Below are 60,948 nucleotides of genomic sequence, written 5' to 3' on the forward strand. Positions count from 1 at the left end.
CCCTCAATTGAGAACCACCGTCCTAGACAGATGAGGGTAACATGCCACGTCCTCTCCCGGGAACTCCCAGTCTAACGAGAGGCATTCCCTGAACCACCCACCCAGGGAGAGTTCTGGGTCTGATAGGAGAGGCATCACTCACTCTTAGAGATAGCTAATCTGCAGAGGTGTCACACCCTCCTTGTCAGGGAGATCCTGATCTGATGAAGGAGAAAGAACGCAACTCAGAGGCTCCGTGAACTCCTACACTGATGGGGGAACACGTCCCCACCTCAAGGACCTCCTGGTCTGATGGTGGAGGTCTTCCTCCCACCCTTGGGGAGCTCTAGTTTGATGAAGGAGGCAGCCAGCACCTCCCCCACCCAGCCTTTTTTCTTGTTCACTCTCCCTCCTCCCTTGCCCGCTGAATGAGGGCTTCCCCTCCCACCTCTGTGGTGTATCCTAGAATCAGGGAGCTTCTATGGGAGGACACCATGGTTTCCCAGCCCTGGGACTTCCCTTCATCCGTCAGCCCAAGACCAGGGCCCCATGGCGGTCAGACATGCCTGCCCTGCAGCTCACCTACCATCCCTGGCTCAGCCCCTCAAGGCAGTCACAGAGATGACACCAGCCTGCTACTGAGCTTCCTCGGTGCCAAGCTTGCCCGGGGCTTTCCACACCTGACTCCGCCGGGGCCCTACCCTGGGAAGGACGGGGTCCATCCCCACCTTACAGAACAGGCTCAGAGGGCATAAGCTTGCCAGAGGCCACGTAGCCAGAAACTGGCGGCATGGAAGGTAGACCCAGACTTGTCTCCCTCCCAATGGATGAGCATGACGTATCTGTGCCAGGTAAGTGTGCCAAAGGCTTTACTGCTGACTCACGGGAGCCTCTCAGCCATCACGTTACTATTCTCCTGACTCAGAAGGGGAAATTGAGGCTCAGAGAGATCAGATGCTTCTCCAAAGCCATCCGGGCAAAGACGATACTCACTCTCAGATTGTCTGACTCCCAAGTCCAACCATCTCCGGATCCCATCCTCCAGAAAGCAGAAGCTTAGAGTCAGGAGGGCAAAAAGTTAGGGAGAACAATCTGTGAGGAAGGGAAGAGGAAAGCAGGATTGGGGAGGGAGGGGAAAGGGGACCATCAGGCCACCAAGTCAGCCCCAGGGGGAGCTCCTGCAGCAAAGACTGCCCAGTAGAGGAGCCCCACAGTAGGCAGAAATGACCAGACCCCCAACCTCGCCTGGCTCAGTCAACAGCCAGAGGCTGCCCAGGAGATGGTGTCCCCGACTGGCAAGCTGAGGCGGAACTTGGATGAGCCAACTGTGGGAGGCTGTCGGCCAGCCATCTGCACGCCTGGCAGCCATGCCACAAGTCTTTTCTTGAAGGAGGATCCAAGCTCCGTGCCTCTGTGGCAGCCCCTCCCATACTATATTAATAATAGCCATCATGGAAAAATGAAACCTTCCATTTATTGAGACCTTACTCTCTGCCAGCTTGGGCTGATGTGCATTAACTCCTGTGACCCTCACAACAACCTCGTGAGGATTCACTGTTTTGCCCCCATGCTATAGACAAGGAAACTGGGGCGCAGAGAGGGTAAGTCATTTGCCCAGGGTCACACAGCTGGTAAGTGACAGAGCTGGGGATTCGAACCCAGTTAGATAGTGAGCCCCGTGTACAGATGAGGACACTGAGGCTCAGCATGACACTGCCTACCAGCTGTCTACCATCACCCCCCTGGAACCCCTCTGACCTTCCCAAACCCCCCAACCCAGGGCAGATGCCAAGATCCACAGATCTCTCCCACCGCATCACCTCTGTCTAATCAAGGCAGCACATGGGGCAGAGGGTGTCTGGTCTCAAAGCCTGAGGAGAGATGTTGCAATCCTCTGACTCAGCGTGGTGCGTGCAGACCCAGCAAGAGGGAGAAAGGGGAAGATTAAGTTTTGGCCAAGGCCCCAGATGGGCTGATCCTTCTTGGTGCCAGGGGTTCCAGAGGCTGCCAAGGCCCCAGGGTGGGGAGGAACCAGGAGGTACAGGCCCTGCTGCAGGAAGCTGGCCTGCATTCACTCCTGGGGGTGGGGTGGGGGCCGCCTCTGGGAGCAGAGCTGTCTGCAGACCCAGGGTGGACTTCCAGCCCTAAGCTGTGGGACCTTGGGCAGGGCCCACCAGCTCCAGGCTCAGGTCTGATTTCCTCTCTCTGTACATTTGCCTGCTCTCTCTGATTCTCTCTTAAATCTAAATCTATACCTTCCTATTGCACTGTGACCTTCCCTCCATCAGCTCCACCTCCCTGTGCCTGGAGGCAGCAGAGCAGGGTGCAGAAAGGCTGCAGACCCTTGGGGGCCCCTGGGGGGCTCAGTGGGTTAAGCAACTGCCTTGGGCTCAGGTCACGTTACCAGGATCCAAGGGTCCTAGGATCCAGCTCAGCAGGGACTCTGCTTCTCCCTCTCCTTCTGCTGCTTCCCCCTGCTTTTTCTCTCCCATACTCTCTCTCTCTCTCTCAAATAAATAAAATCTTTTTAAAAAACAAAAACAAACAAAAAAAAAAGGGCAACCTGGGTGGCTCAGCAGTTTAGCACCGCCTTCAGCCCACGGTGTGATCCTGGAGACCCAGGATCCAGTCCCACGTCAGGCTCCTTGCATGGAGCCTGCTTCTCCCTCTGCCTGTGTTTCTGCCTCTCTCTTTCTGTGTCTCTCATGAATGAATAAATAAAATTAAAAAAAAAAACAAAAAACAAAAAAATAAAGACTGTAGATCCTGCAAATCTCCAACCACAGCTTTGCCTTTTTGTCTCTGTTTCCCCTTCTAAGTCATTCCTGCCCAGGGGAGAGGGGTCTGGAATTAGAGAGGAGAGGTCTCTAACTGTGAGAGGAGAGGTCTCTAACAGCCGTCTCTGGGACTGGCTGCCCCTCCCAGGTCAGCGCAGGCAGCAATCAGGGGACACAGAGATCTGGCAGAAAGTCTCGATACTCCCTCCACTCCATGCGTGTCTTGCCATATGACCCTGGGCAGTGACTTCATTCCTCTCTGCTCACTTCTTTCTCTGTAAAATGGGGGGGGGGGGGTTGGATTTCCTCACAAGGTGTCAAGAGGATCAAGTGGGCCAGTTCCTAGTGGGAGCTCAGCCCACAGTGAATGGGTCCATCTTATCTCATCTCTGGATAGAGAGGGGTGCCAAGGAAGGCCTGGCCTGATGAGTTAAGGCAGGCACTATGGAGACAAGAATGGGCGGCATTCATTCCTTCATTCCTTCTGCACCCCTGGCCTCCATCTGCTCAGCGATCCTGTGAGGCAGGAGCTGTTAACTCCCCCCACCTATAAAGTCACAACAAAGGTGCAGAGAGGGAAAGCCACCCATCCAAGGTCACACAGCTCAGACACAGCAGAGCTGGGCCTCAAACCCAGGTCCCCAAGCCCATCAGGAAGGATCCTAATTTCCTCAGTGAAATGGGTCCAGCTGTGGAGACTTCATGACTGATTGGTAATGATAAAAATTATTGTTCCTGGGGTTATAATAAGACTAATAATAATTGCAGCCACGTTGCATCCAGCACTTCCTACACACCAGGCCCCGTGGGATGGAAGCACTAGTTTCTTGATTTAGCCTGCTTTGTGGATACAGTCAAGTAAGTGCGTTGGAAGTCACACAGCTCATGAAAATAGAAGACAGGACTTGCACCCAGGCCTCAGCGGGGAGCAAGCATCAGAACAGCAAAAGGCCCATGAATGAAGCCGATGGGAGCCCAGGGTCTGGAAAGGCCCCAAGAGCAAGGAAGCTGCCCCAGGCCCATGGCCTTCTAGCTGGAACTTTCTTCCTTCTCAGGACCTTTAACGGGTACAATCTTGGCCCTTCCTTCCCCGCCCCACCAGGGCGGGATGTGGGGGAGGATGAGAAGGGAAGAAGCAGTAGGAGGGAGGAAAAACTTTGGATACAAATATCCAAATACAGATACAGTACAGTTACAAAGGGCGGCCTGCATGAGGGAAAGTGGTTAGACACCATGCAGGACTTCCAGGCTCTCTCTGGGAAGTTTCTGGGACTCATCGGGGACTGCCCCTGCCAGCAGGGGGCCTCCAGAGCTCAAGGCCAGAGAGGGGAGACCCTAATTCTCCCCGCCGGGGGTGCAAGGAGCCAGGGGGGAAAGGAGGGGGCAGCCATCCTGGTTCCGCATCCTCCATTCCCGACACTGGAGGGAGGTGGTTGAGGGAGCTGGGACTTTCCTGAGCAGTAGAAGATTCTGGGAAATTAGACAGCTGCAGGGCGGGGCTGACTCCAGGCCTCCCTTCTCTTCCCTTCCCTCAGTCCCTGCTTGGTCCCAAGCACGCCTCTCCTCGCCTCTCCTCTGTCTGCCCCAAGGAGGCCCTCTTCAAACTGCTCCTCCTCCCTCAGACCCTGCTGTCCATCCTCAGAGCCTCAGGTCTTCACCCTCAAAGCTCCTATTCCCTCAGAACACCCCCCACCCCAACTCTGCTCCTCCCTCAGAGCTGCTCTCTTCTTGGTTCTTCTCAGACAGTGCCTCCTCCTTCAGAACTCCTGCACCTCTCTGAGACCCTCCTCCCTCAGACATTCATGCTCTCCCTCAACCCCTCATCCTCCCTCAGACCCTTTCTCTCTCCCTTCTCCCGTTCCCTGGGACCATGTACTCTCTCAGACCTGTCTTCCTCCTTCCAAGCCTCCTCCTTCAGACTTTTATCCTTCATCCATCCTCAGACTAAGCACCGCCAGCACTCTCCCTCTCTCTCTCTCTGCCCTTCCAAACGCCCTCTAGGCCAGTCCTGCCTAGGCCCAAAGCCATTCTTCCACCTGCTACAGAGAGACGGGGGGAGTAGGAGGAACTTGGGTGTCTTTCCAATCCTACCTCGTAGGGTCACCACCTTGACAAGCCCCGCCCCCCCGGAGGCTCAGCTTCCCCTTTTGTGCAGTGGGGTGATGCTCCATATACCACCCTGCGCTGTTTGAGAGTCCCCCACAGGTGAGCTCTGGGGGGACACGGGGACACGAATGGCAGCACCCAAACTTTCCAACCTAACTCCTTCACTTCTTCCCCGGGTGAAGCTCCCCCAACATGAGGAGGCAGGGGTGGACACTGACCCCATTTGCCAGAAGGCCAAACTGAGTCCCAAAAGACTTGTCTGAGGTCCCACAGGGGGCAAGCCCCAGGCCTTGTTTCCCCATTACATGGGCCAAGGAGAGGGTGGGGGGCGGGCGGGACCAGAGAGAGAGAGAGAGAGAGAGAGAGGCAGAAAGCAGAAAGGGGGAAGGGGTGAGGCCTCTCTCTGCCCACAGCTGCTCCTCACATCCCGGGTTAACGATCCACTTGGGGCGGGGCCCGAGTCCTGGGCAAAGTCCCTTCCCGGGGGGCCGGGGCCCCACACCGACTTTCAGGGGCCCAGAGACACAGGCAGAGATTGGGAGACAAAAAGAGATGGGGGCGGGGCCGGAGACGGGGATGGAGGGACAGCGTTGCAGATACGGGGGACGCTACAAGCACCGGGGGGGCCTGTGTGCCCCTGGACAGACCCGTAGTGCGGCCCCCGTTCCTCCGCGCCCCCCCCTAAATCCCCAAAGCCTCCCCCTTGGCCTCCCGTAACTCAGTGACCCGGACTCAACCCCAGCGACGGCCCCGCCCCAAGGGAAATCCGGGAAAGCCCCGCGCCGAGGCGGCCCCTCCCCGGGGCGGAGAGAAGGGGCGGGGCGGGGCCTCGGGGAAGGCCCGCCCCGCCCCGCCCCCCAGCTCCGGGCGGCCTCTGAGTCATGCCCCCAACCCGCCCGGCCTGTTCCCCACCCACCAAGCCCGCCCGGAGGGGAGGGGAACGTGGGGGGAAGGGGCAGCCAGACCGCCCCCCCACCCCCCCACCCCGCACCCCGGGCCCCCTAGCCCGGACTCTGCGCCGCGTCTCCACGTCCCCTGCTGTCTTTCTCGTCTCGCCCTCCCCGGGTCTCTCCCGATCGATCTCTTCGCGCAGAAGCTCGAGCCGGGTAGAGGGGCCCTTCAGGCCGAGACCCCCTGGTTGTTCCTCTGCGCACCCCCTCCCCTGAAGCGAAGTTCTGACGCACGGCTGGGACACACGGAGGAGGCCGGGCTGGCGACGGGGCAGGCAGAGGGATGGCAGGCACTAGCCTCCGCGCTCTGGGCGCCTGCCGAGGGCAGTCCCTGACCTGGGTGCGTCTTTTTCCTCCCGCAAAGGAGGAAACGGCTCGGCGGAGGGAAGTGCCTGGTCAAGGTCACCCCGGCGAGGAAGTGGGAGTCGGGACTCGAACCCGCGTCCTAGGGAGCCCGGGGCCTCCTGGAACCCCTCCCTGTGGGAGAAGCTGAGATCAGACCGTACCCAAGAGACAGAGAGATGGTGAGAGGCACAGAGAAAAGAGACAGAGAGCGAGACACCCAGAAAGACCTCTCCAGACCGCGGGGCAGAGACAGAGATAGAGACAAGTAGCCAGAAAGAGCAAAGCACTGGGGCAGCGCCCGCGAGAGGCCCCGAGAGGCCCGCAGCCGCAGGGGTGGGGACCCCGGCCCCGGCCCCGCCCCCGGCCCCCCCCACCAGCGCCCGGGCCCGGCCGCCGGGGGCGCCGCGGGGTCGGGAGGGGGCGGGCGCGGGGCGCGGCGCGGGCGGGACGCTCGGAGGGCAGCACCGCGGGGCGGCGGGAGCGGCGGCGGGTCCAGGAAACCCCTGGGGCGGACGGGTGGCCCCGGGGGGGCCGGGGGCGGGGAGGCGGGCGGCCGGCACCGCCCCGGCCGACAAAAGTCCCTTCAGTTCAGCCGGCGGCAGGGGAAGTCCCGGCGCCCGGCGCAGCCACCCTCCGGTGCCGCCGAGCCGAGCAGCGCTCCGGCCGCCCGCTCGGCCGCCGTCTCCGGCGGCCCCATGCCCCGATGCCCCGCGGGGGCCATGGACGAGGGGCCCGTGGACCTGCGCACCCGGCCCAAGGCCGCCGGGCCCCCGGGCGCCGCGCTGCCGCTCCGCAAGCGCCCTCTGCGCGAGCCCTCCCCGGAACCCGCCGCCCCCCGCGGCGCCGCGGGCCCACTAGTCGGCCCGGATCCCCTGGGCGGCGGCCCCGACTCCCCGGCGGTCCCCGCGGCCCCCCACGGACTGGCCCGGCCAGAGGCGCTTTACTACCAGGGTGAGTGGCTCCCCCGGGTCCGGGCCAGGTGGGGGTCAGACAGGGCGCAGGGTCACCAGAGCCAGGCAACAGAGATCAGGATGCAAGTACAGGGGCTCCCCAGGGAGCTGAGAAACGGGCCACGGAATCCGAGGTCCCAAGGACCTCGGGCTCCGGGGAGCTGCGAGGGAGCAGAGCCTGAGGTCCGGGGACACGGTCATGGGAACCTCAGGGGGCAGTGCCTTCAGACACAGATAGGGGGGTCCCAGGACACCGGGTGTCAGGGGGCTCTGGGGGACAGAGCCCAGTCTGAAAGCCACGGATAGGAAGACCCAGGGGACAGTGCCCAGCAGGACAGATAGGGACAGATTCTTGCGGAATCAAGGGGGCAGAGCCTATAGTCCCAAGAACACAGAGTTATAAGCTCCTTAGAACCCAGAATCCTCAATAGAGGATTATAAAGACTCAGTGCTTTGGCCCAAGAAACTGGGGTTCCTGGCATCCAGGTATGTGGTGTCAAAGGAAGTCAGAGAAACAGTGACTCGGGTTCTAAGAATTCAGATATGGGGGGTGTCAGCACATCAAAATCTCAGGAACCATGATCTCAGGGACTGGTGGGAATCAGGAGAACAGAGTTTAAGCACCCCAATATCTGGAATCACAAGGATCCAAGGAAACAGACCCAGATAGTAGGGGTCCTGAGGAGCCAGCAGGACAGAGAATCTGGGGTCCTGGGCACCAGTTATGTATGGTCACACAGGCTCAAGGTCTCATTGGAGGTCACAAAGTCAGGTGGTCACAAAGTCAAGGCTTGGGAATCGAGGGTTCTAGGAATGGGGGGCAGGACCGGGGGATTCTGGGAGTGAAGGATTTAGGGTCAGGATGAAGAATTAAGGGGTGTCCAGGCAAAAAGCTGCAGGACACCAAGGCCCGGTACTGGAGATACAAGGGTCTCCAACCTGGGGGTGCATGAATGGGGGCCCCCAAAGATCAGGAGATGAGAGGGGAGGCTAAACAGCATTCTCCCCATCCTGTCTCCATCCCTGACCTCAATGAAGGGGCATCCCTTACCACAGCTGTCCCCACGTCACCCATCCCTGAGTGGCCCCAAAGCTGCAGAAAGCCCATGCCTAGTGCCTCCAAACTTTGGCCCAGTTCCTGCACCTTCCATACCATCAGAGTAGAGCAAGTTAGAAAACCTCAGGGTGTGCATCAGGAGGCTTGCCACTGCCTCCTCTTTCCCATTCCCTGGATGAGAACCCAGGCCTCAGTTTTCCCCATCTGTGTGATGGGTGGATATGGCTTCAACTGCTGCCATGGTTGGCATCTGACATCGTTCGTCTCCTTCTGACCGACCCACCCTTCTCCCCAACTCTCTACACAGTCACCCAACACCCAGTGTTTCATCCATTCTTACTTCCCTCAGTCACAAATTTACTAGGCAAACAGGCCCTGAGGTCCCCCTGCTGGGTGATGATGGGGCTCAGGCCTGTCCTTAAGGAACTCTGTCTAGGAGGAGATGGGGAGTCAGACACATGAAGAGATAAGTGATAATGACAGTGACCAGGGCTCACGAACAGTGAAGGGGGAAGCTGCTGGACCCCAGATGGATGTGAAAGGCCACTTTGTCTTGGGCCTTTCGGGCCTGGTATGAAATGCAAAAGGGACCTTAGCAAACAGGGCAGCAGGAGCGAAGGTCTGGAGGTAGGGGGTGGGTTGAGGGTCTGAGAGCTTGGCCTCACCCTTGTCCTTCCTTCTGTCCAGGACCTTTACTTCCCATATACCCCACCCCGAATATGGGCTCCCTCTTCCCTCTCCTGAACCTGCCTACACCCCTGTACTCCATGGTGTACTCCATGGAACATCCCTTGTCGGCTGACATCGCTGTGGCCACCCATGCAGATGAGGACGGAGACACGTGAGTAAAGCCCCCCCCCCATAAATGGAAGAGCCAGCCCTCCACCCACCTCACCCCCCACCACACAGGGGCACTCAGCTTCCTCTCTGAAAAATGGGCAACCTGAGAGCGCTTACCTCCTAGGACTGTTTTTGAAGCAGGCAGCTACAAAATTTTTATCCAAATCCAAGCATGAGAGGGGCACCCAGCTGGCTCCGGCGCTAGAACATGCAACTCTTGATCCCAGGGTCGTGAGTTCAAGCCCCACATTGGGTATGGGGATAACTTTTTTTTTAAGATTTATTTATTTATTTATTTATTTATTTATTTATTCATGAGAGACAGAGAGAGACAGACAGAGAGAGAGCCGCAGAGACAAAGGCAGAGGGTGAAGCCGACTCCATGCAAGGAGCCAGACATGGGACTTGATCCCCGATCCTGGGATCACACCCTGAGCGGAAGGCAGACGATCAACCACTAAGCCACTCAGGCGTCCTGGGGATGATTTTTAAAAAATAAAACAATCAAAGGTACCCAAATATACCCCAAAATTCTTTTTAAAAATCCAAACAGGAGAAAGATATTTCATTGACTGATTTGTTATATATGAATTATACATGTTAAGCTCTTAGCACTGAGCCTGGTAGGTTATAAGAACTCAGTAAGTACTCATTAATTAATATCATTGCTATTATATACTTTATGTTAAACCCACACGTACACACATAGAAGTAAAAATTGCGCAGAACACGAGACCCCCTTAATAGATGGGCTCTACTTTGTATTTTCTATTCTAGACTCTTCCATTGTTTCAGGGTCAGAGGTCAGTCGATTGATTTGAGGATCCCTTAAACCGATTTCACAAATTCCATAGTTCATCATCACCTGCAGTTGAAAACGTGCCCTTGAGGCCGCTGAGAACCCCTGCGAGGAAGGTTTAGCTCTGTGCCCAGTGCATAGTCAGCGCTCAACACACTTGACCATCAATTATTACTTCTCCACCTAGGTTTGAATTTCAGCTGGCCACATTCTCACCGTTCTCGGCCAGAGTTTTCCCCTGTCAAAAACAAGAACTGTAAGCGTGTAAAAGTCTGTGAGGCACACAAGAAATCTCTTCTATAAAGCGCTTACCTGGGAATTGGTTTGGGGACTGGAAACCAAAGGTAGGGATGGAATGGACAGGCTCATTGCTGCAGAAAAAGGGGCCATCGCTGGCCAACTTGTGACTTCACATCCCTGAGCCTCAGATTTTCCCTTTCTGGAAATCGGGGCTCATACAGGACCTATGAAAATTAGGATTCAGTGCAGTTGATGCCCATGCGCAAAGAACATAGACCAGGGCCAAGCACACAGTAGGTCCTCTATGCAGGGGGATGGGGTGTTCTAACAGAGCTCCCCGGGGTGGTTGTGGGCCATCCTGTGAGTCCAAGCAGGAGAAAGTGCCCGAGATACCTAAAAGGCTGAATAAAACTAGTTCCCTCCCACTGTGGGTACCTCTGGGGTCATCTGTGAAATACATTTTATTTGTATCTGCCCCCAGGGGTGATTTGTTTGCAGCCTGCGAATGCAGGGTGCAGAAGGCCCTTGGCACAACCAGCCTCAAATGCTGCGCCCCACCCGACCTCCCCTGCCCTCCCCCGCTCTCCCCCCTCCCCTCCAAAGCAAACACTTCAGCCTCAGCTGCCTGTTGGGGGAAATCCCTTCCCGCAGAACTTGACCGCAGCCCAGCTGCTCTGCCTCCCCCACGTCAGCAGCCGTCACTCACTCGCAGCCTCCCCCTCCTGGCGTTCAGTCTAACCTTAACCCCTTTCCGCTGGGGCCGAGACCTTACCGGAATGGACAGCTGGCTAGCGTGGGGGTGGGGGAGGGGGACACGCTAAGTCTGGGTCCCCAAAGCAGCAGAGCTTCGTGGGAACCTGGACTTCTAGGGACTCGAGAGAGCAAGAATCTCGGGGCACTGGGAAGGTAGAGAAGAGCAGAGGTCGGGGTACTGTATTCCTTGACCCCTGAGGCGTTAAGGAACACGGTCCAGCGACTGGGGAAGCTGGTATCTGCAAAGAGTTAGGGCACCGTATTCGGGTCCTAAGAGATCTCGGGGTGGATGCCGGGATATGGGGGATAGGGAGCCAGCTGGAGGCAGAGCTCAGAAGGGTGGAGTTCCAAAGGGGCCCTTAGGCTGGAAAACTTGGGGTCCTCCCCGTCACCCCCCACCCAGGAAAGCTTGGTCTTTTTGTTTGGCCTCCCTCCTGCTCCACCCCACGCAAGGATGGAAGTGGGGGTGCCGGGGGTGGCCGGGGTAGATCCCCGGCGGGAGGCTTCCCTCCCCCGGGAGCAGGAAGCGGAGCCCCGCCCAGCAGACCTGTTACTGGAAGTCCGAGGGCTGGGCCGCCCCTCCCGTCCCCACTTCCTCCAGCCCCGCCCCACCCCCTGCAGCCCGCGCGTTTATGGGAACTCAGGCCTGGACGGTTTCTCTGAAATCATTCGCTCCCTCTGCCCTCACTTAACCCCGCCCGCCCCGAGAGGGACCCAGGCCAGGCTTCCTGGGAGATGGAGGGAGGGAAAGGAGCCTTTCTCCGCCCACCCCCACCCCCCCAACCCCCAGGCCTAGGTCCGCCCCTCCCCCAACATTTTCCTTTTAAATTTGGCTTTCACGATTGGGATCCAGGTTCCGCATTTCACCTGCACAGCTCCTCTTGGGAGGTGGGCGCTACTGTGGGCTGTAAGGTACCAAGGAGAAAACCGGAGGGGCACGTGACTTTGCTCTAGCACAAACAGCTGCAACCCTGGCCCGGTTAGCCCCCCAAAGCCACCAGCCCCGGGAGCGGGGGCGGCGGGGTTGAGGTTCCTGCACGATCTCTCTCTCTCTACCGTCACCCGTCACCGAAGCACTTAGAGAGCTAGTTTAAAATGCGGATTCTGGAAGCACATTTCACAATGGGAAGGTTCACCTGCCTTAGCATGGCTCTGGTGGTTGGGAAATATTTTCCAGATCCATGCCAGTGGGGATGAAGGAAGAACTGGGCAGAAATAGGGCTGTTGGGAGTCTCAGCAGGGCCTTAGCTGTCCAATGGGGAATAGAGCAGCTGCTGTGGCCTCTAGAGATGGGGCCAGAAGGCTAGGCCCTCTATGCCAGCACTGACCAGTCACTGGATGCCACGGGATGGCAGCTGCCCCCACTCATGACCCAGGCAAGCAGTGCTTTTCAGCAGAGGGTAATTCCCGGAGAGAGCTGATAGGCGACAACCTTCCCAGAAGCTGGGAGAGTGAGTCCTTCGGTCCGGAAGGAGGGAATCTGAGTTGTGCAGCCAGTGTCCAGAACAATGACTCCATCCCAGTACGTCCCACCTCCCCTTTGGGCAAAAATTCCTCCACACAAATGCTTCTGGGTTGGAGGCTGAGAGTAACATGCAGTCACAACAGATGGAGAGAACTTCCCTGGGGCCCTAGAGAGAGGTGGGAACAAGCTCACCGGCCTCAAGGATGGCCAGGGATCAGTGTGACGGATTCATTTATTCAGTGCATGTTTGTGGAGCACCTGCCCAGCACCAGCTGCAGTCCTAGGCACTGGGCAGTGACCAAAGCAGACAAAATGCCCTGCCCTGGTGGAGCTGACATTCTAGCTTCTGAGATTCAGACAGGAAACAAATAAACTACAATGTTGGGTGATGTAGAGGAAAATTAGGCAGGAGAGGGGGGAAGGGGAGGTGGCCATACTATTTTAGCAGAGGCCCAAATGAGGGGAACTACGCAGTGCAGATTATCTGGGGGATGACTGTTCCAGGCAGAGGGAACAGCCAATGCAAAGGCCCTGAGGGGCAAAAAAAACAAAGGCCCTGAGGGGCAAGCATGCTAGTTTTGCTTGAGGAACAGCAAGGAAGCCAAGCAGAATGAAGAGAGCAGATGGAGAAGAAATCAAAGGGATGGAAGAGGGGAGGCAAGATCACACGGGGCCTGTTTGGCCTTGATTCTGAGAGTTCTGAGCAGAAGTGGCACTTGACCTGATTTAGGTTGCAAAAGGGTCTCTCTGGCTGCTATGTGGGAGACAGACAGCAGGGCAGAGGTGGTAGCAGGGAGGCCAGTGAGGAGCGAACAGTCCAGGAGGGAGGTGATGGTGGCTGAACCGGGAGGAAGGGAGGGAGTGAGGGTCAGGAAAAGTGGGTGGATTCTGCATATACTTTCAAACTCCCCAGCACGTGTTGGGAGTTAGCACCACTCAGCGTATGGAGGTGAGAGATGACCACCCCTAATGCTTGTGATCCCCTACCCCCAGGCCACTCCACATTGCGGTGGTGCAGGGCAACCTGCCAGCTGTACATCGGCTTGTCAACCTCTTCCAGCATGGGGGCCGAGAGCTAGATATCTACAACAACCTGCGACAGGTGAGCCTGGGGGGCTTGGATCGGATGGAAGAGAGGACTAAGTCCTAGAAGCTGGGGATCCAGACTCGGAGATCCTCAGAGACAAGACTGGGGACACAGGTCCAAGCAGGTTCCTCATAGTCTCTGTTCCACAGACACCGCTACACCTGGCTGTGATCACCACACTGCCATCTATGGTGCGGCTCCTAGTGATGGCGGGTGCCAGTCCCATGGCCCTGGACCGCCATGGCCAGACGGCAGCCCACCTGGCCTGTGAGCACCGCAGCCCGACCTGCCTGCGGGCCCTTCTGGACAGCGCAGCCCCGGGCACCGTGGACCTGGAGGCCCGCAACTACGACGGTGAGCACCTACCCCGGCGCCGGTGGGGCTGTCTGGCAAGACCTGAGGTCCTTCCGGGGTCCAGCGCCCCTGCCCCAGGTTAACTGAGAATTCCTGTACCTCAGGGCTCACCGCCCTGCACGTGGCCGTGAACATGCAGTGCCCCGAAGCCGTGCTGCTCTTGCTGGAGCGAGGTGCTGACATCGACGCGGTGGTGAGCAGGCGCGGCCGGGAGGCGCGTGGGGGCGGGGCTCGCGTGGGAGACCGCGAGTGGGTGGGGTGGGGATTGAGGTGCTGGCCCAAGAGCCCGGGATACGGGCGCCGGCTGATTGGGCAGAGCTCGGAGAGGCTCAAAGAGCTTCCCTCCCTCCTGCAGGACATTAAAAGCGGCCGCTCCCCGCTCATCCACGCAGTGGAAAACAACAGCCTTAGTATGGTGCAGCTGCTGCTGCAGGTGGGTCGCGCCTGGCGGGCCTCTCCCCACTCTGCTCCGGCGCCAGCCCCGCGGTCGCCCCGACCCTGGCAGCCGCCTGCCCTCCAGCTCTGGCCCCGCTCTGGCTGCGCTTCCAGATCTGCCCCTTCCTTCTAGGCCTCGTTGTGTCAACCCTCTGACTTCAGCCCCGAGGCTGCCCTCCTGGCCGGGGCCTTCTCGCTTGCCTTCCCCCGCCCCCAAAACGAGCCAGGCCCTGCAGCGACGACGGCCTTGCTCACCCTGCCTCCCGCGCTGTCCTTCCGCCCGCCTCGACTCTGGACCTTTCCTTCCTCCGAGGGCGCCCCCACTCGGGCGGGCCGGGACCGGGGCCGAGCGGCCGCGCCCAGCCCCGGGTGGTCAGCCCGGGCCCTGGCTTCCAGCCTTCCGTCACCCACCGCGGAGCTGCACCCGTCGGGGTCCTGGCCTCGGTGGGGGCTCGGCCCGCCCCGCCCCCCCGCCGTGCACCCCCGCGGTGGCCGTCCCGTCCCGCCGCCCCCCCTGACCCGGCCCTCCCGCCCCGCAGCACGGCGCCAACGTGAACGCGCAGATGTACTCGGGCAGCTCGGCGCTGCACTCGGCGTCCGGCCGCGGGCTCCTCCCGCTGGTGCGCACGCTGGTCCGCAGCGGCGCCGACAGCGGCCTCAAGAACTGCCACAACGACACGCCGCTCATGGTGGCGCGCAGCCGCCGGGTGAGTGCGCGGGGAGCGGGCGCAGGGGCCTGGCGGGCGCTGACGCTGACGGGACCCCAGGCGACGCCCGCCGCGTGAGAGCCCCCGTGGAGCCGCCCGGTGGTGACCCCCATCTCCCTACAGGTCATCGACATCCTGAGGGGGAAGGCGACCCGGCCGGCGCCCGCGTCACAGCCAGAGCCCTCGCCGGAACGCAGCGCCACCACCTCCCCCGAGAGCAGCAGCCTCCTCAGCTCCAACGGTGAGGACCGAGCTCCCTGCCACCAACTCCTCAGCGCCTCCCCCCACAACCCTCCAGGCCTGTGTACCCTTCCCTCCCCCACTGGAACCCTCCAGGTCCCCTCCCCTCCTCCCCCAGAACCCTCCAGGCCCCCTCCCCTCCTCAACCCTCCAGGCCCCCTCCCCTCCTCAACCCTCCAGGCCCCCTTCCCTGCCCCCCCAACCCTCCAGGCCCCCTCCCCTCCTCAACCCTCCAGGCCCCCTTCCCTCCCCCCCCAACCCTCCAGGCCCCCTCCCCTCCTCAACCCTCCAGGCCCCCTTCCCTGCCCCCCCCAACCCTCCAGGCCCCCTCCCCTCCTCAACCCTCCAGGTCCCCTTCCCTCCTCCCCCAGAACCCTCCAGGCCCCCTCCCCTCCTCAACCCTCCAAGCCCCCTTCCCTGCCCCCCCAACCCTCCAGGCCCCCTCCCCTCCTCAACCCTCCAGGTCCCCTTCCCTCCTCCCCCAGAACCCTCCAGGCCCCCTCCCCTCCTCAACCCTCCAGGCCCCCTTCCCTCCCCCCCCAACCCTCCAGGCCCCCTCCCCTCCTCAACCCTCCAGGCCCCCTTCCTCCTCCCCCAGAACCCTCCAGGCCCCCTCCTCTCCTCAACCCTCCAGGCCCCTTCCCTCCTCCCCTGGAACCCTCCAGACCCCTTCCCCTCCTCCCCCGGAAGCTTCCAGGCCCCTGTACCCTCCCCCAGACCCCCAGAGCAGGCCTAGCACCTTGTGTCCAGATCTGGTGCTCACCGCTTTCTTCTCCCCACAGGTCTCCTTTCTGCGTCCCCCTCCTCCTCGCCCTCCCAGTCTCCTCCCAAGGACCCGCCTGGATTCCCCATGGCTCCCCCCAGTTTCTTCCTTCCTCCCTCATCTCCACCTGCCTTCCTGCCCTTCGCTGGGGTCCTCCGAGCCCCTGGCCGGCCAGTGCCTCCCTCACCAGCTCCAGGAGGCAGCTGAGAGGGATGGGGGGGCAGATCTCAGACTCATGTGGAGGGACCTCCCTGCCCTGTGGGGTCAACCCTCCTAGAAACTGTGAAGACCTTACTCTGCCCCCCCCCTTCAGGACCAGGATTTGCACAGAGGCACAAGCATGTACCCATAAGCCCCCTCTTCTGAGCAAAGATATTCTCCTGCCTCCACTCAACTTGTGGCCCCCCAGGCCTTTTACCCCTGTTATTCTCAGGCGCCAGTCCCCTGTCTGGAATTCCACCCAGATTCCTTCTCCTCCCCCAGAGCTGGTGGAACCAGGGAATAGTCACTCCCCTCCCCCCACCCCCCCAGCTGGGTGAGGAGGGGGAGATGGGCCATAGCCAGGCACTGATAACAATGTAAATTATTAGGCATTTTGGTTGGATTTCTTTTGTAATAAACTATTTTTGTACCATACCCTGGCTTGGCAGGGCCTCTTTCACGGGAGGTCTGGAGGAAGTGTGTTTGTGTGTGTGCACAGCTGTACGTCCTACCCCGCTGACTCCATGAGTGGGATGATGGTAATGATGGTACGTGTGGGTGACCCTGGCACTTCTAGTTTGCCCATTCTGTTGTGTCACTGTGCCACCATTTCTGGGGACGACGTAGTGTGTGACATCTTTCCGGGGCACCATTTCAGATTCCATAGTGACCCCGGGTGTCTGCATGTGTGTGTGTGTGTGTGTGTGTGTGTGTGTGTGTGTGTTTATTCATGAGAGACAGAGAAAGGCAGAGAGACAGGCAGAGGGAGAAGCAGGCTTCCTGCGGGACTCGATCCCAGGACCCCAGGATCATGACCTGAGCCGAAGGCAGAGGCTCAACCACTGAGCTACCCGGGTGCCCCTTGTATGTGTGTGTTTCTGAGGTTTGTGGGTCCCAGTTGTGTGGGAGCTGACTGTCATGTGATTGATGGTCTCTGGGCCTGTGTGTGTGTGTGTGTGTGTGTGTAGCAGTTGTGAGTGTTCCCAACATTGAAACCTGTGGTCATCGTGTGATTCTTTGTATGACTGCCTTGCTTGGTCCACCATGTGTTTGACTCAGCAATTCCAGAGCCCCACTGACATAACAATGTTTGGGTCTTAACTCTGTGGATGTGTCACTTCTTTAACATTTGTATTCATCTCCCATCACCCCTGTCACAAAAAACCACCAATTTAGTGGCTTAAAATAACGGATTGATTCACTTACAGTTCTAGAGGTCAGAAGTCCAAAATCAGTTTTATTGGCCCAATGTCAAAGTGTCAGCAGGGCTGTTTCCTTCTGGAAGCTCTAGGGGAGAATCCACCTCCTTGCCTTTTTCAGCTTCTAGAGGCTGCATTCCTTGTCTCATGGTCCCTTCTATCACTTTGACCTCTTGCTTCCATCTGCACTTTTTAAAAATATTTTATTTATTTATTCATGAGAGAGAGACATAGGCAGAGGGAGAAGCAGGCTTCTTGTGGGGAGCCCAATGCGGGACTCAATCCCAGCGCCCCAGGATCATGACCTGAGCTGAAGGCAGATGCTCAACTGCTAAGTCACACAGGCATCCCCCCCACCTTTTTAAAGATTTTATTACTAATTTATTTGATAGAGCAAAAGAGAGATCAGGAGGAAAGTGCAAAGGGAGAGAATCTCAAGCAGACTCTGTGCTAAGCACAGAGCCTGACATGGGGCTCAATCTTGTGACCCTGAGATCATGACGGATGCTCAACCCAGGGAGCCACCCAAGCGCCCCTTCATCTGCACTTCCACCCAGACCTCCTGCCTCCTTCTTAGAAGGACCCTGCAATTATACTGGACCCACTGAGATAATCTAAGTTCCTCTCTTCATCTCAAGATCCTTAATTTCATCACATCTGCAAAGTCTCTTTTGCCATTTAAAGTAACTTCCACAGATCGCAGGGATTAGAATATAGGTATCTTTCAGAGCCCTTATTCAGCCCACCCCATGCTTCAGTCAGAGAAGCAACATTACTAGGAGGTGGGTATATGGATAAGAGATTTGTTACAGGGATTTGAACACCGGAAAGGAAGATAGATGTAGGGTGGAGGAGACCGAGGGCAAGCTGGCACCCCCAAGGAGGAACTCAAATCCACGTTGGTCTCCACTGTCCCCAACCTTGATGAAAGGGGTGTCTTGGGCAGCCCAGGTGGCTCAGCGGTTTAGCGCCACCTTCAGCCAGGGCGTGATCCTGGAGACCCAGGATCAAGTCCCGCGTGGGCCTCCCTGCATGGAGTTCCCTGCTTGGAGCCTGCTTCTCTCTCTGCCCCACCCCACCCCCCGTCATAAATAAATAAAATCTTTAAAAAAAAAAAAAGAAAGGGGTGTCTTGTGGGAGAAGCTGGTCCAACCATGGTCCAATTCTATTGGCATGCGTGTGTGCATTTCTGAATGATAGTGGTGAGTCTTTTCTTCCTTTCTTTCTCTTTCTTCCTTCCTTTCTTTCTTCCTTCCTTCCTTCCTTCTTTCCTTCCTTCCTTCCTTTCTTTCTTTTTCTCCGGGGCCTCCCTGAACCTCTGGCTCTTCTTTAAAAAAAAAAAAAAAGGGAATCCCTGGGTGGCTCAGTGGCTTAGTGCCTGCCTTTGACCCAGAGCATGATCCTGGAGTCCCAGGATCGAGTCCCATGTCGGGCTTCTGTGTGGAGCCTGCTTCTCCCTCTGCCTGTGTCTCTGCTTCTCTCTCTCTCTCTTCTGTGTCTCTCATGAATAAATAAATAAAATCTCATTTATTCATGAGACACTGAGAGAGAGGCAGAGACATAAGCAGGTCCTGGGCAGGGAGCCCGATGTGGGATTCAATCCCAAGACTCCAGGATCATGCCCTGAGCCGAAGTCAGATGCTTAACCGCAGAGCCACCCAGGCATCCCAAACCTCTGGTTCTTCTTCTGTCTTGGCCACTGTGACATTTCTGCTGCCACCACTCCATGACATGTTGTATCTTTGGGGCCGACTGCATTAATATCTTCTTGGGAGACAATGTTAGGAATGGCCGAGTGTATGAGCATACACATGGGAGTGCGTACACATATGCACATGCATTCGCATGCACATGCTTCGGGGTGCACTCTCCCTGGGTGACCTATCCGCCTGGTCCCTGACTTAGCTGGCTGTATGTCTTTGCATGTGTTTAGGACCATGTACCAGTGTTTCTGAGCCTGCTTCTGGGTCACAGCAGCCTTGCAGGTGCCTGACCTTGGAAGGTCCACTTGCTTCCTAAGGGCTGCTGTAACAAATGGCCACAAACAAGGAGGCGTAAAGCAACAGAAAATTATCCTCTCGCAGTTCTAGAGGCCAGAGGTCTGAAATCAAGGAGTTGGCAGGGCCACACTCCCTCCAAAGGTGCCTTGCCCCTTCCAGCAGCTGCCGGGCCCCCGTGTTCCAGCGTTCCTGGGCTCGGGGCTGTATCTTCCTCCGCCCTCTCCTGGATGTGTCTGGTCTCCTCTGCTGCCTCCTGTAAGGACATGTATGTCAATGGATTTAGGGCCCACGTAGATAATCCAAGAGATCCTTCCCTTAATTGCATCTGCAAAGACCTTATTTCCAAGTAAGGTCACATTCGCAAGTTCCAAGGGTTAGGATAGGGATGTATTCTGGGGGGAGGAAGAACCACCATTCCCACTATGGAGGGTGACTGTTCGGCCCTGCAAGCTGCTGCATGTGAGAATTTCCTGTGCGATGATCCACACACACACATAAGGCCACTCACAGTGAGTGTCTCTCCCACAGAGCGTCAGCCCTGGGAGGGCAGTACAGGGCCTTCTTCCCTGCGGCCCCCCACCCACCACAGCCAGCACACTGCCTGGCATGAAGCAGACCCTTGAGAAGTGATGGGTGGATGAATGAGCCTCCCCCACCCCCACCCCCTACTCTGGCCTCCGTGATTCTGGCTGCATCTAGTCCCATATCACCTTGTATGACCCGTTTGACGGTATGAATAGAAACATAGGGGCTGGGCAGCCCGGGTGGCTCAGCGGTTTAGCACCGCCTTCAGCCCAGGGCCTAATCCTGGAGACCCAGGATCGAGTCCCATGTCAGGCTCCCTGCATGGAGCCTGCTTCTCCCTCTGCCTCTCTCTCTGTGTGTCTCTCATGAATAAATAAATAAAACCTTAAAAAAAAAAAAAAAGAAAGAAAGAAACATAGGGGCATCTGGGTGGCTCAGTTGGTTGGGCAATGCCTTTGGCTCAGGTCATGATCCTAGGGTCCAGGTATCAAGTCCCACATCTGCTCCCTGCTCAGCGGGGGAGCCTGCTTCTTTCTTCCTCTCCCTCTGCCCGCCCCCCCGCCCAGTTCTTGTGTGCTTTTTCTCTCTCAAATAAATACAATCTTAAAAAAAAAAAAGAAAGAAAGAAACGTAAATATTAGCAGCCATTTACTGGCCATGACAACATCCATATTCCAGATGAAAAAACTGAAAGCCAGGGATCCCTGGGTGGTGCAGCGGTTTGGCGCCTGCCTTTGGCCCAGGGCGCGATCCTGGAGACCCGGGATCGAATCCCACATCGGGCTCCCGGTGCATGGAGCCTGCTTCTCCCTCTGCCTGTGTCTCTGCCTCTCTCTCTCTCTCTGTGTGACTATCATAAATTTAAAAAAAAAAACTGAAAGCCAGATTGGAAATCTCCCGTCCAAGCCCAGGTCTGTGCCTCCAAAGTCCATGCTCATAATCACGGGGCCCTCTCACCATGCAGGAAAGCCGTGCATGGTTGCAACTATTATTTTAACTGGACACGCAAGGCATGCACCCATGCACGAGTTGTGGGCTACTGGAAAGGATAACAAGCAGGTGTGGCATTGAGAGCACAGGGTCTGGAGTCAGGACTGAGTTCGAGTCTTGCCTTTCCATTTCCTGGCTGTGTGACCTTGATCAGATGACATCTCAGGCCTGAGCCTGTTTCCTCATCTGTAGAAAGGAGGCATAATAACAGTGCCACCATGCCAGTTTGTCAGGAGGATTTTTTTAAAGATTTTATTTATTTATTTGATAGGGAGCACACAAGCAGGGGGAGTGGCGGGGAGAGGGAGAGGGAGAAACAGGCTCCCCACTGAGCACAGGGCCCAACCTGAGGCTCAATCCCAGGACCCTGAGATCATGACCTGAGCAGAAATCAAGAGTCAGATGCCCCCCGGGGTGCCCCGAGTTGATGAGGATTTAATGAGAGTATGGGTGCGAGGCCTGGCCCATTATCCTAGAGTGCGTGCTGGGAATCTCCTCGTCCTTGTGAGTCCAGGCAGTGGGTGATGAGCCTCTTTGTGTGAGAGAAACTATCTCCAGGTTCAAGAGCTGAACCCAGCACTGACCCTGGTAAGTTACTTCTCTAAAACAAAGGATCTAGCTTCTCCACACACGGAAATCCCCTCTCAGCCTCCTGACCTTGGGACTGGGCGCGTGTCCTTACACACCCATCCCCCTTACACAACCATCCCCCTTCCCTTGCAGAAGAGCAGACTCAGGAGCGGGGAGAAGGTCCCCATACAGGGTCTCCAGCCCCCCAGACCTCACAGAATTAAGCACACACCCCTCACCCACTGCTACCAAGCCTGCTCACCTTGTCTCTGGCAGTCAGCCCTAACATTCAAAAGCCAAAAGTCACATTTTCAAATGCATTTCTCGGGGGCCCCAGCCCCTGCTACAAAGTTTCACTTACTATCACCACCGTGGGTAAATCCAGACACTCAGTCAGAGAACGTCTCTTCCAGGTGCATGCGTGAAATCTGCTAAATCTTCGGTGCCAGTGCCATTCCCGAGAAACGAATTTAAGAGCGTGCCAATGAAGCAGAACACATCTGCTGGTTAGGTGTGTTTGCAGACCCTCACGTAAGCCACGCCTCCATTTTACAAAAAGAGAAACTGAGGCAGGGATCCCTGGGTGGCGCAGCGGTTTGGCGCCTGCCTTTGGCCCAGGGCGCGATCCTGGAGACCCGGGATCGAATCCCACATCAGGCTCCCGGTGCATGGAGCCTGCTTCTCCCTCTGCCTGTGTCTCTGCCTCTCTCTCTCTCTCTCTGTGTGACTATCATAAATAAATAAAAATTAAAAAAAAAAAAAAAAGAAACTGAGGCCAAGGGAGGGTAAAACTGACTCGGTGAGCTTATGGGTCCAGGATTCTGGGATTCATCATAACCAAGCGATGGAATTTGTCACCAGTCATGGAATGACCAACATCCTGTGCCTTCTGAGACGCAGTCTGGGTCTATGCACCCAGACGGACGCGGCATCTCTTCTGGAATATTCTTGCCACCAAAATCTAATGATGAGGAAATATCAGATAAACTCAAAACCCAGGGGGACATCTTACAAAAGAACTGACCTGGCATGTTCAAAAATGTCAACCTTGCAAAACACAGAGAAAGTCAGAACAATCATACCGGACAGAGTCGAAGACAGTAAACTGAATACAACTCACAGCCCTGGTTTGGATACTGGGGAGAAAAAAACGTTTTGCGATGAAAGATAATTTGGAGACAAAACTGGTAAAGTGAGTCTAGGCTGCACTGTTAGACACCAGGCCTGTACGGTGGTCAAATGTCCTGATTTTACGATTTGTGTCTGAGAACATCCTTATGAGTGGAAATATAAGTGTTTAGGGGCAAAGGGGCTTGATGTCTGAAACTCACCCTCCAATAATACTTCAGAGGGGAGAAAAGCAGAGAGAGCCAATGATAGAGCACACGAGCAATTGTTAACAATTGCTGAATCTGGGTGAAGGCCACATGAGAAGTCTTCGTCCTGTTGTTGCTACTTTCCTAGAAGCTTAAAATGATTTCAGGGGACACCTGGATGGCTCAGTGGTTGAGTATCTGCCTTGGGCTCAGGTTGTGATTCTGGGGTCCTGCATGGGGCTCCCCACAGGGAGCCTCCTTCTCCCTCTGCCTGTGTCTATGCCTTTCTCTCTCTGTGTCTCTCATGAATAAATAAATAAAATCTGTTTTTTTAAAAAAAGGGCAGAGCCAGTGCTCTTAAAAAAAATAATAAAATGTGGGGATTCTTGGGTGGCTCAGCGGTTTGGAGCCTCCCTTTGGCCCAGGGCGTGATCCTGGAGGCCCTGAATTGAGTCCACATCAGGCTCCCTGCATGGAGCCTGCTTCTCCCAATGCCTGTATCTCTGCCTTTCTCTCTCTCTCTGTGTCTCTCGTGAATAAATAAAACATTTAAAATAAATAAATAAAATGAAATCATTTCCAAAGAGAAAAAATGATTGCAAATTAAAAAGTCATGGTTTAAAAGTTGGAAGGTTTAAGGCTTTGTGTTTCCATGAGTATCTAAATCTGTCATGCATTTGTGGTCAGAGTTTGAGGAGCTGGGAGGGTGAATTTGCTGCTTCAGACAAGGCTTCGGGGCACGACCCGGGCCTTGGGGCGTGGTCAGGGGGCGTGGCCAGACGCAGAGGCCTGGCTGGGATGAAGAGCCGGCTGCAGCCTGAAGGGCGGTCGGAACCTAGGGGCGGGGCCAGGGCCCCGGAGGTGTGGCCAGGGTCTGGGGCGTGGCTTGAGAAACTTTCCCAAGGGAGGAGGTAAGTTTGTACTTGGAGCGCCCTCTCGTGGTTTATACTGGGGTCTGGCCTCCACTTTTTTATTTTTATTTTTATTTTTATTTTTTTTTAAAGATTTTATTCCTTGTGAGGAGCCCGCAGGGGGACTCGATCCCAGGACCCCGGGATCACGACCTGAGCCAAAAGCTGACACTCAACCACTGAGCCACCCAGGTGCCCTGGCCTCCGCTTTTTAAAAAATACTTTATTTTTCAGAAATTAAAAAAAAAATAGCTTTATTGAGATATAATACATACACCATACAATTCAACTATTTAAAGTGTACAATTCAGGGGATCCCTGGGTGGCTCAGCGGTTTAGCGCCTGCCTTTGGCCCAGGGCATGACCCCGGGGTCCCAGGATGGAATCCCACATCCGGCTCCCTGCATGGGGCCTGCTTCTCCCTCTGCCTGTGTCTCTGCCTCTCTCTCTCTCTCTCTCTCTCTCTCTCCCTCTCTGTGTCTTTCATGAAAAAAAAAATCTTAAAAAGAAATCTATTTCTCAAAGCAAATTTATAAAAAAATAAAAAAATAAAAAATAAAATAAATAAAGTGTACAATTCAGGGGCACCCGGGTGCCTCAGTCAGTCAAGCATCTGCCTTTTGCTCGGGTCAATATCCCGGAGTCCTGGGATGGAACCCCATATCAGGCTCAGTGGTCAGTGGGGAGTCTCCTTCTCCCTCTCTCTGCCCCTCCGCTGCCCCCACTCATGTGCTCTCTCTCTCAAATGAATAAATAAAATCTTTAAAAATATAAAGTGGGGCAGCCCCGGTGGCCCAGCGGTTTAGCGCCGCCTTCAGCCCAGGGTGTGATCCTGGAGACCGGGGATGGAGTGCCATGCCCGGCTCCCTGCATGGAGCCTGCTTCTCCCTCTGCCTGTGTCTCTGCCTCTCTCTCTGTGTCTGTCATAAATAAATTTTTTAAAAATTAAAAAAAAGATTAAAAATAAATAAATAAAGCCAGGATATTGTCCCTGCTAATCCCTTTTAAAATAAATAAATAAATAAAAATATAAAGTGTACAGTTCAATGGTTTTAGTAAATTCAAAGAGCTGTGCAATTATTACAACCAATTTATTTTTTTTTAATTTTTATTTATTTATGATAGTCACAGAGAGATAGAGAGAGGCAGAGACACAGGCAGAGGGAGAAGCAGGCTCCATGCACCGGGAGCCTGACGTGGGATTCGTGGGATTCGATCCCGGGTCTCCAGGATCGCGCCCTGGGCCAAAGGCAGGCGCCAAACCACTGCGCCACCCAGGGATCCCCAATTTATTTTTTTTAATTTTACTTATTTATTCATGAGAGACACAGAGAGAGAGAGACAGAGACACAGGCAGAGGGAGAAGCAGGCTCCCTGAGGGGAGCCCAACGTGGGACTCAATCCCAGGACCCCAGGATCACGTGAGGAGCTGAAGGCAGGCGCCTAGCTGCTGAGCCACCCAGGCATCCCATTACAACCAATTTATTTTTTTTATTTTTTTTTTAAAGATTTTATTTTATTTTTATTTTTATTTTTATTTTTTTATGATAGTCACAGAGAGAGAGAGAGAGAGGGAGAGAGAGAGGCAGAGACACAGGCAGAGGGAGAAGCAGGCTCCATGCACCGGGAGCCCGATGTGGGATTCGATCGCAGGTCTCCAGGATCGTGCCCTGGGCCAAAGGCAGGCGCTAAACCACTGCGCCACCCAGGGATCCCCATTACAACCAATTTAAAACCATGTCTTCACCCCCAAAATAAACCCCATATCCATTAGTAGTCACTCTGTATTTCTCCCCAACCTCCTTCAGCTCAGGTGATCTCTAATATATTTTATATAGATTTATATAGATTTGTACAGATTTGCCTATTCTGAACACTTTATATAAATTTAATTATACGGGCAGCCGGGCGGCTCACTGGTTTGGTGCTGCCTTCAGCCCAGGGCGTGATCCTGGAGACCCGGGATCGAGTCCCACCCACATCAGGCTCCCTATGAGAGGCCTGCTTCTCCCTCTGCCTGTGTCTCTCATGAATAAATAAATAAATCCTTAAAAATAAATACATAAAATCTTTAAAAAATAAATGAATAAATTTAATCATACAGTATATGATATTTTGTAACTGGCTTCTTTCACTTAGCATAATGTTTTTGTTTTATTTTCTTTTAATTTTTTTTTTTTTAAAGTAGACTCCATGCCCAGCATAGAGCCCAATGCAGCTCTTGAACTCATGTCCCTGAGACCAAGACCTGAGCTGAGATCATGGGGCACCTGGGTGGCTCAGTGGTTGAGCATCTAACTTCAGCTGAGGTCATGATCTCGGGATCCTGGGATGGAGTCCCGCATCGGGCTCCCCGCAGGGAGCCTGCTTCTCCCTCTGCCTATGTCTCTGCCTCTCTCCCAGTGTCTCTCATGAATAAATAAATAAAATCTTTAAAAAAAAAAAAAAAGATCTGAGCTGAGATCAAAAGTCCAACACTGAACTAAATGAGCCACCCGGGCACCTCTAGCATAATGTTTTTGAGGTTTACCTACCTTGTAGCATTCATTCCTTTTACTGGTCAAAAAAACCTTCCATTGTCCAGGTAACTGCTTTTAATTTACCCATTTATCAGCTGATGGACGTGTAGGTGGTCTCCACAAACACTTGCGTAGATGCACGTTTTCAGTTGTCCAGAATATATATATATGCACAGGAGTGGAATTGCTGGGTTATACAGTAACTCTATTTTGCCATAGATAAAATCTCTATTTCCTCTACTTTGAGGAGCTGCCAAATTGTTTTCGAAAGCAGCTGCACCGTTTTACATTCCTACCAGCAGGGTATGGAGGTTCCAATTCCTCCACAGCCGTTCCAGTACTTATTATCTGTCTTTTCCACTACAGCCACCCTAGCAGGTGTGAAGTGGTATCTCATTGTGGTTTTGATTTTCATCCGACTGAAAACGATGCTGCAGATCTTTTCTTATCATTCACTGCTTTTGGATCCTCTTTGGGGCTAGATGAACTCTAGCTACTTTGCCATATTTGATCCAGATCTTTCAAATTAAACTATAAATGACATCATTGATGTCTCGGCACGTCCTCTTCTCAGTCCATCCTTGCCCTTTGCCACATCCTGCATGTCATGTTCAGCGCGACCTCCCGTGTTTTCATACTATTATCACATACAGATGCATCCCCAAATAATCTACAGCATTGGTTTTGCAGGTTTTCAAAGCTGATATAAATGCCATTATCCTGTAATCCTCTGCTTTTGCTTCTCTCTCTTTTTTTTTTTTAAGATTTTATTTAGGGAATCCCTGGGTGGCTCAGCGGTTTCGCGCCTGCCTTTGGCCCGGGGCGCGATCCTGGAGTCCCGGGATCAAGTCCCGCGTCGGGCTCCCGGCATGGAGCCTGCTTCTCCCTCTGCCTGTGTCTCTGCTTCTCTCTCTCTCTCTCTCTGTGTGTGTCTATCATAAATAAATAAAAATAAATCTTTAAAAAAAATAAAGATTTTATTTATTCATGAGAGAGAGAGAGAGAGAGCACAAGCTGGCAGAGGGGCAGAGGGAGAGGGAGAAGCAGGCTCCCTACTGAGCAGAGAGCCTGACATGGGGCTCCATCCCAGGACCCCAGGATCAAGACCTGAGCTGAATGTGACCGACTGAGCCACCCAGGCACCCCTGCACTTGCTTTTTATTTTTTATTTTTTATATTAGTTTCCTAGGGCTGCTGTAACTTAAGACCACAAACTGAGTGGCTTAAAGCAACAAATTTATTTCCTTCCACTTCTGGAAAGTAGGAACCCCAAAATCATGGTGCTGGCAGAGCTGTGCTCTCCCTGAAGGCTCAAGAGGAGAATCCTTCTTTGCCTTTTCCTAGCTTTTGGGGTTTGCCAGTGATCCTTGACATCCCTTGGCTCCAATCTCTGCCTCTGACTTTCTTCCATGTGTCTTCCATCATGTGGGTTTCTTCCGTGTATATACCTATGTCTGTGTCCAAATTTCCGATCATGTTGGGTTCACACCCCACCCTAACAGTATGACCTCATCTTGGTGACAACAGCAAAAACCCTACTTCTAAATAAGGTCACATTCTATTTCTAAATAGGGTTCTAGTGCACTTGAATTTGGGGGCAGGGCTCACTATTCAACCCAGTACACTCATCATCATGTTTTTAGGACTCACACTATTGGTATGCGAATCCAGTTCATTCACTTGAACTGCTGTGAGGGAGGCCTCTGTGAGAGTATACCAAAAAAAAAAAAAAAAGAGTATACCGCAATTTATGCATCCCTCCTCCTGCTGGTAGATGGCCTTACCTTGTTTCCAGTTTTCTCCATTTCCGACTAGAATGCAATTAACATCTCTGAACTTGTCTCTTAGAGTTTCTCAGGGCAGTAATTTTCAAACTGCCCAACAAGATCCATTAGTGGGTTGTGAAATCAATTTAGTGGGTGGCAAACACGACTTTCCCTTTAATGAAATGGAATTAAATAGAACAGAAGCTATTGTAACACATGCACATAGTCTGGGTAAGGATTACCCTGTGAAACCGTTTCAGGTATGTATGTAATGTCCCCACATGAGCAAACATGCTTAGGAGCCACAGCCCAGGACGATGCAGCCAACAACCCTCATGCCCCATCCAAGGTCTGATGGATGCCGCCAAATGGCTTCTCCAACTCATTTGTTCATTTACACTTCCATCAGCATCTCATCAACACTTACCATAGTCAAAAATTTTGACTTTTTGCCAGGCCACTGGGTTTTCATCCTGTTTCTGGAAAAGGAAACAGGCTGAGACAGGGCAGAAATGCCAGGAGCTGGAAGACAGACTGTGCCATCCGAAAGCAAAGACCCGGTCTGAGATGCAACGTCGAAGATCCCCTAAGTGAAGAATTCGTGGGTTCTAAGAGAGGATGAGGGCCTAAGTAGGAAAGGGTGTTGGAATGAGCGGGTCAGCTCTCATCCTAAACCGCTTTCCCCTTCCCGCACCTCAAAGTGGGGCGGGGGAGGGGGGGCCTGGGGCGCAGGGAGGGCGCGGTCCACGGCGCCCCCGGGTGGCCGCCCAGCGCACAGCCAGAGCTGGGCAGGTGCGCAGGTTGGGGCGAAAACCACGCTCCTGCAGAGCGGAGCCTACCAGAGGCGTCTCGACCTCTGCATTCTTGAACCCCATCTTCCCGCCTCATCTCCTGGGGGACCCAGGGGCCCACCTCCTCTGGAAATCTGGGTGTCTCAGCTCTAACCCGATTTCCCACAACCCCGCCGGCCCATCACGTGGGGACTCACGAATTATGTTGCCAAATCCCTGCTCCCCCAGACACCCAGCCCTGCTACTAGGGGACCTAGGGGGTTCTGGTCTGGTCGCGCTATGCTTTCCTTGTCCGGGGCAAAGAGATCGCACTATCTCCACCGACGCTGACTTCTAGAAATTGCAGCTCTTTGACCTTTAATCCCATGCCACAGCTAAAGATCCAAACCTGCGTCCGAAAGCCCCAGGAATGCCCTGTCCCAGCCCCACCTCCCCGCAGGGTGGATAAAGCCCCCAGCCTCCTGGGTCCCTGGGTGGCTCAGCGGCGGAGCGTCTGCCTTCGGCTCAGGGCACGATCCCGGGGTTCCGGGATCGAGTCCCATATGGGGCTCCCCGCAGGGAGCCTGCTTCTTCCTCTGCCTGTGTCTCTGCCTCGCTCTCTGTGTCTCTCATAAATTAAAAAAAAAAAAAAAAAATTCAAACTTTAAAAAACAGAAGCTCCCAGCCCCACCCCCAACCCCAAAAGCCTCAGGTACCCTCCTCCGGTGCAACCTTGAGACCCAGCTTCCAGAAGGTCTCAGAAGCGGCCCAGGTATCCTACCTACAATCCCCACCCACTGAAGAGTCTTCCCCTATCTCCACCCATCCGGCCCTCTTTAGGGGATCAGACTTGCGCACCCCATCTCTAGGAAGCCGGGTACCAGACCCTCCCCCGCCCCCCGCCTCCGCCCGCTGCAGACCCCGGTACCTGCAGTCCCCTCCCTGCTTCCCCAGGGTCCGCCCGCCCCCCCCCCCCCCGCCTTCCGCTCGGGGCCCCGCCCCCACCCGGGCCGGGCCGGCCTCACCTTTGCCCGCCGCCCGCCTCCCTCCCCCGGCACCCGAGGGCCCCATGGCCGCGGCGGCTGCCCCCCGGGGGCGGCGGTGGGAAGAGGCCCGCGAGCTCCGCCGCGCGGTGAGGCTGCTGCAGCGCCTGGAAGAGCAATGCAGGGACCCCCGGCTGGCCTCCGGGCCCCCCTCGCTGCGAGACCTGCTGCCCCGCACCGCGCAGCTGCTGCGCGACGTGGCCCACGCCCGGCGGGCGGCCGGGGGGGGCGGCCCCGAGGACCCCGGGGGTGCGAGGGACTTTCTCTTCGTCTACGTTCACAACCTGGAGGCCAAGAGCAGGCAGGTGGCGGCACTGCTGCCATCCCGGGGCGACAGGGGCGCGGACGACGAGCTCTTCCGGGAGGGCTCCAGACTCAGGTGAGCAGCCGCCCTCGCCCGGGACAGAGAGGGGATCTGGAGTCCGGGCCCCCAGCCCCTCCTCCCTCAGACCCGGGGGTCCGGGCCCCCAGCCCCTCCTCCCTCAGACCCGGGGGTGCGGGCCCCCAGCCCCTCCTCCCTCAGACCCGGGGGTCCAGGCCCCCAGCCCCCTCCTCCCTCAGACCCAGGGATCCAGGCCCCCAGCCCCCTCCTCCCTCAGACCAAGGGGTCCGGGCCCCCAGCCCCTCCTCCCTCAGACCCGGGGGTCCGGGCCCCCAGCCCCTGCTCCCTCAGACCCGGGGGTCCAGGCCCCCAGCCCCCTCCTCCCTCAGACCCAGGGATCCAGACCCCCAGCCCTCTCCTCCCTCAGACCAAGGGGTCCGGGCCCTCAGCCCCTCCTCCCTCAGACCCAGGAGTCCAGGCCCCCCAGCCCCTCCTCCCTCAGACCCAGGAATCCAGGCCCCCAGCCCCTCCTCCCTCAGACCCAGGAGTTTTGGGGGCCCCCCAGCCCCTCCTCCCTCAGATCCAGGGGTCCTGACCCCTAGCCCCCTGCTCCCTCAGACCCAGGAGTCCAAGTCCTAACCCCTTGAGAGAAGCTGGAAAACTGAGCAATCCAGTTTTTTCTTTGGACTAGATGCCCTCAGCTCCCCATTTCCCCTCTTTCTTAGCCACCCAGCACCCTGCTTCAAATTGCCCCCCCTCTCCCAGAGGCCTAGACACACAATCTGGGAATGTGGGCACCCCAGCGAGCTTGTTACATGAGGAGGGATGGACTGACATCCCCATCCTCTCGCCTGACTAGGGGGATGCACAGCACCCCCGTCCCCTGGCGCCACCCCAGCCCACCGTCTTGGTTCCTGAGGAACAGCTAGCTCAGGTCCTGGGGCTTATCTCTAGGGCCCCCTCTTCTGAACTCTGGGGAAGGGGCTGCTGAGTGACCAGAGCAGATGAGGATTGGGGTCTAGAGCCTGGAACAAAACAAAGTCTGGACGGGTGGCTCTCAACCCTCTCAGGCAAATACTTTGTAGTGTCTCCTTAAATTCATCCTGAAATGAAATGCATAGGTTAAACTACCTACCTACCCACAATTTTTTTTTAAATCACCATAGTACCCCAAATGTATTATAAGGGATGACAAAAAGACTGCCCTTCATAATAACATTATCTGTGTTCCAAACGAAAATGCCAAGACACAATTAAAATTATTCTGAAAGGCAAACTTGCTAGTCAGACACTTGCACCCCTAGGCAGGATCCTTTATCACTGAACCAGTCTTCCTGCCATATATAGGATAGTTGAATTTCTGTAAAATCCAGCAGAAATTTAAGATGTACAGAAAAATGCTTTTGTAGGTGTGCATGGATGGTTCAGTTGATTGTCTGCCTTCAGCTCAGGTCGTGATCCTGGGGTCCTGGGATCGAGTCCCGTGTAGGGCTCCCTGCTCAGCGGGGAGTCTGTTTCTCTCTCTTCCCCCTACTTGTGCTCTCGCACTCTCTCTCAAATACATAAATAAAATCTTTTTTTTTAAATGCTTTTGTAAAACAAAATTGGGCTTTAGGTTTAGATAATTTAAAATAGATTTTCCACTTTCACTGATGTCTGATGGGACATTGGAAAGTGGAGTGGAATGTGGGTAAATTTTGCTAGGGGGGGATTGTACCCCCACAATCTAGCCTCTCTACCATAATCACGATGTCAAGTTAATTTCTAGAAGCCCCTTAGGTGGTGGTGTAGGGGCGCCTGGGTGGCTCAGTGGTTGAGCGTCTGCCTTGGGCCCAGGGTGTGATCCTGAGGTCCCAGGATCGAGTCCCACATCGGGCTCCCTGCATGGAGCCTGCTTCTCCCTCTGCCTGTGTCTCTGCCTCTCTCTGTGTTTCTCATGAATAAGTAAATAAAATATTAAAAAAAAAAAAGAAAGGTGGTGTAACTCCACTGAGAATCACTGTTCCAAAAACTAGGAAGCATAGAGGCTTAGTGAGTATCTGAGTGAGTGTTCTAGAGTTACTAGTGTCATAGCAACTCTCTGAAGAAGATCCTAGAACAACAATCTCCACTAAAAATCTAATGCAACCCACATGTGTAGTTTTATTTTCTAGTAGACATATTACAGAAAGATTTTTTTTAAGATTTTATTTTTAAGTTATCTCTACACCCAACATGGGGCTTGAACTCACACCCCCGGGATCAAGAGTCACCGGCTTCACTGACTGAGCCAGTGAGGCACCCAAGAAAGATTTTTTTTTAACAAGTGCAATGAGTTTTAATAACCTTCCCTTTATTTAACTCACAATATGTAAAATATTATCATCTCAACTTATAATCAGTATAAAGCAATAATTAATAAGATAGTTCACATTCTTTTTAATTTTTTTCCACTAAGTTTCAGAAATCTGCTGTGTATTTCACATTTTGAGCACATGTCCGTTTGGACCAGCCACATGCTGGTAGTGGCTATGTACTCGACTCTGGGAAGGGGAGATGTTTAGGCACCTCAGGGGTAGCCCTATAAAGTGCCAGAAACCCTATAGACCTGGCTCAAGGAGGCTCTTAATATAAAATAATACAAACAATAATAATTAACATGCACTGAGTGCCGACTGTATGCCAGGTCCACTGGGCATTTTCTGTGCTCCTAAGGCTGGACAAGGAGCACCTGCGTGGCTCAGTGGTTGAGTGTTTGCCTTCAGCTCAGGTCGTGATCCCGGGGTCCTGGGATGGAGCCCCAGGTTGGGCTCCCTGCTCAACCGGGGGTCCCCTCCTCCCTCTCCCTCTGCTGCTCCTCCTGTCTCTTCTCTCTCTCTCTCTCTCTCTCAAATAAATAAATAAATAAATAAATAAATAAAAAGACATGGAAAAGTCCATATTGATCCCCCTGGGAGACAGGGGCTGTGCCTGTCCTGCACTTGTGCCCATTTCACAGTTGAAGAAACAGTCTTAAGGGGGGTAAAGGAACCTCCCCCAAAATGACACAGCTAAGAGTCAGAGCTACCCTTTGCTGCCCCCACATCCTGACCCATACCCTAGGGAGGCAGCTGGCAGGAGAAAGCAGAGGTCCCCCCACCGGGGGGCTGAAACCAAGAAGGCTCCGAGCAGCCCAGCGGCTGCTCACAGACCACTCCCAGTGCCCTCAGCTCTGGTGCGCCCATCTCTGACAACGCAGGGCTCCTCCTTCGCCCCGGTGGGCTGCAGGTGGAGGCTGGGATCTGTTTGCTGGAGGATGACTCGGATATTGGGCAGCACCTCCCTTTCCTTCACAGGCAAGGAAATTGAGGTTCACGGAGGGGAGAGGTGGCAGAGTGTCAATCGACTTTGACCCTGCACTGATATGTTACAGCAACTGAGGGCCTGGTGCCTGTGGATATTCCCCACAGCGGGCGCAGGTGTCAGGGGGAGCCCCAAGGTCCAGCCCAGGCCCTCACAGCCCATCCCCACAGGCGACAGCTGGCCAAGCTGGCCCTCATCTTCAGTTACATGCACGCGGAACTGGGCGCGCTCTTCCCCAAGGGAGAGTACTGTGGACACACGTACAAGCTCACCAAGGCCTCAGCCCACAACTTCTGGAGGAGGCACTGCGGAGCCCGGTGAGTGAGCACCTGTCCCCAGGGCCGCTTAGCTCCTGGACCCTCATCCTATCCCTGCCCTGGGGACCCAGGAGTCCAGGCCCCCAGCCCCTCCTCCCTCAGACCCAGGGGTCCAGGCCTCAGCTGCCTCCTTCCTAGAGGTCTTCCCATCCTAGGTTCCCAGGGGCCTTTTTTTTTTTTTTTTTTTTTGGTTCCCAGGGGCCTTAGCTGCATACTCCACCCCCCCTCCATCCAGGTGTATGCTGCCCTGGGCTGAGTTTGAGTCGCTCTTGTGCACCTGCCACCCAGTGGAATCAGGTGCCACGGCCCTGGCCTTGCGCTCCACCATTAACCTCACCTGCAGTGGCCACGTGTCCATCTTCGAGTTTGACATCTTCACCAGGCTCTTTCAGGTGAGTGAAGGCCAAGGCTGGAAGCTCAGAATCTTGGCTCCTGAGGGGAAGGAGAGGTTGGGAACATGGCCTCCTGGGTCTGAGGGAAGAGAGGCTGGGATCCCAGACTCATGGCTCCTGGGGAAGGGAAGGTTCTGAGGTCTTCTGTGTAAGGTTCCTAGGCTCACCAAGGATGTAAGCTGAGTGGCTATGTTCTGAGACCCAGGGAGGCAGGAGGTTCAGGCTGCTTCCTCAGCCCCTCCCTGACCCAAGTGTTGCCCCACTCCAGCCATGGCCAACGCTTCTCAAGAACTGGCAGCTCCTGGCCGTCAACCACCCGGGCTACATGGCCTTCCTCACATACGATGAGGTCCAAGTGCGTCTGCAGGCCTGCAGAGACAAGCCAGGCAGGTAAAAGGGCCCGGCCTCGGGAGGAGGAGGCTGCTGGGGGCTCCGGGGTCTGGAGCCTGGGCTGGGCTGTGGTGGGAGCACAACCAGCCTTTGGAGAGTAAGAATGGAAGGGCCGAGGTACCTGTGACCCCCAGACTGCCAAGACCTAAGAGGTAGGATGCTGAGTGCCTCCTGCCATCCTGCCTCATCTTCTGGGACCTCCCAGGAGCCCGATGATGTTGAGCAGTGCTCAACATGCACCACCATCCAAAGTGTAATTCCGCTGACACCCTCTTGCAATGCACCTTCTCATAGTCCAGCAGCTAAAGGAATAATACGTGGTCTGGCCAGGGGCCTGAAGACCCTCCCCAGCATAAGATCCATTTCTGATACATCGGAATTCATACTGTACTATCTATTAAAATCTCTTAAGATGACCCTCCTACACCTGGGGCCAGGAGACTAGGGACCAGACACCTGAGTCTTTAAATTATTTCAAGCCAGGAATTTTGAGCTGTTGGGTCCTCCCAGAGGGCTAAGGATTGAGAGGCTGAGCTACCTGGAACACTAAAGGTTAAGGGAATAGTTCACATTTATGAATCTTTGCAGGGCTGAGGTATGAGAACCTCAGGACAGCAACTGTGTTAGCACTCTCCCAGTTACACTTCAAACTCGTTTAAAGAGAAAGAAAAAGGGATGGATTAATTCTCGTAATTGAAAAGACCAGGTATGGGGTTTCGGGTGCAGCTGGATCTAGGTGCTCACAAGCTATTGTCAGGAATGGCTTCCTATTCTTCCCTGTGTCTACTTTCCTCTGTTTTTGCTTCATTCTCAGACATGGTCTTTCCTTATGGTGGCAAATGATTTCTAGAAGCCCCAGCCATACACCCTCCCAACTTAGCAACCTCTGTAGAAATGGGGTACCTTGTTCCTGATACTTCTAGCAAAAATCTCAGGGCTGATTTCCATCACTATGGTCAGGGGTTCTACAATGCACTGATTGGCCAAGGTAGAACCAGCCTTGTCTAAAGTCTCCCCAGTGAAGGAAGAGAGAGAGAGAGCCGAGCAGGTAAAACGTGGATATCCCCTACAGTGGCAGACAGAAATCTTTTTTTTTGGCAGACAGAAATCTTAATGCTCATTGCCTTAAAAAGTGGGAAGGTTAAGGGAACTTAGACATCTGGGTCCCCAACAGAATGGGGAGCTACGAAGTCTCAGATGGGCCAGGGCTGACATCCCCTCACCCCATCCTACCAACCTCTTCCTCCAGCTACATCTTCCGTCCCAGCTGCACTCGCCTGGGTCACTGGGCCATCGGATACGTGAGCTCAGACGGCAGCATCCTGCAGACCATCCTTCTCAACAAACCCCTGTTCCAAGCACTCCTGGACGGACAAAAGGAAGGCTTGTGAGTCACCATCCTGGCAAGGGGAGGGTGTCAGCAGAACGCACTTGGAAAGGTGGTGTGCGTTGAGCACTGCCCAAAGATCACTCTGGGGGCTTGCGGGTTGCTCGGCAAACGCTGTACATTTGCAGTACCATATTGTTCCGGTAGGTGGCAGACGAGGGTCTTGAGCAAGGGGTGCCTTCTCTTCTTTCTTAAAAGATTTTATTTGTTTATTGTAGTGAGGGGCGGGGCAGGGAGGCAGGTAGAAAGAGAAGCTCCTGGAGTCTCTGTGCTGAGCTTGGAGCCCGACACCAGCCTTGATCTCACCACTCTGACATCAGGACCTGAGCCAAAATCAAGAGTCGGAAGCCTAACCCACTGAGCCACCCCCCAAGGGCGCCTTTTTTAGTTCACAGAAAGCTGCCATGTGGGCTAGCAAGTGGCTGGGGGACGCGTGTGGGGAGTGGTTCCACTGGTTCCATTCCTGGGAATTCTGCTGAAAAGCTTTTCCTTCTAGATAACCATAGCCTGTTCTAGAATCTAGACTGTTGTGGACTTTTTAAAAGATTTTATTTATTTATTCATGAGAGAGGCAGGGATATAGGCAGAGGGAGAAGCAGGCTCCCTGCAGGGAGCATGATGCAGGACTTGATCCCAGGACCCCGGGATAATGACCTGAGCCAAAGGCAGACGCTCAGCCACTGAGCCACCCAGGTGCCCCTTTTTAAATTTTTTTTTTAAGATTTTATTTATTTATGATAGAGAGAGAGAGAGACAGGCAGAGGGAGAAGCAGCTCCATGCTGGGAGCCCGACGTGGTACTCGATCCCGGGTCTCCAGGATTGTGCCCTGGGCCAAAGGCAGGCGCTAATCCGCTGAGCCACCCAGGGATCCCCCCCTTTTTAAATTTTAAGTAGGCTCCACACCCAATATGCAATTTGAACTCACTCCCCCGAGATTGAGAATCACATGCCTTACCGACTGCGCCAGCCAGGTGTCCCATCTGGTCACATTTTTGTCAACCAATTGCTGCCTTATTGGTAACCAGTAGTTACCTTTATGTGTTTTTCTGCCGAACGACACTGTATTTAATATGTAGTCGATTCTCTCACAGTGACCTCCCGGCCAACAGCACTATAACTCACTTCCGAAGGAAGCTCCTCTAACACCTGTGTTTTCTCCATAAGATGCATCCCAGCCTCACACTTAGGAATGCTGGACAGCACCCCAGCACTATCTGGGGGTCATTTAAAATGGCGAAATCACCAACAAGAAGCGCTAAAGTACAAAAAAACAGTGGCACTAAATCCACTGATAAGGATATTTGTTTACAGAGCAAGGAGCTGAAACCAGAAGGCAGAGTGTCGCCTTCTCCAACCTCACTCAGAAATGCATCAGGTGACTCAAATTTTTTGCCACTCTGTATAGTCAACGAATGATCACCCAAGTGCCATGACTATTGATTTGGGGGTGACACAGACATTTTAGCAGGTAGAAACATTTGCAGATCCAGAATCCAAGAATAACGAAGCTCTCTTGGTTATACTATTATATCCCTATCCGACAACCGAGAAAGACTGAGGTCCAGAGACACGGAGCTACTTGCCGGGGTCACGCAGCTGCTGAGCTCATCGGCTAGGATTTTAAGCCAGGCTCAGTACATGGACCCTCGCCCACCGTAATGTCTTGAGTTCCCAGTCAGACTTCATTGGAGAAAAGGATTCTAGAGATAAAATAAGTGTGAACACACCATCAATCTGGTTGAACCCCCACCCCCTGCACCTGCCTCGCACACATACCCCACCACCATTATAAAGACGGGAAGATAAAGGCCCTGAAAGGGGAGAAGAGACTCAGTGAGTCTCTTCAACCCCACAGTGAGGTGGCTTTCTAGGTCTAAAGTTGATCACAGCAGGGATGCCTGGGTGGGTCAGCCGTTGAGTGTCAACCTTTGACTCAGGTTGTGATCCCAGGGTCCCAGGATCAAGTCCTGCACTGGGTTCTTTGCAAGGAACCTGTTTCTCCCTCTGCCTACATCTCTGCCTCTCTCTGTGTGTCTCATGAATAAGTAAATAAAATATTTTTTAAAAATAAATAAATAATAAAATTGATCACAGCAGTTCCCTCTGGGGGCGTTTAGGTGTGGGGAAAGGATACTGCACATGTTTTATGGGTGCCACCAGTCTTTGCCCCTGGCATGATTATGTCCATTTTACAGAAAGGAAAGCTGAGTGCAGGGAGGTAGAGCTGCCCAGCCCAGGGTACACAGTGATGTGGGAGAGCTGCTCTGGGAACCAGGCACGGGCACTTGCCCTGCTCTACTGGGCTGGCCAGACAGAGCCACCAGCCTCAGGGGACCTGTGGCCCCACTGTTGGTCTCAGGGGGCACCTGTGACCCAGAGATTTAGGAGACTTCTTCTCGGCTGCTCTGGAGCCTGGTGGTCAGAGCTCACCCACAGCCCAGGTCCCACGTCCCTCTAGACCCCTGTGTGGCTTCCAGCAGCGGCCTTTTCTACTCTGAACCTCAGTAACTATATGTAAAATGAGGAGTGTAGATGATCTAGAAGGGTCTTTCTAATTCTGCTAGTCTAAGACCAGGATTGGGTCAGTCTAGCAATGTGTGACCTGAGATGTTCTTATACTTGGGCCTGAACCCTCAAGAACGGGGTTGCTCTGGGAGGGTGAAGCCTGGGACTCGGTCAGTTTCCTGGTTCTTTTTTGTTGTTGTTGTTTTAAAGATTTTGTTTATTTATTCATGAGAGACACACAGAGAGAGGCAGAGACATAGGCAGACGGAGAAGCAGGCTCCATGCGGGGAGCCTAACGCGGGACTTAATCCCAGGACCCTGGGATCACAACCTGAGCCAAAGGCAGACACTCAACCACTGAGCCACCCAAGCATTCCAGTTTCCTGGTTCTTGTTGAGCTGATTTGTGTTTCTAGAGCTTGAGGCACTCAGGTCTAATGTGGCCTTTTTGGGGGGTCTGAGGTGACACGGCCCTGCCCTGGAAAGTCCCAGTGTGGTGAGAAAGAAGAGAGATGATCCCCAGGCCAATGATGGGTCTGGGAGAAATGCTCATCCAGAGGCCCTGGGCCCATGGCAGAGTCGGGGGGAGTCCTTGCTCCTCTGGGGTGCGGATTGCTAGACGGCCCTCGGTCTGCCTTTCTTCCCCAGCTACCTCTACCCAAATGGGAGGAGCCACAATCCAGACCTGACTGAACTCTGCCAGATGGAACCCCATCAGTACATCCATGTGTCAGAGGTGAGGCCCAGGCCTGTGCCTCCCACCCCTCCATCCCTGCCTCCTGCCCCACCCCACCCCCACTGTGCCTCTACTCCAGAAGTCTCTCCCACAGACTCAGGCCTTGGGTTTTTGTGGCTGTGTGGTGGCCATGTGACTGGGGTAAATCACTTGGCCTCTCTCTGCCTCTGTTCCTTCTCTGGAAAACACGGTTCCTCGTGCCTCCTCCCCAGGGGTTTCTGTGGGGATTAAACCAGGAAACGATACTACTGAGATGATCAGAATGACTGATGTACTTGAACTTCCCCCAGTGATAGCCCCTGGACCAGTTCCTAGTCTTCACAGCCACCCCACGGGTGAGAGAGGAACGGCAAATGAAATCTTTTGGTATAAGTATATCCCACGCGGTATTTGGGATATACTCAGATCTAAAACGTTATGCATTATTTACCTAAAAATCACATTTAACAGGGCATTTTTCGTATTTTTAGTTGCTAAATCTGGCAACGCTGAGTATGAACCACCCCAGAGACTGAGTTTCATAATAAAGTACATGGAAGAGGCCGCTGGACACACGGCCCTCAACTTAGGAGGGTTCAGGGCTAGCACAGAGGTTTGGGACTTTCTTCCTGTGGCCTGACTTGTATCCACATGGCTAACACCTCCCTTCCCATCCTCCCCATCTTCTCCCCTGCTAGGAACAGCTACAGCTATACTGGGCCATGAACTCCACGTTCGAGCTCTGCAAGATCTGCACTGAGGGCAACAAGGACGTGAAAATCAAGCCTTGTGGGCACCTGCTCTGTAGCCGCTGCCTGGCCGCCTGGCAGGTGGGTCTGACCGCCCTGCCTTTCTGCCTAGTCTCCCCCCCCACCCCAGCCCCCTTTATGTTGAAAGTCCTGGAAGGATTTCCCACAGGCCTCATGGATCAGATGGAGAAAGTGAGGCCCAGGGAGAGCAGGGATTTGCTTGGGGTCACTCAGGAGTGATGAGCGGGAGCCCACCTCTCTATGTCTGTGCCTCTGTCTCTATCTTGCTCTGCATCTCTCATCTCCGCTCCTCCTTCTCCAGCTGCGTTATTATTAGCAGAAAGGGCTCCTTGTTCCCTGGCTGGGTGATCTGGGGCCGGTGGCTTCCCCTCTCTGAGCATTGACCTCCTGCCCTGGAGAAGCGGGGGCTGATGGTAGTAACTTCTCAAGGGCTATGGTGAAGCCCACAAAGCCCTCTGCAAAGGTCCTTGGGAAACTGGGGCTGTTGCCCCTGTGTACGGTAGGTGCCTGATATTAAGCTTTTTGATGGTAATTGGAGGTGTTTGACACACTATTTTTTTTAAAGATAATATTTATTTATTCATGAGAGAGGCAGAGACACAGGCAGAGGGAGAAGCAGGCTCCCCACCAGGTGCCCAATGGTGGACTCGATCTTGGGACTCCAGGATCATGACCTGAGCCAAAGGCAGACGCTCAGCCACTCAGGTGCCCCTTTTACATGTTTTTGATGGCTGAGGCATGCATTCCAAAGGCATTCATTCATCTTGAACACACATATTGCCAGCTGTAGGACACAGCTCCTAGCAAAACGACAGAATAAGGAACCAGGCCACCCCTCTCATGAAGTTCCCCTTTAGAAAACCTGGGGTAACTAGTCAGATAGCAGACCCCTTAAGTGACCCCACTTTTCCCTTCCCATGCCCTAATGCCTTAAATTCACCAATGAAGAGTAAACCTGCAAATCCGTAGATACCACACTCAGCGCCTAATAAAGGCAGAGCCCTGGGTGCATGCATCTTCTCTCTCTGTCCACCTGGGACTCACTGTGGGGAGCCAGCATGCAACGTATCCCCCGGGACCTGTGAGTAATCAATCTTGTTTTTTTTTTTTTTAAGATTTTATTTATTTATTCATGAGAGACACAGAGAGAGAGGCAGAGACACAGGCAGAGAGAGAAGCAGGCTCCCTGCAGGGAGCCCGATGAGCGACTCAATCCCAGGGCCCCGGGACCATATCTTGAGCCAAAGGCACATGGCCAACCACTGAGCCACGCAGGCGCCACTCAGTCTTGTTTTTGAGAGCTCACTGGCAGTTGCTGCTAAGGTGTGTCCTATGATCATAAGCACTGCAGGGACCAGCTGAGCCCCAACAGTGGCCCCAGTGGTGGTTGTGAGGCAGATGTCTGTGGGGCTCACCAGATTAGTACGGGCCCAAGCAAGTGCATCAGGCATTCCGAGGTGACAGCATCCCAGGACAGCTGAGCCCCGCCCCTCCCCACACACAACACCCTGGCTCCGCCTGCTGGGCTCCCTGCTTGGGTGCCCCTCCTGTCCCCCTTCCCATCCTGCATCCCCTCATTCCCCCCCTTCCCAACTCCTCTCCCTCTCTCTGTTTCCTCCATCTGCCCTCAGCACGTTGCTCTGTTAGGGAGGATGGCCCTGTGGTCCCAAGGGACATGGAGGAGACCAGGGAGACCCTGACCCTATCCTTTCCCCCACCAGCACTCCGACAGCCAGACCTGCCCCTTCTGCCGCACAGAGATCAAGGGTCATGAGGCTGTGAGTGTCCATCAAATCCAAGTGAGGCCAGCAGAAGCCAGGGCCGCTGCTGAGGACCAGAGACCAGACCAGGCCGCTGCTGAGGACCAGAGAGAGAACAGTGACCAAGCAGATGGAGAGGAGGAGCTGGGGCAGGTAAGCAGGGCCAGGCAGGAGCTGAAACTGGAACTCCTGGGTCTGAGGGAGAAGGGGACTGGGGCCTGGACCCCTGAGTCTGAGGGAGGAGGGGACTGGGGTCTAGACCCCTGGGTCTGAGAGAGGAGGGGACTGGGGTCTAGACCCCTGGGTCTGAGGGAGGAGGGGACTGGGGCCTGGACCCCTGAGTCTGAGGGAGGAGGGGACTGGCGTCTAGACCCCTGGGTCTGAGGGAGGAGGGAGCTGGTGACCTAGGGGTCCTAGGGACCTAGACCTTTGTTTCCCCAGGGGTCTGGGGCTCTGACTTCCTCCAGCTGTAACTCTCCCCAGGGTTAGGACTTTGCCTTATTCTCCATTCCATCTCCAAAGCCTAGAAGAGTGCTGGGACTCTAGGCAGAAGGACATGTAGGGGGAATATGACAGCTTACAATCCTCTCCCCACCCTGTGTCTCTCCTAGGTGGCTTCCTCAGCCCCCCCACAACCCCCTCAGCTGAATGTGTCCGCAGCTAAAGACTGGCTGAAAGTGGTGAGTCAGATACTGGTGTGAGGTGGGCAGCTCAGGTCTCGTTCAGCCCCGGGCTCCCTCAGGGACTCCAGGCCCAGCAGTTACCCTCTGTACCCAATGACAAGGCGCTAGGCGATCCTCTGTACTCTCTCATTCTCCTCCTTACTCATCCCCCTTGCTGGCTTTCTGCCTCTCCTTCCAGCATCCCAGGCATGTCTAACCCCAGGGCCTTTGCACGAGCTATTCCCTCTGCTTGGATCTCCTTTCTCCAGGCTTGCTTTCTCATCTCCTTCTCAGGGAGACTTCCCTGACCAGCCTATCTTATTGATAAAAGGAACCCCCCTCCCTCCAAGCCTCTTCTCTGCTGACTTCCATAGTTCTTTTCGCCACCTGGCAGAGGGTACAGTCTGTTTCTATCCCAGTCAGCAGGTTGTAGCCCTCCCAGAGGTTGGGACTTTGTCTTCTCTGCTATGTCTCCAGAGTCTAGAGCAGTGCCTGACATATCGCAGGTATTCAGTGGATAGGCTTTGAATGGATACAGTGAACTGGGTCTTCCCAGCAGCCCCACGAAGTCAAAGCTGTTCCCCTCTTCATTTTTTCAGAGGAAAAGGGCTCATAAAGGTTGCCAAAACCTCAAAACGTGATACAAGAGAATCTAGTGGTTGGGGGGGGTGTGGTCTTAGAAACCCCTAAAATCCTCCTAAGCAAGCCCCAGCTTTCTCCTCCTCCTCCGCCTCCTCCTCCTCCTCCTTCTTCTTTAAGATTTTGTTTATTTGTTCATGAGAGACACAGAAAGAAAGGCAGAGACACAGGCAGAGGGAGAAGCAGGCTCCTTGTAGGGAGCCCAATACGGGACTCGATCCCATGACCCTGGGATCACGCCCTGAGTCAAAGGCAGACACTCAACCACTGAGCCATCCAGGTGCCCCAAGCCCCAGCCTTCTTTCCCCCCACACCCCTCACTTCCTACCTCAGGATTTTCCAAGCCCCTGGCCTGCTGGGGAGGGGCCAGTCTCTTAGCATCTCAGGCTGAGCACACACTAGATTCAATCAATACAGGGCTGTCTTCAAACAAACAGCTCAGGAAGTCCGGGAACATTATTCGACCGCAGCAAACAAGTGAGCCAGCAGGAAGGGGGTGGCGGTGACACCAGCCAGGGAAGCTAAAAACAGATCCAGACCTGCAGCCAAAAGCAAATGGAAACATTAGGAGGCACTCAGCCTGCTCCCTGAGGACAATGAGGGGGACACAGCCAGAACGGTAGGCCGATGGGGCACCTCCGGCCACATGGGCACACCTTTGCCTCTGCTGGGCCCTCTGCCTGGCATGCCCTTTCCTCTTCTCCCCAGACCCAGCCCAGTTCAAATCCCAGTCAACTCCTACCCCTTCATCCTTCAAAACATACTGCAAGAGAGGCAGCCTGGGGGCGCCGCTTCCCAGCAAAGCGACCACCATATGAGAACAGTTAACGTGTGTATAACTTGCCATATGCCTGGCACTGCTTTTAATGTATTGATTTAATTGTCATGACAACCCAGTGAAGTAGGTCCTGTTGGGATCCCTATTATGCAGAGTGAGATGTGAGGTCACTAGCTCAAGGTGAAAGAGTCAGGACTGGCCCCCAGGCCCCTGGCTCTAGACTCCAGACTCCATCCTCCACTCCCTTGGGCCTCTGTTCCCTTGTCTGTGAAATGGGCATCATGCCAGTCCCTGCTGCACGGAGGCGAGGGGTTGGGCTGCAGTGGGCACGGGGCAAAGGGGGCTGTGTCAGTGCGGTTGTGGTTTGCATCTGCTGCTCCTACACTGCTGTTCTCCATCTGAGAAATCCACCTCTAGGCAACAAGACTCATTCAGTGGGACCCTGGCACCTCGCTGGCCACTGGGGACCTCTCACCTCCTCACTCTCTCCATGTGGAGAATAGCAATAAGCCTGGGCTGGGCCCCACAGGTTCTGATGAAGTGGGCAAGACTGAGTGTGTATGACCTGGGTCACACCCCTTCCTAGCCTCTTAGAAGACCCTATTAGCTCCCCAGGGCTCCGAGAAAAAGCCAACATACTCTGCAGCCCACAAGGCCTGGAGGAATCTGACCCCTCCCAACCTCTCTGACCTCTTACCATCCCGCCAACTCCTCTTCAGCAACAGTGGACCCCTGCTGTGTTCTAACAAGCCACCCAGCCCACTACCCATCATAGGACCTCTGCCTACACCCTTCTTCCATTCGGCCCTTCTGTTCAAGTCCACCCCCTTCCAAGAGGTCTTCCCCAGCCATTTATATCGAGTTGACCCCTACTCTCCCCATGCCCGTTTCAGTTCCCTGAAGAACATCTAACACTCTCGGGATATTTTCTTGCTCATGCACTGATTACTCATGGTATTGTGCACTGATTACTCACTCTCTGGATATTTCCTTGTCCATGCACTGTTTATTCGTGGTAAGTCTCTTGCTTAGTAGATCATCAGCTGCATGAGGACAGAGATTTGTGTGTTTTATTCATAGCTGCCTCTTCAGAACCTAGAATAGTGCCTGACACACTGTAGATGCTCAGGGAATGTTTGTGAGATGGATGGATGGATGGACGGACGGATGGATGGATGGATGGATGGATGGATGGATGGATGAATGGATCGGTAGGTGAATGGATGATGGTGGATGGATGGGTGGATGGATGATTGGATAGATGGAGGGATGGGTGGATGGAGGGGTAGATGAGTAGATAGGTGGGTGAATGGGTGATGGTGGATGGATGGATGGTTGGACAGATGGAGGGATGGGTGGACAAACAAAACTTCCTACTCAAGCCAGAGGTGCTAAGGAAAAAAAAAGCATGGACCAGGGACAAGACTGTCATATTGTCTCTCCCACCTCCTCCCCCCAGCCACCAATGTATTACTGCTGTTCGGGACTGTGAAATGAAAGATAGCTGTAGTTCAGCTGTGACATCTCTTAATCTCTTCCCCTCCAGGTACCTCCAGCCCTCCCCAGACTGCAGGGCCCTATTCCCTTGCCAAGAATTAAGACTGTGGCCTTAGCCCCGTGGCAAATCACCTCTAGCCCTCAGGACAGGGAGGGAGCCACAGGGTAAGTGGAGAGGCAGCTGGGGTCCAGGACTCCCAGGTATGCGGGAAGATGGGATGGGGGTGCATAAGGGAAACACTGATCCTATGAGATGGACAACTCTTCTTCAAACTCTCTCCATTGCAGAAACTCCTAAAGGCAAAGTCACCCCTCCGGCTGTCCTTGTGGGGCCCATGATCACCGCCCAGCCATGGGGGCTGGTGAATCTACTCCATCTGGGCCCCAGGCAGGTTCCTTCCCCTGGCCTGGCCCTGCCCTGTTGCCCAACCTGGCTGTGATTCTATCTAACCTCTCTTTCTGCCTCTCAGGGTACTAAATGTGCTGCTAAAGGGAACCCCAGGGACTGGAAGGGGTTTGTGAATAATAAATTGCCAAGCCTGGCTGTCCTCTGATATGTGGAGAAAGTGCAGGCCACCAGGGGGCAGCTTGACATTGGGAATGGGGGTCACCCCCAAGATTAACGCCGGGGGTCTGGAGGAGCAAGTGGGAGGATCCAGGAGTCCAGGGCCCCATCCCCCGGCCCCTCCCCTCAGACCCAGGAGTCCAGAGTCCCAAGTTTTCAGGGAATCAGGCAGCCAACTCTTTCCCCATTAATGCAAAGGAATTTCTGGAACTAGATCCAGATATCTAAGTACTAAGTCCCTAATCAGAAGGACCTTAAATTTCTTTAAGAGTTATGCACCTGGTGTTGCCCCAATGTTCCTATCCCCCTCTTTCCTCCATTCCACTCTGGGAGTGAATTCCAGTCCAAATTAAACTGAAGAAGTATCTCCCCACTTCACCACTAATCTTGTAGGGATCTAGTCTGCACCCCCTGAGCCCTGTCCTGGGCCCAGCCCTGGCCTACGTGAGGCTGGGCACACTTACCAGCAATCAGTCACTGCCTCCTGGTGGCTCACAGTCAATGGGTGACAGATAGTGACACCCCAGAGTGGGCGGGGCTGGAGGGAATGGGAGAAACAGGGGACCACAGAAGCCCAGAGTGGGCAGCTGAGCCACCCGGGGAGGTCAGGGAGGGCCTCTAGGAGGAGGCATCCAAGCTGAGCTGGAAAAGAAGAGGAAAAGGTATCCTGGTATAAAGAGAGCATAGATGCACACACCAGAGATTTGTCCCAAGCAGCAGAAGTCACCTCTGGGGGCAGAAAGGGAATTCATTGAGAGGACTTGGGGTCTCTCACAGAATCCCGGAAGTGATTAGAGAACCAGGACAGGAAAGTAAGCTGTGAAAGGGAAAGGAACCAGTAGCAGCGGGCTCCAACCATAGCCCAGCCCCGATCACACCACAGAACTGGTCTGATGAGGATACATACACTGGCACCCCGATGACCAATGGACACTTGTCACCTCACTGCCTCTGCCACCCCAGCAACTGGCCGTGGCTGCTCCTCTCACTAGCTGTTACCCGAAACAAATCACAGACGCTGAGTGGTGGACACCAGCAACGTGGTGGCTGTGGGCCAGGATCTGGGGGCGGACTCAGGTGGATGGTCCTAGCTCAGGCTGCAATCAGGGGGTGCCTGGGCAATCAGGGCATCTGGGGGGCTGAACAGACATCTCTCTGGAGTCAGACCCCTCCATGTGGTCGCCACACTTGCTAGTTTGGGCTTCCCCACAGCATGGTAGCCTAAGGTAGCCTGACTGCTTGGGTGGTGGCTGAAGGCGTCGTGGAGAGTCTTCCAGTGACCCAGGCAGAAACTGGGTGGCCCTTTCTGCCTAATCTTGGAAGTCCTGCAGCATCGCCTCTGCCACATTCTCTTGTTTATGCGTGAGTCACAAAACTGCACAGATATAAAAGAGGAAAGGACTTAGGCCCCCCCTTCTCAGGGGAGTGTCAAGATCAGATTGTCAGAATTGCATACAGAATGAGAGATACTGTTGCAGCCATTTTTGGAAAATAGAATGTGTCCCAGCTTCACAAGGGAGTAGACCAACCAGGCCCTGCTTCTCTGGCATTAGGAGGTCCTGATTCAAAGTATAGCAGGACTTAGGGGCGCCTGCCTGGCTCAGTCGGAAGAGCATGTGATTCTTGACCTCGAGGTCATCAGTTCGAGCCCTGCATGGGGTGTGGAGATGACTTAAAAATAGAAAACTTAAATAAAAAAAAGTTCTTATCTAAACCTTTCCTGCACGATTAACTGTTGTTGTCCAACTCAGAACACATTCATGCTGCCCTCCAAGACATCGCAGACTTTTAGTAGTTACGTTGTCCAGATGCAAATCTAGAATGACTAGGGAATCACCATTCCCCTCCAGGTGTGTCATGATCCCGTATTCCACAAACCATGCACAGGGTTTTGTTTGTTTGTTTTTTAAAGATTTTTATTTATTCCTGAGAGGCTCATAAAGAAAGAGGCAGAGACACAGGCAGAGGGAGAAGCAGGCTCCATGCAGGGACCCCACTGCGGGACTCAATCCCGGACTCTGGGATTATGACCTGAGCAAAATGCAGATGCCCAACCACTGAACCACCCAAACATCCCAAGCATGCACTAGTTTTTTTTTTTTTTTTAAGGCTATTTTTATATATTTTTTTATTAAGATTTTATTTACTCATTCATGAGAGACACACACACACACAGAGGCAGAGACACAGGCAGAGGGAGAAGCAGGCTCCATGCAGGGAGCCTGATGTGGGACTCGATCCTGGGTCTCCAGGATCAGGCCCTGGACCAAAGGCGGTGCTGAACCACTGAGCCACCCGGGCTGCCTGCGTGCACTAGTTTTAAAGTCAACCATCACACACTGTAAAATAATGGGCTTAAGGTGTAATAGTCCCCCCTCTTATCCTCAAGAGGACCGTTCCAAGACCCCCACCGGATGCTTGAAACCACAGACAGTATCCAACCCTCGCTGCACTGTATTTATTGACTAGGGACTTAGCACTTGGACATCTGTACATAGTGGTTAAGTTTAATTTACAAGTTAGGTACAGTAAGAGATTAACAATAGCTAATAACAACAAAATAGAACAGTTATAACAATATCCTGTAATTAGAGTTATGTGAAGGTGGTCTCTTTCTCAAAATATCTTACTGTACTGTACTCACCCTTCTTGCGATGATGTGAGACAATAAATGCCTATGTGATAAGATGAAGTGAGGGGAATGACACATGCATTGTGACGTAACCCTAGGCTACTCTTGTCCTTCTGAAACATCCATTGGCAGGAGGATCATCTGCTTCCGGACTGTTGACCGAAGGTAACAAACCATGGAGAGTGAAACCGCAGATAGCAGGGCTGCCATAGATGAAAAATAAGGCTCGCTAATTAAAATGTGACAGTGTATACACATGAGACAAGAAGGCTGGGATTGGGCAATTCATTTATTACACAGATGTTGACGCCACCTCTCAAACCAAGCACCGTTGTAGGCGCTGGAGATACGGTGGAAAGCAAAACAGTTTCCATCCTCTTAGCACTTATGTTCTACACAAGACAAACAATAAAAAATAAATATGTGGCATCGATAAGTGTCCTAGAGGAGAAATATAGTAAGATAAGGGAAATAGGAAAGGCCGGGATAGCAGGAATTGCTATTTTAGATAAGACGGTCAGGGGAAACTGATGAGGTGGTGTTGGAGAAGAGATTTGAGGCAAGTAAGGGATGGAGCTCCGTGGGGAAGAATGTCCCAGCAGAGGGAAGAGCAAGTGCAAGGGTCCTGAGGCCGGAACATGCCTGGCATTGCAGGAAGCAGAGACCAAGGTGGCAAAAACAGGGCCAGCAAGGGGGAAGAGAAAGAAAGATGGAATCGGGGAGGTCATGAGGACCAAATCGAAGACCCCGCGAGCCGTGGAGTGGATTTTTGCTCTTACTGGGAGGAGCCCTGAAAGGATTCTGAGCAGAAGAGTGATGTGGGTTGACTCACATTTTAACGGGATCCCTCTGGCTGTTTTGTGGAATAAAAAATTGTAGGGGACAAGGGCAGATGACGTTACGGTACTAGTTTCTGCAAGTCTGCGAGGGGCTGTGGCTGGTATTCGTGCCTCTTCTTCCTACACGCTCCATTCGGTCCTTCCCCTTCGCCTGGAGCCTTGGCGGGTTGGATTCTTGAGGAAAGTGGAAGTGGGAGTGGCTGATAAGAGGGTGCTTACCAGAGTCCAGCCCAGGCTTGGACCAAGTAGGTGCACGAGTGGGAGCCAGAGGAGCTGGGGAGTGGGTGTCCGGGGTCGCAGCGTGTGAGCTTGCCCCGGGAACGCTTTTGTCCACCAGCGAGTTTGTATCACGTGTCCTGCGATGATCCAGTGAGCCTGGGGGCTCCTGACTCTTGAGCCCTGCAAACCTTCCCTGAGCACCTGCTCTGTGTCTGGCCTTCTGCTGGGGACACAGCAGTGACCAACAGAGACACTGCCAGCTCTGCCCGCATGGAGCCACAGTCCAGTGGGGGGACAGATTAATCTCCAGATAGGATGGCCCAGAATGTACAGGACTGGGTGGGGGGAGTTCAGGGGGTTGTGGGACCCTAGAGGGGGCGCTTGACCTAGCCGGGGGAGCAGGGAAGGCATCCTGGAGGAGGTGATGGTGCGGCTAATACTAAAAGGTCTCCTGTCCCAGTATAACAGTTGCTTTCCTGTATCACCGAGGAATAAAGTAGCCTTGACCAGTCTAACCAATAACTCCCAAGCTGACCTGTAATCTAAGCCTTCCTTCTGTGTCTGATGGGCAAAGCCCAACAGTGACCCCTGTTCTGGCCAGTGTCCAGGGCTAGCTACTCCCTATAACCGGTGACATATCCCCCCCTCCCAAGGGATTTTGTCCTAGTCAGACCTGGCTGGTGAGAAGCCTGAGCCGTCAGATCTGTGAGCCCCCTCCTCATCTGACCTATCTGACCTGTGACCCTTCCTTCTGACCCTTGGCTCTGCTCCTCCCCACACCCCTCAGGTGCCCTAGCCTGCTCCCCTCCCCCACTCACCTGCTCCCTCCAGCCTGTCTCCTCCCCTCCCCCCCAAGGTTGGGAGGGTGTGAAGGGGAGAGGAAGGGAGGAAGGGGGGTGGCATTCCTGGGATTCCCTGGATGTGGGTAAGAGAGGGAGGGCTCTAGGGAGGAGAGTCAAGGAAAGAGCACCCCACCGCGCTCCCCACCCCCCACCCTCATCACAGAGTCCTGGGCTGAACTGAGGTTTGAAGACCATTAAATTTAAGAGATTGGAATGATGGGTTCCAGGCCACTGGGCAGACAGGAAAGCAGTCCTGAGCACTGGCTACAGGGGAGGGCCTCACAAGGCATACTGGGAGAAGCTCTTCCAGGCCACCGATCAAGCTGGCCACCACTGGTTGTACTGGGAGAGGACAGTGCAAGCCACTGGTCATGCCGAGAACCACCGGTTACACTGGGAGAGGCCAGTGCGTGCCCTAAGGGTCCCCGGGCAGAATGAGGGGGAGAGGGTCCAGGGCGGAGTGCTGAGGTCCCAGCTCAGGACACTGGTCAGACTGGTCGGTCAGGCCACCGCCGCGGGCACCGGGCAGCCCGCTCGGGGGCAGAGGGAGCCCCGCTCCGGGCCGTGCGCTGGGAGGTCCACTCCGGGCAGTGGGAGGTCCTGGCGGGGCGCCCGGGTTTGGGGGGAGGCGCAGGGGGGCCGGAGGGCGGGGCGGGGCGGGGCTGCCAGGGGCGGGGCCTGGTCGCTCCCAGCCCCGGGGCCGCCGAGCTGCAGCCCGGGCAGTCGCCGCCGCCGCCGCGAACATGGAGCCCCGGGACGGCCGGGCCCGGGCGCGCAGGGCCCCGCGGCTCCTGGTGCTCGCGCTCCTGCTGGGGGCGCACCCAGGTATGGCCCGGGCAGGGGGCAGGGCGCTGGGGGGCGGACCCCGGGAAAGGAACGGGGAAGGGGCTTCCATGGACCCCAGGAGGCCAAACCTGGGGACCCCGAGGGAGAGGGAGACGGGGGCGTGGGGGACACCCCTCCCGATGCGGGGCCTGGGGACAGCCCGACAAGGGGCTGGGCATCCCACAGCGGTGGATTAGACAGCACCTGGGAATCAGCCCCCTCCGCCCTCGGACCGAGTGAGGGCCCTCGGCCCCCGGAATCTGGGTCCCGGGGCTCCTGCTCCCTCAGACCCGGGGGTCCAGGCCTCCAGTGGCTTCCCCCAAGACACGGGAGATGCAAACCCCCAGGTTTCCCCCCAAAGGTTCTCAAGTTCTGCCAGGGTCAGGGACCCTGTGGCTAGAACCCAGCGAGTCACATGCTTTGGAGGGTTCCCCCAACCTGGTTTCTGAGCCCAGGCTCTAAAGAACCCAGCTCCCTAGGCAGCGGCGGTGGGGAAAGTGTTTCCGAGTGCCAGTGCCAGTGCCGCCTGCCTGGGGCCCCAGATAAATCCACACACCTGTGTGGTGGCGGGCGGGAGGAGGCCCAGGGGCTGGCAACGGAGGGCGGAGAGATCTCTCCATCTGTCCTCCTGTCCCTTGCTCAGACGAACCCCAGGCACCAGTCTGGCCCCACACCCCCTCTCCTGGGACCCGCCTGGGCCAGAGGTGGGTGCCTGGGAATCCAGGCCCCCGGCACAAGCATGGCAAATAGTGGGTCCCCAGGGGCAGGGCTGGGTCAAGCTGGGCGGGGAAGGGAAGGGAAGGGAGGTTCTAAGAAGTGAGCGCTGATGCCAGGATGCCAGCCCAGAGGGTGAGAGAGCATGGTTTCCCCTATTGGAACAGCTGTATCTGCCAGGATCCTAGGATGGGAGTCCAGGCCCCCTCAGCTCTCTTATGCCTCCGGACCCAGAATCCTGGGCCTTGCCCCTCTTCTACTCCGAGGGAATGCACCTCACCCCCTTCCTTGCTCCATCAAAGAGGCTGAGGGGCCAGGGGGCGGGTAGGGGGCTCTGGCGCCAGGCTGGGCAGGTCTGGGCCAGCCTGTCCCTCCCACATTCCTGAAACCTGCCCAGCCCTGTCCCCCCTGACCGCCCCCACACACCCATCCTACCTCAGCTGCAGGCCCAGCCCCAGCCCCCTGACTCATGATGAGGGACCCAGGGGCTGAGAGAGGAGGCAGTGCCAGGCTGCTGGAGAGGCAGGGACTGTGGACCAGAGATGGAAACCCAGAGTGCGAGACACACAGGCAGAGATGGAGAGACAGCTGTCTCTGGCCCTGTGCCAGGCCCTGCGCAGGGTGCTGGAGGCCAAGGGATGAGCCAGTATTGGCACTGCCCTGGAGGGGCGGCTGGCCTGGTGGGAAGAACAAGGACAGGTGCAGTTTTACCCCCCAGGAGGATTGGACAGAGGGCCCTGTGTGGCCCAGGAGGGGAGGAGCCCTTAGTTCTGTGAAGAGAGAGATGGAGAGAAATGCTGATGGGTTTGTAAGCTCAGAGATGCAGACAGGAGAAATGGAGGGAGGAGGTGCTGGGGGTCTGGACCCCTGGGTCTGAGGGAGGAGGGGCTGGGGGCCCGGGCTCCTGGGTCTGAAGGAGGAGGGGCTGGGGGTCTGGACCCCTGGGTCTGAGAGAGGATGGGGCTGGGGGTCTGGACCCCTGGGTCTGAGGGAGGAGGGGCTGGGGGTCTGGACCCCTGGGTCTGAGGGAGGAGGGGCTGGGGGTCTGGACCCCTGGGTGTGGGGGAGGAGGGGCTCAGAGGCAGAGAGAGCTCAATGGCTCTCCTGCAGGTGCCCAAGCTGAGGTGCGCTTGTCTGTGCCCTCCCTGGTGGAGGTGATGAAGGGGGAGCCCGTCGCCCTGAACTGCACCCCCTTGGGGACCCACGACCATTTTGTGCTGGAATGGTTCCTGGTGAGTGCCTCAGGCTGGGGGCCAGAGGATGGCCAGGGAGCTGGGAGTCAGGGTGCCGCAGGGCTGCAAATATTCAGTCCCTCATCAGCGCCCCAAAGGACCAAAATGCTGCATCCCACTGCCTTTCCCTTGTACAGGTGGGGGAGTTGAGGCCCAGCCAGGGGGAAGGACTCTCCAAGGTCCCGGGGTATCTGAGCACAGCTGAGACTGGAAGGAGGAGGCCCCCTTTGGAGAGAGAACGTTCAGAGATAGACATAGCCAGGAGATAAGAGACCAAGGGACAGGGTGCGTGAGGAGGAGAGACGGGAACAGAGGAGAGACGGGAGCAGAGCAGGGTGGAGAATGAGGGACCCTTAGGGAGAGGAAACCCCTGCCACACAGACCAGAGGGAGGTGACAATCAGAGAGGTGGTGGTCAGGGGAGGGGCACAAAGGGACAGCGGTGGGCAGGCCAGGCAGCCCGGAGCTGAGGCCCTCCCCGCCCACAGGCAGACCGCTCTGGGGTCCGCCACCGCCTGGCCTCGGCCGAGCTGCAGGGCTCCGAGCTGCAGGGTCGGGTGCTCGACTCCCGGGGCCGCAGCCCCCCGTACCAGCTGGACTCGCGCGGCCGCCTGGTGCTGACGGAGGCACAGGTGGGTGATGAGCAGAACTACGTGTGCGTGGTGAGGGCGGGCGCGGCGGGCACCGCCGAGGCCACCACGCGGCTCCAAATGTTCGGTGAGTGTCTGCGGGGCACCCCGGCAGGGGAGGGCAGGGGGGAGCCCGGGAGAGGGGCTCCTGACGCCCCATCTCCCCCACAGCGAAACCAGAGGCCACGGAGGTCTCCCCCAACAGAGGGATCCTGTCTGTGGTGGATGACTCTGCCCAGGAGGTACCTCGGGGGGGACCTTGATCCCAGGGTCCTGCATGGGGGTGGGGGTGGAGACGAGGGGGCCGGGAGGTTTGCACTCCAGCATCCTGGGGGGCCTGGACTGCTGTATCTGAGTGAGAAGTCCTGAGGAAAGAGGGGGCCCGGGCTTCGGGTCCTGCGTCAGAGCCCACAGCCACACCTGTGTCCACCTCAGATCGCCACCTGCAACAGCCGCAATGGGAACCCGGCCCCCCAGATCACGTGGTATCGGAACGGGCAGCCGCTAGAGGTGCCCTTGGAGGTGAACACAGGTGAGCGGCGCAGGACCCCAGCTCGGCGTGGGATGCAGCCAGGCGGGGGCCCGGGCGGCTGACCGCCTCGCCTCCCCGCTGTCTCCCAGAGGGCTACATGACCATCCGCACCGTCCGGGAGGCCTCGGGCCTGCAGTCTCTCACCAGCACCCTCTACCTGCGGCTCCACAAGGCCGACCGGGATGCCACCTTCCACTGCTCGGTTCGTTACCACCTGCCCACGGGCCAGCACGGCCGCCTGGACAGCCGGGCCTTCCACCTCACCCTGCACTGTGAGTCCCTGCTGGCCCCCACCGCCCCGACCTCGGACCCTCCAAGCTGTCTGGTGGCCTCGCCCTGACTTCTGACCCTCCCCTCAGTGTTCTGAACCCCATGGAGTTTGCCCACTAAACACGCTCCACACGCTCTCACACCACATTGGGCCCTGGAATCTCAGTGACCAGTCACCCTGCTGACCTTTGACCCTTGACCTGTACTCTCAGCACAGCTCAACCTTTGACCTCTGATCTCAGAATAAGTGTGAATCTGAGCTGTGAAAGATGGGACCTCTGTCCTTTGGCCAACCCTAGCCTGCCCCTTTGCTGCGGCACTGATCTCTTTCCCCTAACCCAGCTCTGCCTTTTACCCTTGACCTGACCTACCCTTGACCATGATCATGAGTCTGCCCTGACCTGCTCCCTCTTGTGCTTTCCCTTAGATCCCACGGAGCGTGTGCAGTTCTGGGTGGGCAGCCCGTCTACCACCGAGGGCTGGGTGCGCGAGGGTGACTCTGTCCAGCTGTTTTGCCGGGGGGACGGCAGCCCCAGTCCAGAATACACATTTTTCCGCCTTCAGGTGACTCACCCCATCGTTCCTTTGGCAGTCCCGGCCCCTGACCTCTGTGACATTGGCCTCCACCAACTCCTGACCTTTCACCTGGGTGGCCCCTGGCTTAGCAAGGCGACTATACTGGTGACCCAGGAACTATGGGACCTCTGAGCCCTGATTTGAGAGAGTCCTAACTTAGTGTGATACCTGACCTGGGTGACCCCTGGCCTAGCAGGACCTCTGCCCTGTTACTCGAGGGGGCTCTGAGCTAGGATGATGCTAACTCGGTGACCCCTGACCTACAAGATGCCTGACTCTGACCCGGGTGGCCCCAGCCCAGCCTGACCCCGTGGGACCAGGGCAGCTCCTGAGCCGGGTTCCTCATCCCTGGTCACCCAGGACAAGCAGGAGGACGTGCTGAAAACAAATCTTGAGGGGAACTTGACCCTGGAGGGGGTTCAGCGGGGCCAGAGCGGGACCTACGGCTGCAGGGTGGAGGACTACGATGCTGCTGATGATGCGGAGCTCTCCAAAACCCTGGAGCTGCGCGTGGCCTGTGAGCGTCCCGGGAGAACGGGCAGGGGGGCCCTGGCACCAGCGGCCCCCTTGCCCTCACCCCCGCAGCCCTGCCGCCAACCCTTTCTCTCCATTTCTGTGGTCCTTCCTGGTCCAGATGGCCCCTCCGCCCCCAGGTGCCTGCTCCCGCCCTCTCCAGTCTCCCACACAAGGCAGCCAGAGAGCTCATTCCAAAGCACAAACCTGGCCTCCCCTGCTCTGAACCTGCCATGGCTCCCCAGCGCCCTGGGGAAAAAGGCCACATGATCCACCCCGGCCTTCAAGACCCACCTGGCTGGCTTCACCTCTGGCTGACTCTCCTCCCCACCAAGACCTTCTCCTCATCCCAGCCAAGCTCCTCTCATTCCTAGGTTAACTCCCTTGCTTTCTATCATCCACTTTTAGCCAGTCTCCAGGGTCTGGGCCTTCTAGAAAACCTTTCCAGTCTGCTTGCCCCCGAGCCCCACGCAAAGGCTGTTCCTCCTTGGCACTCCTTCTGCCTGCTTTCCTGGAGCTAGACCCTGTGGCTGGTGCTGGGGAGGCATCTTGAATTAGGCGGCCCAGCCCCCACCTTCACAGAGTCCAGTAGGGGAGACAGGAGGATTTGAGTGGTGATGGAGCATCTATAGGGCCTATCCCAGACTGATGGGATTGGCGAGTAGAGCGGGGACTATTTTAGATCGGAGGATGTCTCATCCATCCCGGGAAGCCAATTCTGATTCTGAGATCTGTAGGCAGGAAGTTTGGGGGAAGGGCCTTGAGATCATCTACGGAGGCTGGGAAGGGGAAGGAGGTAGGATTGGGCAGAGGCAGAAGACAGGGCACTGAGATGCTGGGATGGCCTCTCCTATTCGTCCCCAGTTGGGACAAGGGGCTGGGCTTTATGCCCCACATCCACCAGTCATTGCATGTGGGCTGCCTGAGAAAGGGGACATGACCTTGAGCGAGGGGCTCTCTGCAGCTGAGGCAGTTCCCAGAGAGGGCTGACAGCTGAGGGCTGACAGCTGACATCCTTCTCAACAGCTGGGGGAATAGATCCTTTAGTCCTGGAGGGGAAATATGAGTGTCCACAATGGGGGTGGGGCAGAGAGGCCCCTCTGAGAAGGGGCCATTTGGATAGGACACCAAAGAATGGAATCAGAAATACGAAGAGCCTGAAGAGGAGCTTCGAGGAAGAGGGATCAGCAAGTGCAAAGGCCCTGAGGCAGAACCCAGCATGGCATACTGGAGAAACATGGCAAGAGAGTAGGGTAGCTGGAGCTTGGGATAAAAGGTTGGGGGATGAGAGGTGAGTTTGAGGAGGTAGGCAGAGGTCAGACCAGACAGGATCCTCTAGGCTCCGTCAAGGACTCTGGCCTCTGGGCCAAGGGTATTAGGGAACCCCTGTGAGATTTTGCACAAGGGCAGAACTGACCAGGGTGTGTTTTGAAAAGATCCCTTTGGCAGCTCGGAGGTGGGGCGGGGGGATAGACTGGAGGGGTCGAGAACCCTGGCCAGCAGGGAGACCAGTGGGGAGGTGGCTGCAGGGGTCAAGGCAGTTGGTCCTGGAGGTCAGAGACGGAGAGAAGTGGGACGGTCTGGTTCGGAGGCAGAGCAGACAAAGCTGGATGAAAGGCTGGGTAGTGGGGTTTGGGTGGTAAGTCAGTGAAGGAACACCGCACCCCTCCCGGGCCCTGTGGGCCCAGACAGCCGCCCTGGAGGAACATGGTTGAGCGGGCTATGCGTTTTGAGTTAGATTTGGGCTCAAGACTTGGCTGGGATGGGAGCATGGAAAGTTCTTGGGGGCGGGGAGAACGAGGAGGAACACTGACATGCTCTGCTTACGGTTGTGCATTCACGTCTGCACCCCAACAGCCCTGGAGAGCCCCTAACCACATGGGTGAGGGTCCAGGGAAGGTGACAGTCTGTACCCCTCTCCAGACCTGGACCCCCTCGAGCTCAGCACCGGGGAGGAGCTTTCCTTACACCTGGGCAACAGCACAGCCGTGAACTGCTCCGTGCAAGGTCTGCCCACCCCTGCCCTGCGCTGGACCAAGGTGAGAAGAAAAGGGGTCCCCAGCCCCTGGAACTGGCTCCCTTCCCTCCACCCCACCCTCACACCCGCCCCGCCTCGCCCTCCTCTCCCTGCCAGGACTCCGTCCCGCTGGGGACCGGCCCCACACTCTCGCTGAGCTCCATCACCTTCGACTCTGCGGGCACCTACATCTGTGAGGCCTCCATGCCCACCGTCCCCCTCCTCAGCCGCACCCAGAGCTTCAGGCTGCTGGTCCAAGGTTCGGGCTGGGGCAGGTCTGGATGGGGACAGTGGGGTGGGGCGCCGGGACAAAAGGCTGGCCCCTCCGCCTGCTATTCCTCTTTCCCTCCCCCTGCTTCCCCTTCTCCGATGTACCTCCTCCTCTTCCTTCCCCACCACCTTCAGGGCCACCTCAATTGAGGGCAGAAGAGACTCAGCCCAAGACAGAGGGCAGCTGGATGGAAGGAGAAGAAGTCAGGCTGGTCTGCTCTGCCCGCGGTTACCCGGAGCCCAAACTCAGTTGGAACCAATTGGGCGGCAGTGTAAGGGACAGTCCTCTTCACCCTGAGCCCTGTGGGACCCAGCCCCCTCCCCAAAGCCTCTTAGGGGACCCTGCCCCCTCACTGATCTGAGAATTGTGCCCCTCCGCCTCCTGGGGGACTGGGTGCCTTCACCTCAGCCCTCACCCCAGCCCGTGATCCCATGGGCGGGGGCTAACCCGAGCCTCCACAGCCAGCAGAGCCGGCCCTCCAAGGACAGGGCTGGGTGAGCAGCTCCCTGACCCTGAAAGTGACCAGTGCCCTGAGCCGAGACGGTGTTTCCTGCGAGGCCTCCAACCCCCACGGAAAGAAGCAGCACGTCTTCCACTTCGGCTCTGGTGAGGAGCTGCAGGGCTGGGAGAGGAGCCTGGTGTGGAGCAGATGGGGCGCTGCTGGCTGACCACTCCTCCTCCATCCTGTCCCTCCATCCTGTCCCTGCAGTGACCCCCCAGACCGCCCAGGCCGGAGTGGCTGTCATGGCCGTGGCCGTCAGCGTGGGCCTCCTGCTCCTCGTGGTTGCTGCCTTCTATTGCATGAGACGCAAGGGTCGCCCTGGCTGCTGCCGGCGGGGGGAGAAGGGGACTCCGTGAGTGGCCTGCAACCTTGAAATTGACCTCCATACGCCCCTCCACCCCTACCCCCAACTCTGACTTCACCTCCAACCTCAACCCTAAGCCCAGCCCATGACCAACCCCAACTGCTTCCTGTCCCCAACCCCAAACCCAGACACATCCCCAGCCCCAAGCCCAACCCCGACTGCATCCCATCCTCAGCCCCAAACCCAAATACATCCCAGCCCCAACCCCATCGCCTAATGAAATGCAGTCCCATCTCCAACCTCAAACCTGATCCATGGCCACCCTCATCCCCAACCACCCCACCCAGCCCATAACCATCCCCAGACCCCATCCCCAGGCCCATCTGCACCCCATCTGCAGTTCCGGTCTCCTCTATAACCCCAATCTCATCCTCGTCCCCAACCCCAACTCAAGTTTATAGCCCGCTTCAGACCTGTCTGCATCTAACCTCTCCAACCCTGACCATATCTCAATCCTCAACACCAATCCCAAACACACCCCTAAGCTCATCCTGAACCCCGGTGTCTCCCTTAACTGCAACCCCAGCCCCAGGACCCCTCCATCCCCAGCTCATTCCCATTCCCAACTCCAGTCCCGTTGTCTCCATCTAACCTCTCCCAGCCTGATCACGTGGCCACCCTCCCCTCCTCCACCCACTATCCCTGGAGCTGACCCCCAACTAAGTCCCCATCTCCAACTCCCACAGCATCCAACCCACCCATCCCTCACCCCATGCCATCACCACTCCCACCACATCCCCCAAGGCCATCCTCATCCCAAACAACCCCATCCCCAGTCCCTTCCCCAGGCATGACTTCCTTCAACATACTGCTTCCCCTCCCTAGGCCAGCTGGGGAGCCAGAGCTGAGCCACTCAGGGTCAGAGCGGCCTGAGCAGACGGGCCTTCTCATGGGAGGTCCCTCTGGAGGAGCCAGGCATGGCAGCGGGGGCTTTGGAGATGAGGTGGGTAAGGGCCCTGTCACCCCTTGGTGGTGGGACTGGGGGGTGGGGGCGGGAAAGCCTCTGGGGGCACAGCCACAGACTGACCTCTCCATCTTCTCCCAGTGCTGAGCCTGAGGACCTCCAAGAGGCTCTACTGGACCTGACATCAAAGAATCAGCATCAGATAACCAGCCCTGTTCACACGGCTGCCGCCCCCACCTTCCCTCTTCCCTCTGGGCCCTCCCTTCCCTTCCTTCCTCTGCAGGCTTGGGCAGGGACCTAGAGCAGCCACTGCTGCGGGGAGGGAGGGAGGGAGGGTGGGTAGGAGGGGACCTTCCTCCAGGGAATGTAACTCTCAGGCCCCAGAATAGCTCCTGGACCCAAGCCCAGGGCCTGGCCCGGGACAGGACGAGGCTCCGAGGCTCCAAGGCTCTGAGGGTCGGCGGGCCAGGGCGATTTTTTACCTCCTGCCTGCATTGCTGGTCCCCTGCCCCACCTGACGTCCTATTGCATAGTCTGACACTGGATCCTCATCCCTGCCCCCACCTCCACCCCATCATCTGTGGACACTGGAGTCTAGAATAAAAGCTGTCTGTCACATCACACCATGCTGTGGCCAGAGCCGCCTCCAGAGGATGAGAGAAGGGGGTGCAGGTGATGCTCCCATCCCCCCTGCAAGACCTGGGAGAAGTCTGATGTCATAGAGAAATAAATAAGAGAGAGCAGAGAGAGACTCAGCTGGCCAAGGGTGGAAGAGAGAGGTGCCAAGGTCCAGAGGGTGGTGAGAACCAGTGCGGGCTGGGGTGGGGGTGGGGGTGCTGTTCCCTTAAGTAAAATTCTCAGCCTCTCTTGCAGAGCCCAAGAGGGAATTGAAGCTGCAGGCCAGAAGGAAAGCTTTCTGTGAGCTGCGGAGTGGATGGAATTAGGGATGGAGCCGCTCCCTCTGAGAAAAGCTTGGTGCCTGCCACTGACGATTCCCTAGGGAAGGAGGGGTGGCTTGGAGGAACCCGCAAAAGGGTTTCCGGGGTGGAAAAGCGAGACAGTAGAAACAGTGAGGCCAGTTAGAGAGACTTACTGAGGTCAAGGAAGAGCGACTTGAGACAGGGATGGAAAGATGAGGAGATGGGGGGATGGACTGCAGAAGCTCAGAGATGAGAGAGCCCTAGAGTCAGATACAGATTTGGGGAGAGTGAGGCAGGGACAGAGAAATTGGGACAAAGAGAAACACAACTGGGACTCAAAGATCATTACAGTCAGCAAGGGAAAGAAAAAAGGTTGAAAGGAGCAGCTGAGAAGCAGGGGGAAGGTGGTGGGAGGGGAGGCATGTGTGACCTTGGCCAAATGGTGGCCACCTCCCTGAGCCCAACCACCCT

The 60,948-nt window shown here is 55.8% G+C and overlaps 3 protein-coding genes and 1 long non-coding RNA gene across 5 annotated transcripts; 3 read left to right on the plus strand and 1 right to left on the minus strand.

Annotated features, from left to right (window-relative positions):
- Nucleotides 1–6,609: 6,609 nt before the first annotated feature.
- BCL3 (BCL3 transcription coactivator) lies at nt 6,610–16,483 on the plus strand. The gene is made up of 9 exons (XM_072754654.1): nt 6,610–7,108; nt 8,852–9,005; nt 13,255–13,363; nt 13,498–13,702; nt 13,807–13,895; nt 14,058–14,135; nt 14,677–14,844; nt 14,968–15,085; nt 15,867–16,483. Exons 1-9 carry the CDS (start codon nt 6,853–6,855, stop codon nt 16,052–16,054), a joined length of 1,365 nt encoding a protein of 454 aa, XP_072610755.1. The 5' UTR covers nt 6,610–6,852; the 3' UTR covers nt 16,055–16,483.
- LOC140598380 (uncharacterized) lies at nt 9,283–10,555 on the minus strand. The gene is made up of 2 exons (XR_012000781.1): nt 10,116–10,555; nt 9,283–10,041 (listed from the first exon to the last, which is right to left on the minus strand). It is a non-coding gene; the product is annotated as an uncharacterized lncRNA (long non-coding RNA).
- A 13,146-nt stretch (nt 16,484–29,629) lies between the features above and the next one.
- On the plus strand, nt 29,630–48,369 carry CBLC (Cbl proto-oncogene C). Of its 2 annotated transcripts, XM_072754674.1 has the most exons (12): nt 29,630–30,036; nt 33,471–33,617; nt 33,853–34,009; nt 34,278–34,399; nt 35,649–35,786; nt 38,940–39,027; nt 39,705–39,836; nt 41,498–41,596; nt 41,627–41,689; nt 42,148–42,216; nt 45,162–45,277; nt 45,401–45,543. In XM_072754674.1, the coding sequence occupies exons 1-12, from the start codon at nt 29,684–29,686 to the stop codon at nt 45,408–45,410; spliced, it is 1,494 nt and encodes a 497-aa protein (XP_072610775.1). In that variant the 5' UTR covers nt 29,630–29,683; the 3' UTR covers nt 45,411–45,543. The 2 variants fall into 2 exon arrangements, with proteins under 2 accessions (XP_072610775.1, XP_025870037.2); XM_026014252.2 differs by having other exon boundaries at nt 41,498–41,689; nt 45,401–48,369.
- A 2,511-nt stretch (nt 48,370–50,880) lies between these two features.
- BCAM (basal cell adhesion molecule (Lutheran blood group)) lies at nt 50,881–60,178 on the plus strand. Its single transcript, XM_026013855.2, has 15 exons — nt 50,881–51,034; nt 52,859–52,980; nt 53,468–53,696; nt 53,780–53,850; nt 54,044–54,140; nt 54,230–54,412; nt 54,838–54,974; nt 55,347–55,503; nt 57,423–57,538; nt 57,634–57,775; nt 57,922–58,058; nt 58,249–58,393; nt 58,497–58,641; nt 59,479–59,596; nt 59,699–60,178. The coding sequence occupies exons 1-15, from the start codon at nt 50,953–50,955 to the stop codon at nt 59,702–59,704; spliced, it is 1,887 nt and encodes a 628-aa protein (XP_025869640.1). The 5' UTR covers nt 50,881–50,952; the 3' UTR covers nt 59,705–60,178.
- The last annotated feature ends 770 nt before the right edge of the window (nt 60,179–60,948 follow it).

The sequence above is a fragment of the Vulpes vulpes genome, chromosome 1 (genome assembly GCF_048418805.1).
Source record: "Vulpes vulpes isolate BD-2025 chromosome 1, VulVul3, whole genome shotgun sequence".
Lineage (NCBI taxonomy): Eukaryota > Metazoa > Chordata > Mammalia > Carnivora > Canidae > Vulpes > Vulpes vulpes.

Coding starts and splice junctions, on each gene's coding strand:
- BCL3 (XM_072754654.1), top strand. CDS start 6,853: ATGCCCCGATGCCCCGCGGGGGCCATGGACGAGGGGCCCGTGGACCTG. Junction 13,364..13,497: donor TCTACAACAACCTGCGACAG/GTGAGCCTGGGG, acceptor TCTGTTCCACAG/ACACCGCTACACCTGGCTGT. Junction 13,703..13,806: donor GGAGGCCCGCAACTACGACG/GTGAGCACCTAC, acceptor CCTGTACCTCAG/GGCTCACCGCCCTGCACGTG.
- CBLC (XM_026014252.2), top strand. CDS start 29,684: ATGGCCGCGGCGGCTGCCCCCCGGGGGCGGCGGTGGGAAGAGGCCCGC. Junction 39,028..39,704: donor AGTACATCCATGTGTCAGAG/GTGAGGCCCAGG, acceptor CTCCCCTGCTAG/GAACAGCTACAGCTATACTG. Junction 41,690..42,147: donor GAGAGGAGGAGCTGGGGCAG/GTAAGCAGGGCC, acceptor TGTCTCTCCTAG/GTGGCTTCCTCAGCCCCCCC.
- BCAM (XM_026013855.2), top strand. CDS start 50,953: ATGGAGCCCCGGGACGGCCGGGCCCGGGCGCGCAGGGCCCCGCGGCTC. Junction 53,851..54,043: donor TGGATGACTCTGCCCAGGAG/GTACCTCGGGGG, acceptor TGTCCACCTCAG/ATCGCCACCTGCAACAGCCG. Junction 55,504..57,422: donor CCTGGAGCTGCGCGTGGCCT/GTGAGCGTCCCG, acceptor ACCCCTCTCCAG/ACCTGGACCCCCTCGAGCTC.